Raw genomic sequence first — 58,794 nt, 5'->3', positions numbered from 1 at the left:
TAAAGGTAATACTGGAGCCATGAAAGCTTTGTAAGAAAAGGAAGGTTGGACAAGTTGAAAGGATGCAACTGACTGGTTGATTATCCTGTAGAAGCCAAAAGAGGAACTCCTAGCTGCAGGCAGAGGAAAAACATACACATATAGTTTGTACTGTATATTGATCAGATTTGGGTTTAAGAAGGGTCATATTAGGGTCATAAAGAAGATGATTGGCACAGAAAAAAATCCCAGTAGTTGGACTGACTTGATGGAACAATAGACCTAGAAATAGGGAAATGGGTAACTTGAAAGGAAGGAAGCAATAGTCAAGTTACATTTACTCAGCAGGTTTCGTAACTATCCCAGCAGGCAAATACCAAGACCTGGCAGGATTCCTAGGATGAATACGCCCTTCTGGGGTGTGTGTAAATGTGTGTGTGTGTGTTTGTGTGTATATAAGCATTCAAAGTCTGAGTAGCCTAAATTAATCTTCTTATTTTGTAAGAGTACCACATCTTACCTTTTTGTGTATGAGGAATACGAAGGAACGAAACAAAGAAATCTGCAGTGGTGTTATGGGCCACCACCAGCAAGGGCTAGGGAGAAGATTGTTGCTACTGGTGCTCCTGCAAATGATGACAAGTAAGTATTGATGGATTTCCTGTACAAACAAATGTTTCTCACTAATGAGAGGTGGGACAGGCCCAGCAATATGCAATATCCTAGATTAAATGCCAAAATTCCACCAGGGCTCAATCCTTTCCTTTCCTCTCCTTTCCTACCCTTTCATCCCAAAGGTGCTTTTTTCAAGATGCAACTTGACTTGTTAGTTTTTCTTCTCTTCTCCTCTCCTCTCCTCTCCTCTCCTCTCCTCTCCTCTCCTCTCCTCTCCTCTCCTCTCCCTGGCAAAATGCAGTACTAAGCTTCTGAAAGGATTTACTAAATTTTCAATGGCACTAATATGAAACATATTTAAAAACAAAGTGTACAATTTCTTTTTTCTGTTTTGGGAAAATGGGGGGGGGGGTTAGTTGGCAGGCTTGGATAATTGAGATGAGCAGCACAACACCTAAATTTGATTTCATTACAGTTACATTTGTACTTAATGAAACGGTCTTGTGGGACATATGATTACTCTATGTGCATGTTTTAATCATTCTTTTAATTGCCATAGTCAACACTTTAATTAGAATTGACTTCAGGAGCTCCACGCCAAACTTTTAAGGGCAATTGGGGCAACTCAAAGCTTCCTACTGTCATCATCAAGACTAAATAAGGAGGGAGCCTAATTTAGGAGATAGCCATCAAACGGCATCCCCATTATAAGAGGAACCTGAACAATTTCTTAGAAGAAACTTTGCCGGGGAGGAGCAGACTTTGGGTCATGCAAGGACAGGCCTAGAGCACAAATGAGGTATTACTGGGTTATGTTGCCTGTTGGGTTAGGTTTGCCAGGTATGTCAATGTTCTACTATCTGCTGTCCAAAAAGAGAGAACTTTAAAAAGAAGGTGTTTCACCCAATGAGTCAGCCTGGCTCTCAGTTAATGAATTTGTGACAGTATTCAACCTTTGTAGACCTTCTTATTGTTCTGAACTATTTTATCTTCATTGACATTGACAAAACCAATGACAACATGATGGTTCATGTTTAAACCATCTAAAATCCAAACTTCTTGGTAGCTCTGATTTAAGCTTCTGTGTGAAAGCATCCATCACTGTGGGATGAAATATAATTTGTATGCTGATGATATCTAATTATATATCTCTGCCCCTGGAGAACTAAGCAATGCTGTTGATACCCTCTCTTACTGCCTGAAGACTATGGGAGTCTGGATGGAGAAGAGCCATTTTCAACTCAACCCTGGCAAGACTGAATAACTTCGGTTTGGGGGCCTTCCAGTTCTGAGATTTTACCATATTTTTTACTGGATTGGCACTTCCCCAAAGAGACTCTATGAGCAATCTGGGGATATTTCTGGACTCACAATTCTTCATTAAAGAGCATGTGTCATGGGTGGCTTGGAGAGTTTTTGCACAACTTTGTGTTGTTCACCAGTTGTGCCTGTTCCTATAGGCTCTAGAGGTAATCCTCAACTTATAACTAATCACTTAGCAACTTTTCAAAGTTATGGTGGACTTCTCCAAGGCTACTTGTGATCCAGATTCAAAGTTCCAATGGCTAGACCTTTCCTGTGATCACATGATTGCATTTGGGGCATTTAATAATCAGCCCACATTAATGACCATTTGTGATTTACAACATTTTTGCTGGCTTTAGTGACCCACAGCTTTGGGTGACCCATAGAAATAGGGACTTTGTGAAATGTATTGAAGACCTTGAATGTACTCTCCCATGGTGTTGTTTATATTTATGTTTTAATGACTTTTTAAAATGGTTTTTAAAATTCTGGGGGTTTTTTTGTTTTAATTGTACATCACCCAAAATTACATCTATGAGATGGTCAGCCAGATAAATGTGATAAATAAATGAAATAAATAATATAAGTTGGTTAAATATAAGTGATACTTAGACTGCAGTTTCCAAATTATTTCAATTGTATTAAAATAGCAATCTAAACTGTAACTCTCATGATTTTATATATCTCTTTCTTTTTAGATGTTGAACCAAGCTATGCCACCAGAGGTGAGCATCAGTTATATCTACTTGCATATTGACTTGTTAGCATGGTATTGATTAGAAAGATTATCCCACTAAATACTAAAATATAGGGGATGTGAACAAATATAATGTTCTGTGAAGTGTAGCCATCTAGAAACTATATAATAGAAACCATGCCATAGCTGTATCTTACTTCAGTTAAAGCTGAAAAAATATTGAATATTGCCTTTACTAGCATCAAAGTCATTTATGGAACCTAAAGAATTCTTAAAAAGTATAAAGGAGGCTGGATAGGGAAAAAGATTTGAAGAGGAAATCTAATTCCTGGATTGGCAATGTGGACTATGAAGAAAAAGTGGATGGGTGGACAAATAAAAAACAAACTAGGAATAAAGTCTTGGCTAAACGTAGATGAGAGGGCCCAAAGCGGAAGTAAAAACTAAAGCAGGAAAAAATGGAAATATGGAGTAAGGAGAAATAGGGCTTATGGTCAGGAAGAAGTGGTTGGTCATAGGACAGCAAAACACTTAAGAATTTATAGATTCATACCTTTTAAATTTCAGATCTTTTCACAATTCCAAGATGATAGAAAAGTAAGAATCTAAAATCCAAATAACCAGGAAATACCATGTAATTCTACAGGAACAGTAAATCTTTCCCCTTTTTTGCTCAGTTTGTGGAAAACAGGGATATCTGAACCGGATTGTAGGGGGTACAGATTCCCGGGATGGAGAGTGGCCTTGGCAAGTGAGCATCAGGTTGAATGGGGACCATCACTGTGGCGGTTCTCTTGTCACAGATCGGTGGATCATCACAGCTTCACATTGTTTTAGTCTGTAAGTATGCACTCTACAATCTGCTGGCCATCTTTTAATCCTGTTTCTTGGGGAAACAAAATGACTTGATTTCAACCTGCATTTAAATCAGTTTAAGATGAAACTGAAAATTTGATCATGACTAGTTTAACCTTCAGGGACATGGTGACTCAGTGGCTAAGACGCTGACTTTGTCAATCAAAAGGTCGGCAATTCAGCAGTTCAAATCCCTAATGCCACATAACAGGGTGAGCTCCCATTACTTGTCCAGCTTCTGTCAACCTAACAGTTCAAAAAAATGTATAAAATGCAAGTAGAAAAAAAGGGACTACCTTTGGTGGGAAGTTAACAGCATTCCATGTGCCTTTGGATTTAGTTATGCTGGCCACATGACCACGGAGACGTCTTCAGACAGCGCTGGCTCTTCAGCTTTGAAACTGAGATGAGCTTTGAAACTCAGCTTTGAAACTGAGATGAGGACCACCCCCTAGAGTCGGGAATGACTAGCACATATATGCGAGGGGAACCTTTACCTTCATAGTTGAAGAAACAACTCAATAAAGACTTTTACTTCTTATTTTTGCAATCTTTTGTTTATCTTTCAAAGAACATTTTCCCCACTGATTTTGTTGTTCTTTTTCATTTTTTTTCTATACAACTAGGATTCTTTAAAAATTAAGAAAAATATTAATTATAAAAGCATAAATCCTGTTGATCAATAGTAGAACCTTCAGGATACTTGGAAGGTTATTAAATATATACTTCATACAAGAACAGAATTTTTGTTTTGATGGTTGCATGTATTTTCATATATGTGCATTTTTAAACATATAAATGTAATTCTATCTTGATATAATTGTATGTTTATGTATGCGTTATACACATACACACACATACACACACAAGGAGAGAGGGGAAGAGCGAGAAAGAGAGAGATTGTCCTCTTGTGCCAATATAGACTAATTCCCCATTTGATACCTCTCTCTGGTTCAGCCAGTCTCCCTCCTACACTAGTAGAATGTATGTATCTTGTGTTTACCAATACATACCCTCCTCTCCCAATGGGATGTTCAGGGTTTTTTGTTTTTTGTTTTCATTTTCTAGCTATCTTTCCATTCATCCCAGTCAAAGCTGCAGAATTGGCAGATACAGAGAAAGAGTCAGCCAATTGTGTCAGAAAGCCAATTGTGTGTGTGTGAGAGAGAGAGAAAGAAAGAGAGACAGAGACAGAGACAGAGACAGAGAGAGGGTGGAAGAGAGAAAGGGATTAAAAAACAATGAAGGATCTCTTTTGGACTTTGGTTCAGGGCTCATCTTTTTTTGCACCAAAATAATTCCATTTGTCATACATAGTCTTTTTTTTCTCATTTTGTGTCTCTCAGGATCAACAATCCTTCTAATTTTACTGTACTAGTTGGAGCACTGAAGCTTTCAGACCCAGGGCCTCATTCAATCATAGCCTCCGTAAAGCGCATTATTCTCAATCCCGCTTATGAAGGGGATTCAAGGATTGGAGACATTGCCCTCGTCCAGCTGGAGCAGCGACTGCCTCTCATCCAACAGATCAGCCCCATCTGTGTCCCCAGTGCCAACGTCAACTTCCTCCCAGGACAGAAGTGTTGGGTCACTGGCTGGGGGAACATTCGAAGCAAAGGTAGGTGTGGAAAAACAACCTACAGAACTTCAACTACTACTATATATAATATTCATATTTGGTCTGTTTGGGCAACGTTCTGATATGTGATATGATTTCATCACCTGTAGTCTCCCCAGTCTCCGTGTTTCAGAAGTAGTTAAGTCTAACACATTTGGAAGATACCAACAGAGACTTTTTTTTATCATGATGACTGATGATGTTACCTAGTTTGGATAATAAAACTTCTGCAAGAAAACAATCAAACTCAGAAAGCACCAAGGATCCCTCATGATGGTTATAGTATTGTCTGTCTTATTGTCTTCCTTATCTATCTAGTTTTCCCTATTTAGCTGAGAGCTTTCCTTAAAAAAAATGAAAACAATAGATTCCACTGCTTCCTCATTCAATATCTTTTATATAAAGCAATTTTTTAGTAATCTGTTATTTTAGCAGCAACGTTAAAGAGAAGGCGTAAAATTGATTGAAGTGCAAAAGAGCAAACAAGGATGCTGTTTTTGTTTTAAAGATGATTGCATTTTTATATGTGTGCATTTTTACACATAGGAAATGAATTTAACTTTATGTTGTACAATAATTTTATACATGTGTGTGCATGTATATCAGTGGTGGGTTTCAAAACATTTTACTACCGGTTCTGTGGGTGTGGCTTGGTGGGTGTGGTATGGCTTGATGAGCGTGGCTTGGTGGCCGTGGCAGAGGAAGGATACTGTAAAATCTCCATTCCCATCCCACTCCAGGGGAAGGATACTGTAAAATCTCCATTCCCTCCCCAATCCAAGGAAAGGTTACTGCAAAATCCCCATTTCCTCCCAATCAGATGGGATTTGGGAGGCAGAGAATAGATGGGGGTGGGGCCAGTCAGAATTTTTACTACCGGTTCTCCGAACTACTCAAAATTTCCGCTACTGGTTCTCCAGAACTGATCAGAACCTGCTGAAACCCACTTCTGATGTATATGTGCATCATGCATGTAGAACATCACATAACGTTATGGAGTAGCTATTATTTAACATTTTAAAAAAGTCTTCCCTGACAACTTCTTTTCTTCACCTATTATCTGATAAAGGCCCAAAGGTGGCATATACAAAATTTTGTTGCAAAAATCTTTTTTATTAATCCAGAGCTATTGTATACAGAGGATAGTAAATTGAAGAATGCGTTTTTTAGATCAAGAATTAAGATCAGCTTAAGTTATATAAGAATCAGACATAAAATTCCATGTGCAAACCTTAATCCCTATAAAGACTGTAAAAATGTTCTAGTGGTTTTTAGATCTTACTGTGTTCCTTTAAATGAAATCTCTTAATTTACTCTCTTTGCAGAAGGACGGCAGAACTCTGATATACTACAAAAGCTAGAAGTTCCCATAATCAGCACAAAAAAATGCAACTCTCTCTACCGCCAGGACTCTAGACAGCCCAGGTCCTCAAGAGAAATTAAAGAAGATATGTTATGCGCTGGCTTTGCAGCTGGACAACGGGATGCTTGCCAGGTAAGATTTTGCTGGGCTTTACTCAATAAATTAATTAGAATATACATGTACAGTTCATGAGGTTTGGGCACCTTCTTCATTTGCTGTCAATATTGAATTCCAGAATAATTCTAGTAAGGATAATTGGGCTGCAAAACTCTGTATAATCACCATACATTAGCCAAGAATTAGCATTATCTTTGCTGTCTTCAGGTAATTTTTGAAACCTAAATATGGAATCTTTACTCCTTGTTATCTGAAAGGCAGGCACACATACGCAAATATAAAAAGAAAATTATTATCTCACTCTTATGTGTCTTTTTAGTAGGATAGTGAAGATAAAAACTGGATTACGTTTTGGTCCATATCCATATCAAATTATAAGACGTCAACCAGTAATATTTGGGTCATCCTTCGTTACAAAATTACCAAAGATGCTTTTTCAAAAGGAAACTGGACTTTGTTTTTCCTTGAAGACATTTCGCTTCTCATCCAAGAAGCTTCTTCAGTTCTGACTGAATGGTGGAGGATGGAACAATTTATATTCCTTGCACTCATCTGGTCATTAGCACTTTTTCTGGGAGTCGTTGAGGCCACTTGGAGGGTTATCTGTGCCCTCAGGATCACCTGAATAATGCAAATGCGTGTAGAACCTTCTTGAAACTGCTGAAAGGACTGTGTGGTTGCACGATTCAGGTTACCTTGAGAGGACAGATAAACTTCCAAGCCTGTCAGAAAGAGTGCTAATGACCAGATGACTGCAAGAAATATAAATCCTTTCATCCTCCACTATTCAGTCAGAACCGAAGAAGCTTCTTGGATGAGAAGTGAAACGTCTTCAAAGAAACACAAAGTCCAGTTGCCTTTTAAAAAAGCACCTTTGGGACAACCATGACCTGGATGACTGAGAATCTCCATAGACCCTTGCTACAATGTTTCTGTAGCATCAGTGGTGGTATTCAGCCGGTTCTATCCAGTTCGAGCGAATTAGTGGCAGCAGCGGTGGGAGGCTCCGCCCACCTGCCAGATGTCATCACATCCCATTTTTGATGCTCTGCGTATTGCAGAAGGTCCTGCGCATGTGCGGAGGTGTTTCACGCAAGCGAAGTGAGAGCGTGAGCGCTCACATTTGCAAACTGGTCAAGCTTTTGCAGCAGCTACCAGGGCATTAAAATGGAACTTCTGATTTATTACATTTTGGGGAATAGAAATAGGGCCAAATTTGAACACCTGTAGATTAATTGATCTACTATAGACTTCTTCAACTTCAAGTAAACCTATTTCAGTGCACCTCTCAAAGTAGCAGAAACCATTTATCTCTGCTGTTTTTCAGTAACTTACCCATCCATATTCTTCATCCTATGTTACACATGCAGCATTAATAATAAGCATTTGCTTCCGTCCTTGCCAATGTTTTTGCTTAAAAGCTGCTCTTTCTGCACAGGGTGATTCAGGAGGCCCACTGGCCTGCCGGATGGAAGATTTTTGGTTTATTGCAGGAGTAGTGAGCTGGGGAGATGGGTGTGCCCAGAAGAATCGTCCTGGAGTTTATGCAAGAGTGGCGTACTACCAGAAATGGATCCACAGTCAAATACCAGAGCTTAGAGACACCCGTTGGTCAAGGGTAAACAACAATAGTATCAGTGACAGTGCCTCTACTGGCAGTTTCAGTTTCATCTCCCTCTTAGCTGCCACTGTTGTTTTACTGCTATTATCTCAGCAGACTTTTTAAAGAAAAGACAGTTCTTTCTCCTGGGAAGCTGTGTTGATTTTTTAATACTCCATTTTGGAAGAAAACCAAAATTGTCAGAATTGTTAATGGAGAAACAAAGGATTTCTATTTTTTCTTTCTTTACTGTGATGAAGAATTCACTTCAGCATGCCACCTTTGGTGTGATACTATGAAATTGATGGGTCTCCCGGAGTATTTCTATACCCTCCTTGCTATCACCACTCCATTTTTCATGGATTGAATTCTCCACTCCAGAAAATAGTATTTGAAGCAGAGGATTGGAACAGAGGAACCCACAACTTTTCCAGTTCCTGGAACAGGTTCTGTAGTAGACATGGCAGCATATGTGGCATGCAATAGCCCCTGATTATATTATGACTCATTTGTTTGGTATATATATCCATCCAAGAATTGCATTTCATACTTAGGCAACTTAATAAATGGTTTTGTTATCAAAATTGCTGTAATTGCTGCAGGAAATGCGATCCAGCCTATGGCCCCTACTTTGTAAGGTGCTTCAGGGTTTGGTTCTCTCTCCCCTTCTGTTTAACACTTACATGAGGCCATTAGGTATGGTGGTCCATCATTTTGGTGGGGGGTTGAGATATCATCATTATGCAGAAGACATCCAGCTTTATATCTCTACCTCAAGCCCTTTAACAGATTAACAGGGAAGGGACCTTATAGGTCATCTAGTCCAACCCCCCACTCAAGCAGGAGACCCTACACCATTTCTGACAGATGACAGTCCAATCTTTTTTTGAAAGTCTCAAGTGATGCATGGAAATCCTATCTCAGTGTCCAGAAGTTTTTGGGAAATGGATGAGGTAAAACAGACTCTGACTCAACCTTAGCAAGTGGGCTATGGGTACAACCAGTGGTGGGATTCAAATAATTTAACAACCGGTTTTCTGCCCTGATGATTTCTTCTAACAACCAGTTCATCAAACTGCTCAGAAAGTTAACAACTGGTTCTCCCGAAGTGGTACGAACTGGCTGAATCCCACCACTGGGTACAACCCTCTGGAGAAAAAGTTCTTCTAGCTTTAGTTCTGGATGGGTTGCAGTAGTCCAGACAGATCTGCAATCTGGGGCTCCTCCTAAACTGATGGCTCCTGTTCAAAGAGCAGGTGATAGTCATGGTTAGAAGAGTCTTTGCACATTTTCAGGTTGTGAACCAGTTGCAACCATTCCTAAACCAGGAGGCCCTACTCACAATTACTCATGTCCTTGTAATCTTTTGTTTACATTACTGCAATGCATTCTATATGGGATTCTCCCAAAGAGCATTCAGAAACTTCAACTGATGCAGAATATGTTTGTGCAGGTACTAAATGCTACCAGGTATACATCATACATAACATCACTACTGTGTAAGCTGCATTGGTTAGCAGTGTTTTTCTGGGTGCCATTGAAGGTGCTAGTTGTCACCTTTAAAGCCCTATATGGCTTGGGACCAAGTTATCAGAGGGACTGCCTTTTTCCAAGGGTCTCTATACCTATTCAATTCGATCTAGTAGATTGGGCATGCTGCAGATACTGTCAGTCAGAAAATGTCAGCTGGCAGGGATAAGAAAATGGGCCTTTTCTGCATTAACCCTTCCCTTGGAAATTAGAATGCCCCCAACCCTGTTAGGCTTTTGTTAGGCTTTAAAAACCTGGTTGTATTCCCAATCCTGGGGCATGAATGTATTAAGGATCCTGTTTCCTGGCTTAATTGTTAACTGACAAAGTATCTTGGCTGCTGCACATACAGTATTTATTTTGAGTAGGTTTTTGTTGTTGTTGTTATTGTTTTATAATGTTTTTATTGTTTTTATTGTAGTATTTTTTTTAATTGTAAATCACCCAAAGTCATCGACTGACATGGGCAATTAAAATAAATAAATAAATAAATAAATAAATACTATCCAGACTAATCAGTGGAGTATCACAGTTGAAAATAGATGCATATATATTGCAACTCAAGAAGATAACTGAAACAAGAAAAGCAATTATCTTTTCCTCCACTTTCTCTTTTGCACACTTTTTTCCTCATGTAAAAGTTCTACCTAGTCACGCTCCAACAGGTTAGATGGCCAGGCAAACTATGAGCATCACACTTATTGTGGACCTTCTTGTGAGAGGTCCATAGCAGGGGTGAAATCCAGCAGGTTCTGACAGGTTCTGGAGAACCGGTAGTGGAAATTTTGAGTAGTTCGGAGAACCGGCAGATACCACCTCTGGCTGGCCCCAGAGTGGGGTGGGAATGGAGATTTTGCAGTATCCTTCCCCTGCCACTCCCACCAAGCCACGCCCACCAAGCCATGGCCACAGAACCGGTAGTAAAAAAAATGGATTTCACCACTGGTCCATAGCAACTCCCTATGCAGCAGCACACCTAACAGGAAGTAATAAAGGAGAATATTTGTAGATCAGGATGAAAATGAGGGGTCCTTGATGCTCTCTGAGCTTGGTTGTTTTTTTGCAGATGATTCATTACCAGATAGGTAACATCATCAGTGCTAGTGATAGCTAGTGATAGCACTGGATAAGAGGTTAGGAGAGCCTTTGCACACTTACAGGTGGTGTGCCACTTGCGCCCCTTCCTGGATCAGGAGGCCTTGCTCACAGAGACTAGTGTCCTTGTAACCTTTTGTTTAGACTACTTCAATGCATTCTACCCCAAAGAGCATTCAACAGGAGATATTTCATTTCTCCTACTGGTAGAGATGGTTTTACTTGGCAGTGATGGTGAAATAAGCTATCTTATTGCCAAAAATGCTGCAGTACCTTTGTTTTCCTGTGAGGGTCACCCAACATCTTGGGGAGGAAATTTAGATCAGAAAGTCAATGCAGAAGAAAAAGATAAATTCCAAGGCATTTTTGAGAATAGGCAAAATCCATCAGAAAATTCCATTCAGAAATTTCCCAACATTGTTAGTGACTTAAAACCATAGTAGGCAGAAGTTTGATCAACATCTACTAGTACCGGTAGCACACTGGTTGTTTTTCTTTTTAAAAAAAATATTAAATTATATTGCTGGAATCAAGAATGTTCAGAGTGAAACAGAAGCAGAATTTAATGTGTGAAAGGATTGGTGTAAATGTGCTCAGGAAATTTTTATTCCAACTTTTTATGCCAGGTATGGTCATTCATTATGTTTGTCTACCTACCTCATTTTTGCACTTCCCAGAATCCTTAGGATGTTTCCATTAAAAAGTACTAGTAAAAAACACTAGTTTTCTTGGAGCTGTGTTTCTTGTGCATTAAATTAGAGAGAAAAGCAGGAACTGATGTCCTTAGAACATTATTTCTCAACCTAGGCAACTGGAAGATGTGTGGACTTCAGTTCCCAGAATTCCAAACACTCAGCAAGGCTGGTTGGGGAATTCTGGGAGTTGAAGTCCACACATATTCAGGTTGCCAAGGTTGATAAACAGTGCCTGAGAACAGCAGAGCAGAAGCAGTGTTTTGCTGAATAGAATTCCTGGTCCATCCAATCCAGCAGTCTGTTCTCACAGTAGCCTTCCAATTGCACAAGGAAGCTCAGTAGTTTCCCACAGATAATTTTCAAAGCTGTCCCACTGTCATCAAGGCTAAAAGCCACCGATCCCCACTCAGGAATTCATCCAACCCCTTTTTGAAGGAGCCAAGTTGATAGCCAGTATCACATCTTATTCTTGCTTATTATAGAACAAAATAAATTGATGGAGTTTGGGTGGCTGGCCAAAAAAAAAATCCTGAGCAAATAACAAGGCACAGCTACTCCACCCCTTATTTTGAGCCTCTAAGCTACATTTATTGGGCATTACAATTCACACTTTGCTTAAATGACAGTTTGCCTAGCCCTGCTTTAAATATGTATTTACTGTTCTCTACCTTTGAAAATGGAGAGGAAGAGATTGCTTCTTTTAAAACAAAATTGCTACTGGCTGAAGCACTCTTAGAAGTTATTTCATGAAATGACGTGAAGGTTTACTGAATGCACAGCATGGTGCTACATATTTGAATCTTATTTATTGTTTGCAGTATAGAAGATAGATGGGTTTTTCTAAGACATATCTTGTTTCTCAGCCATGTTCTCTTCTTTCCTTCCTTCCTTCCTTCCTTCCTTCCTTCCTTCCTTCCTTCCATTTTTTCTTACCTACTTACCTTTGTACCATCCTACTTCCTTCCCCAAAAACTCCTTGAATTTGGACATCCAGATAGAACACAATTTCTCTCTGATTTGAGACAACTGCCCTTTGGGGTGACCCAAATATGTTGGAATGGGAATAATGCCACTCTGCTAGCTGTTATTACCTAATAGTTTCAAATGATGAGAGTTGAAAACAGGCTTGTGAAAATCCCCTGGAAAATATGGTGTTTGTTATTCTGTGTTTAAATATACAGAAAATTAAGCTCATCACCCATCCACATAGCTTCAATACCCACCCATTCTCACTTCCTCACTCTTTCTCTCTTTTTTTCATTCAACCCAAGTAGTGCCCTTTACAGTCTTACAATAGGAGTCATTAATCTTCAGATTTGCGTCTGATGGCAGCTTCTGGGTGTAAAGTTGAAACTGGTCTAACAGGATGAAACCCAATGGCTGTTCATGACTCTTCTGCCATTTTTCAATGCAAAACTACTCATCTGAAGCTGACTACTAAGCCGCTGACTACTCTAGACTGACTTATGAATAGTATCTACCACTGCCGTAATTTGCAGTCCTTGGAAAATGACATAAAATTTAAATCACCAATCTTTTCTCTTACGGATAGGCAATCATTTCACCCAGAGTTATTTCTTTCAGTCTCTGAGCAGTGGAAAGAGGATAATGATGTTATCATTATATCCTCCAAATGAATAATTTTGGACCTCCTTTTTGTGGAGTCTGAACTTGGTCATTTTCTTTCAGATGTTTCATTACCAGACTAGATAACATTTTCAGTGCACTGAGCATAAAAAATGTTACCTGGTCTAGTAACAAAACATCTACAAGCAAACAGAATAACAGAGTTGGAAGGGACCTTGGAGGTCTTCTAGTCCAACCAGGGGTGAAATCCTCCCGGTTTGGACCATATCGGGCAATCGGGTAGCGATTGTAGCAGGTGGTTCAGAGAACTGGTAGCAATGGCGGCGCAAGGCTCCGCCCACCCACCTGGGTCTCTTTACTTCCTGGTTTTAACCTGGAAGTAATGTGTTTTTTACCCTCTGCACATACGCAGGTTTTGCGAATGCACAGAGGGTCTGCGTGCGCATGTGACACGCAGCACATGCACTTCCAAACCGGTAAGGAAGGTAAGTAGATTTCACCCTGAGTCCAACCCACTGCTCAGGCAGGAAACCCAATACAAATAACTTGTCCAATCTCTTCTTAAAAACTTGTAGTGTTGGAAAATTCACAACTTCTGGAGGCAAGTTGGTCCACTGATTAATTATTCTAATGTCAGGAAATTTCTTAGTTCTAGGTTGCTTCTATCCTTGATCAGTTTCCATCCATTGTTTCTTGTCCTGCCCTGCCCTGTAAACACCCAAACTCAGACAGCACCAAGACTCCACAGTTCAACTTTGAGATATCGGGGGCAGGGGGTTTCTACTTACTTTTACTACTGGTTTCCATCGTGCCCATGCACGCGCTCTTCTGCACATTCACAGAAGCTTCTGCGCATGTGCAGATCACCTAAGATGATGTCTGGGTCAGTGGGCGGAGCCTCCCAGCAGTTTTACTACCGGTTCTTGCGAACCAGTCCAAACCAGGGGCAACCCACCACTATGAGATACATATATATATAAAAGAGCCTTGGTGGTGCAGCAGACTAAAGTGCTGTTAAGTAGCACCAGCTGCCTGAAATTACTGCAAGTTCAAATCTCACCAGGCTCAAGGTTGACTCAGTCTTCCATCCTTTCGAGGTAGGTAAAATGAGGACCCGGATTGTGGGGGCAATAAGCTGACTTTGTATAAAAAAGAACACCGCTTAGGGGGGGGCGAAAGCCCTACTAAGCAGGTATATACAAAAAAGTATGAAGGCTATTGCTTAACGCATTGTAAGCCACCCTGAGTCTCTGGAGAAGGGCAGCATATAAATCGAACCAATAAATAAATAAAATAAATAAATATACTCTTATCTTGGTATTGTATACTTTTTATTATTATTTTTAATAAAATAATTTTGGGATTCAAGGAACATTTGTAAAATATCTATCAGAAGATTAGTATTTTCCTGCTGGGGTGGAGGGATTAATTTATACTGTCAAAATTTAGTGTTCTATCATAATTGTTAGCATTACCACCTTCAGGGTTCTGACACCAAGCAAAGGAACTGATCTACATTCATTATGTGTACTGCGAGCTACCCATCCCAGCCTTATAGAGACATTGAATTAATTAATTAATTAATTAATTAATTAATTAATTAATTAATTTATTTATTATTCAAATTTCTATACCGCCCTTCTCCTTTCGGACTCAGGGCGGTGAACAGCCAAAATAAAAAATATTTATACATAAGTACGATTAAAAATAGATTTAAAATAATTAAATTTGGCCCATAGTTTAAAATTTATCAATTTAAAATCCATATCAAAATTTAAAACCAACCATAAAATCATAAAATCAAGAGAGACCGGCTAACTGAAAGAGATGAGTTTTTAGGGCCCGACGAAAGGTCCAGAGGTCGGAGATCACTCGTATCTCTGGGGGTAGATTGTTCCAAAGGGTAGGTGCCACCACAGAGAAGGCTCTCCTCCTGGGGGTCGCCAGCCGGCATTGTCTAGCCGACGGCACCCTGAGGAGGCCCTCTCTGTGGGAGCGAACTGGCCGGTGGGAGGCTATTGGTGGCAGAAGGCGGTCCTGTAAGTACCCTGGCCCTAAGCCATGGAGCGCTTTAAAGGTGATCACCAACACCTTGAAGCGCACCCGGAAGTCCACCGGAAGCCAATGCAGCTCGCGCAGGAGAGGAGTCACATGGGAGCGCCCAGTCGCTCCCATAATCCCCCGCGCGGCCGCATTCTGCACCAGTTGGAGCCTCCGGGTGTACCCCAAGGGGAGCCCCATGTAGAGAGCGTTACAATAGTCCAGACAAGAGGTGACGAGTGCTTGAGTGACTGTGCGTAGGGAGTCTCAATCCAGAAAGGGGCACAACTGGCGTATCAGGCGAACCTGATAAAAAGCCCCCCTGGCCACGGCCGTCATATGCCCTTCTAAAGACAGCTGTGCATCCAGGAGGACGCCCAAGTTGCGGGCCCTTTCCGTGGGGGCCAATGATTCACCCCCAATAACCAGCGATGGCATCAGCTGGCTATACCGGGACGCCGGCAGCCACAGCCACTCGGTCTTGGAAGGGTTGAGTCGAAGCCTGTTTCTCCCCATCCAGACCCACACGGCCTCCAGGCACTGGGACATCACTTCCAAGGCATCGTTGGGATGGCCTGGGGTGGAGATGTACAGCTGAGTATCATCAGCGTTGATGGAACTCCACCCCAAAACCACGGATGATCTCACCCAGCGGCTTCACATAAATGTTGAACAGGAGGGGCGAGAGGACCGACCCTTGTGGCACCCCACAAACAAGGCGCCTCGGGGGCGACCGCTGCCCCCCTGTCAACACGGATTGTGACCGGTCGGAGAGATAGGAGGAGAACCACCGCAAAACGGTGCCCCCCACTCCCAGTCCCTCCAGCCGGCGCAACATGATACCATGGTCGATGGTATCAAAAGCCGCTGAGAGGTCTAACAGGACCAGGATAGAGGAGTAACCCCTATCCCGAGCCCTCCAGAGATCATCCACCAACGCAACCAATGCCGTTTCCATGCTGTACCCAGGTCTGAAACCGGACTGGAGCGGATCCAAATAGACAGCTTCATCCAGGTACTGTGGAAGCTGTCGCGCCACCACACTGTCAACAACCTTCGCAATAAAGCGAAGGTTGGAGACTGGACGATAGTTAGTCAAAACAGCCGGATCCAGGGATGGCTTCTTGAGGAGAGCCTCACCACCACCTCTTTCAAGGCGGCCGGCAGGACACCCTCACTCAAAGAAGCGTTGATAATTCCCTGGAGCCAGCCTCGTGTAACCTCCCGGGAAGCCAGCACCAACCAGGAGGGACACGGGTCCAATGAACATGTGGTGGCGTTCAGCCGTCCCAAGATCCTGTCCACGTCTTCGGGAGCCACAGGATCGAACTCCTCCCAGATAACATTCTCAAGGCCTGCCTCAGTCATCTCGCCTGAACTAACCCAGTCAGTGGCCAAGTCTTCCCGAATCTGAGTTATTTTATCATCCAGATACTGTACAAAATCCTCAGCTCGGCCCTGCAAGGGGTCCTCCCACGCTCCCAGATGGAGAAGGGAGCGGGTCACCCTGAACAGGGCGGCTGGGCGGTTATCTGATGACGCGATAAGAGCGGCAAAATAGCTAGATTTCGCTGCTTTTATCGCCACTAGGTAGGTTTTAATATGAGACCTTACCAGTGTCAAGTCGGATTCAGAACGGCTGGCCCTCCAACCGCTCTCTAGGTGTCTTTTCCGGCGCTTCATCTCTCTCAGCTCCTCGGAGAACCAAGGAGCTAAGTGAGTTCGGTGCCAGGTCAGAGGCCGCAAAGGCACAACCCGGTCCAAAGCCCCGGCAGCCGCACTATCCCAGGCGGCCACCAGGTCATCAGCCAAGTCGTAAGCTAGAGTTTCAGGAAATGGCCCAAGTTCCATCTGGAACCTATCAGGATCCATCAGGCGCCTGGGGCGGAACCACCTGGTCGGCTCCGCCTCCCTGCGACGGGGTGCGGCGGTCAGAAAGTCAAGTTGAAGGAGCGAGTGGTCAGACCATGACAAGGGTTCAGTATCTATATCCCCTATATCAAGGCCACTCAACCACTGACCAGAGACAAAAACTAAGTCCAGAGTATGTCCCCCCATGTGAGTAGGTCCGTGAATTACTTGGGTCAGGTCCATGGCCGTCATGGAAGCCATGAACTCCCGAGCTACCTCAGAAGTTTCACTAATGGATGGCAAGTTGAAATCCCCCATGACCAGAAGTCTGGGGGTATCAGCCGCCACCTCGGCTATAACATTGAGGAGTTCGGGCAGGGTCGTCGCCACGTGGCAGGGAGCCAGGTACGTGATCAACAGACCCGTCTGCACCCCACGACCCCACTTCACGAAAAGGGACTCACATCCGGCTATCTGAGGCACAGTGGTCTCCCTCGGATCAAGACTCTCTCTTATAATGACCGCCACCACCCCCCGCCCCTGCCCTGAGCTCTCGGCTGATGAAATGCATGGAAGCCTGATGGGCACATCTCCACGAGGGGAACCCCCCCCCCATGGCCCAACCAGGTCTCCGAATTGATTTTATTATCATTCCAGACATTTTTAGAAACAAAACAATGCTTTCAGTTGTAACCCTCTTCTTTCATAGGGTGTGTCTGCATAACATACTAAATCCAAACATCTAGTGAACAAATGTCTCTTTAGCCAAAACCTGAAGATTAATGCTATCATTTCATCCCCAAATCATATTCTGGATTTGAAAATGCTGAAGTTTGAATCCTACAAATACATTTAGCTACATTGTTTGGCTTGAATCTACTTACAGTCCAAATACAGTTTACAGTTGTAAACTTAAACTTTGATTTAAAAACCTGCATATGATGGGGGGAATAAAATCTCAGCACACTTTCATTTGTTTATCAGATGTTGGGATTTAACCAGAGGTGGATTTCAGCAGGTTCTGACCAGTTCCGGAGAACCGGTAGCGGAAATTTTGAATAGTTCAGAAAACTGATAGTAAAAATTCTGAGTGGCCCCATCCCCATCTATTCTCTGCCTCCCAAGTCCCAGTTGATCAGGAAGAAATGGGGATTTTGCAGAAACCTTTCTCTGGAATGGGGTGGGAATGGAGATTTTACAATATTCTTCCCCTGCCACGCCCACCAAGCCATGCCACACCCATTAAGCCACACCCACAGAACCGGTAGTAAAAAAAATTTGAAACCCACCACTGGATTTAGCATGTCTTGTTTACTCAAAAACCTGCTTTGGAAGCATTCTCACCTCCAGCTTTTTTGAGGAAAATACATTGTTGATCTGAAAAAACAACCAGGATATTACTTGGAATTAGAACTACCAGGAAGTCCCAAGTTTGTTGGGTAAAGTGGGAAGTTGAAAAGAAAATCCAGAAGGAAACAGCTAACCATTTCCATAACTCTGCCAAGAAAATTGCAATTAGGTAATTTGTAATTACCTAATTACAAATTATTTATTTTCTTCACAAAGAAATTGAAAACATGACTATACCATAAGTGTACCAGAAACCTGGCAAAATCTCTGTTCATCTGCACTTTGTCCTTAAAAGCATATTTTCTCATCAAAAGCATATTTTCTTTCCCATAAAACCCAACCTAGTGATAAGAATACATACCTGAAATACTTAGCTGGATGTGTTGATAAAAAGTCCAATAAGATTTGGTTCTGTGGGTTTTTTGTAGTATTTTCTCCAGTTATTATTTAAATTATTCCTAACAATTCTTCCAATCCCAGACATAGATTTTAAAAAGTATTCTTGGCCCAGTCTTCTTTCCAATTGATACACACCACATATTTTCCAATATTTCTAATACTCCCAGAGACATGTCAATATGTTATCAACAAAAAGCCACTATGGATCTATTTCATTTTTTCTTCTTCGTCTTAATGTATTATTTGGCAGCGAGGCATGTGTGAAGATTACCAAAAGCATTTCTCTGTCTGCATTTTCAAGTGGTATGATCTACCTATCATTCTACAACTTCAAGATCATACAATTTCATTCAACTGAATGGATAGATCAAGTCTAAGGCTAAGTCCGAGGTAGACACTGTGGCAAAATGAGTTTCCTCAGATGATAAACTCTAGTCTGCTAATGGAACAAGATTTCATTTAGCTCTTTTACTACATCACTTCCCTCACCATTTCAAATTCAGAACAAGAACTGTTGGGTTAGATCAGTGCCAGCCAAATGCTATCCAGAAGCCTTTATGAAAGTACAATATGACTTGAATAGGGTGGCTCTTCCATATTTCCTTTTCCTGTTATCTTTGGAAAGAAGCTCTTGATAAAAAGTAGCCCTTTGGTATGTGAGATGGTAAGTCTCACTATGTGACATGAATAGCACCTTTGAGAAACAAACGTAAGAGCTCTTGTTCTCCTTCAGAGAGTTAGATGAACAGAACAAAATGAAGAAATCTGACTCTCTCACCAGTATAATATTTCTTCACATTTCTAATGCCCTAAAAATCCATAATAGGCTATTGTTGAACTTGATGAAAGATTAAAAAATATATAAGCTTCACATTTCACAATCCATTCATTTGGGAGAAATGGACTTCTAATGCCACATCAAGAATAGAAGCTGATTTAAACTTCCATAAATGTCTTTTTTAGTGGATAATGCTGCTGTTCCAAGGAAATTTTGGTTAAGATTTATTTTTCCATAAAAAAATCAACTTGGTAAATAAAAGCATAGAATGTCTGATTCCCAATCTGTCTCAGAAAATGATGATAAAGCAGGAAATCAGAAGCTGGAGAATGAAATTGAAACTTTTGAGGACTTGGCTTGAGGCAGGTTGAGATGAAGCAACTCGGTAATAAGTGACATTCACAAGACCAAATTGCACATCAGGGTAGTGATTCTGAATCCAGTCTTGATAAAAACTAACACGGGTGTAAACTCCTGGGCGGTTGGAGACACCACACAGATCACCCCAGCTCACAATGCCTGCAACAAACCAGGAACCATCCTCTTGGCAGACTAATGGACCTCCGGAGTCACCCTGATTGGGAAAAGTAAGCAATAAGAGTCTATGTTATCCCTCTGTCCATAACAGATTACTTGTTTCCTTTTGTGCATAGCCTGGACCAGCATGAAAACATTATAATACTACAATTTTACCAACACAATCCACCATTTTCTGATGGATTCTCTGCAGTAGTGGGTTTCAAATCCCAGCGCTACCGGTTCGCTATTGGGAGCGTGTGGATGTGCACACTCACTTCTGCTCATGCACAGAAGGTTGTGCGCATGCACAGAGCTTTTTGATGACATCTGGGTGGGTTGGCAGAGGCTCCCACCGCTGCCGCTACCAGTTCGCCCGAAAACTGATTCTCTGCCAGGAGAAACTCATAAAGAGAATATTAAGAAACCTTTGCAATATTGCCTACAAGGATTTGAAAACTGCCCTCTCCTCAGCTCTAGAAAAACCATAGTGATACACCTATTAGCAATCAAGGGAAAAGACCTAAAATATGCTGAACTAATATTCCTATTAGAAAACACAATCAGAAAATTCTTGTTGTACTCTTAAATAAATTTGCTAAAAGGCCAGTTCAGATACTTCCTGGAATAGCCATGTGTCTCATAACATCACAGAGCCACACGGCTGTTCCAAGAAGTACAGGAAAGAAGCAGAAATCTCTGTTGAAAATGCCATAGTGCTACGAGAAAAAGAAAGAAAAAGCCAAAATCTTCAATCACCTCAGAAGTAGGTGCATCCCTCTCTGTTCAAAAAGGATTTTATATCATGACAAATAAGGTTAGGCACTTTAGTTCACTCTTAGCCTCTTTTTATTCTTGAGTGTTCTTTGAAAATGCCATTCCTATGACTATGTCCATCAACATCCTCTCTTACCAGACAAGCATCCTTTTTTCCCTCTGCATAGCCAGCACAGAACATGTCATCCTGGATCTCTCTGACGGAAGAATTGGTATTCGTACCAATGTGAAAGAGGGCATCACAGGTCATGGTGTCTATCAATGGCAACTGGACCTGCTGCAATGTTTTAAGACCTCCCAGATTGGCTTGAAGAAAAAAAATACATCATTATTGTTAAGATTATTACTATTATTTTTCTCTGCTCAGTCACATGCAATTCTCAGAGACAGCCTGGACAAGTCGCTTCAGCTTTCTTGCCAAGATTTGCCCGAAATGATTTGCCATTGCCTCCTTTCTAGGGCTGTGACTGGCACAAGATCACCCAGCTGGCTTTATGCCTAAGGCAGGACTAGAATGCACAGTCTCCCAGTTTCTTAATTGATTGCTCTGATGGTTATTATTACAATTAAATATATCCTGCTTGCAGTATAACCAGCTTCACAAAGAGGTTCACATACAAATAAAAATAAAATAAATATCCATTCCATTTGAAAGGTCGGTGGCAATGGCTCTGTGTGGACATAGGCTACAATATAGCTGAGTGAGTTTCTTAGTGAAAGGCATATTTCCCATAGGATAACAATAGCAGTAGCACTTAGACATATATACACTTCACAGTGCTTTATGACCCCCTCTAAGTGGTTTACAGAGTCAGCATATGGCCGACAGCAATCTGGGTCCTCATTTTATCGATCTCGGAAGGATGGAAGGCTGAGTCAATTTTGAGCTGGTGAGAATCAAACTGCTGGCAGTCAGCAGAATTAGCCTGTAATACTGCATTCTAACCACTGCACTACCACAGCTCTTATAGAATAGCAAGTAATCAAAAATAAGTATGAGAAATTGAGCAGTTTACAATAAGTGATATACTGCCAAGAAAGGATGTTCTTTTCATTTCAAAGAATGGCCACACTTCTTTTTACTGTCCCTAAACCAGGTCTTGACTAACACTTCACCAAACTGCCATCTTTCAGAGCAAAAGCATCTACAAGATCCACCACCTTCATCAAAATGACAAAAGCCATGTTGCTCATCATGATGAAAGTTCTACCCCTTTTATTTACATAGATGACATCAAGACACATCCTACCAATGTTACTCTTGTCATTTGCCCTCTTGCAGCAATTGTTCTAAATTCTTGCCATAATTTCACTTTTTTCATACGGAAGGGGAACAGGATCCCACTTGGTCTTTGAACATCAAGGGCACCACCCAGGTTCAGAGCCACAAAAACAAAACAAAAATCCTCACTCAATTTTATGTAATGTATCTGCATTCTGGCTAGGGGATTCTGAGAATTGAAATCTACCACCTTAAAGTTGCCAAGATTGAGAAATTCTAGATTAGACTAAGAAACTTCTATTGCTGCTATGAAAGGGACATGGACATGCCCATCTATTTTTTATTTTAGTTCATTGCTTAATATAGAGAAAAAAGAAGATACCCTAATCAAAACAAGCATAAATGAGAAAATAAAATTAAGAGCAAAAATATGCAATATATCATAACGTATCTAAAAAGTTCCATTTTTAAATGTGATATCTTAATGTTGAAATATTGGTGAGTTTTTCCATTACATCAATAAAGAACTAGTTCATAAGCAGGATAATAACCACGTATCACCAATCCAAGGATATAAATCCAAGGTAATACAGTCTGTTATCCCAGGCTTTTTTAATCCATACGTCTCCATACAGCGATAAATTCCAAATATGTGAATCATAGTACATAATACTTTTTTGAAATCTATTAATAAAATCATGAATATTAAGTCAATATAGAATCATTCCAAATTTCTTGCAAATAACTTAATATCCCTCGTAACAGTGCAGTACTCTTTAAGTGCCCACAAAAAATGTAAATTTAGTTTTCCCGCTGTCAGTTGAGTCATCCAGCCTACGTAATGAATTTGACAATTAACTCTATTTAAATATTGTTGAAAGCAGCCAATGATCATAAACAACAATGTTGAATTAATTTCATCTTAAGATCATAGGAAACATATTTAATATTCATTAAGTTCCTTAACCACTGATAGCAAAATGGGATGTCCCAACTCTATTCCAAATTTCTTGCAAATAACTAATATCCCTCTTAACAGTATAATATCTTTAATAGCCCACAAAAAATGTAAATTTAATTTGGTCTTATTTAACCACCAATATTTCTGAATTGTTCTTTGAAATGCTGAGTGGTCTTCGTACAAAGGAAATACAAACACTATCAAATTTTAGAAAGACTGTTAGCTAGTTTCCTAAATACCATACAATGTAACCATTTTGTTCACATTTCCTTTCTTGGTTCATCACATTGGAGTCTAAGAGGTCTCTGTGCTAAAGAAGAACCACTCTCACTTCTTCATGTCTTCATCCCACAACTTTCCTCACCTCCATATGCAGGTGATCCCCACCCTGTTACCCAGCAAAGGGTGCCCTTTGGAAACTGGATTTTGGCATCTGGGAGACAGGCTGGAAGGATGCCTTGGGTGAAACGGACAGGTTTCTCTAGCTGAGCCAGAGCTATGTCTCCACTGGATCCATCTCCGGTATAGTTCTCATGCACAGCCACTTGAGACAGTCTCCGCCACACAGCATTTGGGTCTGGATTCAACAGCTGGTAGTTTCCCAAGTTGGCTTGGTAATCAGAGAGTACTGAATTCCTGTTGGGAACCACAAATAAGAATTAATCCCTTCAAGAAAATTCTGCAGCACTTGTCTTCAATTATCCATTTCAGTTACCTGGTTCAACATTTGAGGGTGGAGAGTTTCCACTTGAGAAATACAGCCATTCCACCCATATACAAAAGTATGAAGGCTATTGCTTAATGCATTGTAAGCCACCCTGAGTCTCCGGAAAAGGGCGGCATATAAACCGAACCAATAAATAAATAAATAAATTTTCCATTCCTCCTGGTTATCCAGGGTTTCCCAGTCATTTTTCCAATAAAAGAGAATATATGTAGCTCAGGGTTGAATTGTGGAATCCTTGATGCTCTGAGCTTGGTTGTTTGCTTGTTTTGCTGTACTTCAGACTTTCCTAATCGGGCTCCCTTTTAGATATGTTGGCCTACAATTTTCAGATCTCCCAGGAATTGGATCCAACACTTCTTGGGGCCTCACACTAGAGCAGGATGGCATACATAATAAACAGACCTCACAGAACCAACAGCTTTTTTCATAACATACAAGCATAATATGCTGCTTTTATATACTTCCAGTAAATGGCTGCTTAGGCAGCTAGAGCTGAAGTCTGTGCAATTCCACAACTGATCCTTCTCACACTTACTCACTTAAGGAAGCAATGGGCTGCTGTCAGTAACCATTTAGAGCTAATGAGGGTCGCTCCACAGACATGCTTCCATTGGTATTGGAGGCTGACTTGCCATGGCCAAGCATTCAGAGAAGCATCTTCTCCCCCCACAATACGGTTCTGATTCACCACCTGTCCACATACTGGGAAAACACAAATGTGTGTAAGAGAGAGAGAAAAAACATAAAGTTGTAGAAAATGGAAGATGACCTCACAATTATAGGGTTTTCTGGATTGTAAATTATCAGAATAAGGAATAAAGGCCAAGAGATAACAAACATCAAACAATAAAGGAAGAAAGGACAACTTTACTGCAGCTAGGGGTAGGTGCCACTTATTTACAATTTGAAGGGATTTGATGATGATGATGATGATGATGATGATGATGATGATGATGATGATACCATAGGAAGTCCTCAATTTACAACCATAATTGAGTCCAGAATTATTATTGTAAGTCATTGAGGTTATAAATCAAGGTATCATGACACTGGTTCTGATTTTTCAGCATTTTTGTGACAGTTATTAACCGAACACTCATTAAATAAACACCTTGGTTATTAAGTGAATACCGTGGTTGTTAAGCGAATCTATTTTACAAAATGGATGTTTTTTGCCAGAAATCAGAAGAAAACACCAGAAGCTGTCATAATTGTATGGTTTTTTTTAAATTATTTTTTCTTGATTCTCTTTTTCTTACTTTATTTTGCTCTTTTTGGGTTGAAAAATTCTAATAAAAAGCATTTTTAAAAATTTAAATTGGTAGTGTTAATTTATTCTACTTTGTCAAGTTTGACTTCTAATGAATCCCCATTTCCCTACCAGCTTCCCCATCTGATCTGCCAGAAAGCATCCATTCCATATCACAGTCAGGGTATGGGTCCCTAATTTCATTTAGGGGTCCCCACATGACAAAATATACAAGTAAAATAATTAATTTTCCATGCTGTGACTCTGAGTCATCCTCCCCTCAAGTTGTTTGGAGCCTTATCTATTTATTCCTAAGAAGGCTGCCAGACTGAGGAGATTCCTATATTATAGGCAGAACATAATAAAGTAGTTAGCTTGAACTCTGCACATGTAGGTCTCATTGTTCCCACCTGACAGTTCCTGACAACAAAGAAGTGTTTGATTTTTTTTAGCCCTAATCCCCCTATGATGTAATCTCATTATTAGCCTCTCCCTCTCTCAGCTTTAGAAGCTGCAAAATGTTAAAGATTAACACATCACTACATGGCTGGAAAAAACACCATCTTGGAAACAAAAGGATGAAGAAGATACGGCAGATATTTGTTCTTTTGTCTGGCAGAAAAGAGCATAAGTCTTTGCTAACACGAAACTGCAGTTTGTACTTGCCAAAACCAGGACAGTGTGCAGAAGGGAAGCAAGCACAGATGTAAAACCTGAGAGGGCCAATTCAGGAAAGGTTTTATGTTAAATTATTTTCAGTGAAGTCATTTTTACAATTCCTTCCTCATTGAGCTACTAAATCTTCCCTGTCTTTGATAGTGTTCAGTTGTAGGAAACTCATATACAATTGAGGAAGTCCCTCCCCTTATTACCTGTTTAAGGGCCACTTACCTGTTTGAATACCATTTTTGTCATCTCCTAGAAAGAAATGAGGAAGCAAAACAAACTGGAATGTAATTCAATGATTAAGTAAATCTGAAATTAAAATGAACAAAAACAACCCCAGATAAACAGCCTGCTTTTTAAGGCTGTGGCTTTGATTGTAGAGCTTATGTAACCAATTACAAATCTGCCAAATGCTTCAATTTGATTATTTGTTTGTTAATCACAGGAGTGTCCATCAGAGAAATCAAAAAAGATGGGATAGTGACTACAGCCACATAACTACAGCTCTGTTTTTTTTTTTACATGGGCTGCACGTATGACATATGTAAAAAAATAATAGAGTCATGCAATAAAATCACGCAGCCATTGCTGCCACTCAAATATTTTAACCCTTCTGTGAGTGCCCTCAGTTAATCAGTTTGTAAGTAAGATGCCAAATTAAATGGGAGTGGCTAAACACAGAATTCATAAATTTGTGTGGATGTGATGTAGTTTCCAAATTTCTCAAATCTCTGCATTAAAATTGAGTAGCAAGGGACAACTTTTTAAATTCTGAGCCGTATACCAAAGTAGGAGCATTTGAACTTCATTTAAAATAGCACATCTACTTTGCTATTTGAAAATTCTAAATGGAAGACAGCCACAAAAAAAAAAAAAAATCTATACTATCTGTTGACACAATGACACTGTGTCACACTATGCCCTGGACCATCACAAATTCCATATCACTAATATATATTCCACATCACTAATACACAGGGGGGGCAAGGTTGTATTTTCACATTCCAGTCCCAATAATGCTGTATATATTTATTTTATTTATTTATAATTTAATTTCTATACCGCCCTTCTCCCGAAGGACTCAGGGCGGTGTACAGCCAATTAAAAACACAAGGTACAAACAGCGGTTTTAAAATAGTTAAAAGTATTAAACAATTTTGGCCCGAATTTAAAACCCAAAATTTAAAACACGCAATTTAAAATCATTTACATAGATAGCCCTGCCTGGTGGAACAGCAGGGTCTTAAACACACAGCGAAACACACGGAGGTCGGAGATCTTGCGTATTTCCGGGGGCAGTTCATTCCACAGGGCAGGAGCTCCCACAGAGAAGGCCCTTCCCCTGGGTGTCACCAGCCGACATAACTTGGCCGATGGCACCCTGAGGAGTCCCTCTCTGTGGGAGCGAATTGGATGGTGGGAGGCTGTTGGTGGCAGAAGTTGGTCTCAAAGGTACCCAGGTCCTATGCCATGGAGCGCTTTAAAGGTGGTAACCAACATCTTGAATCGCACCCGGAAGACCATGGGAGTCAGTGCAGCTCGCACAGGAGAGGTGTCACGTGGGTGCAACGAGTCGCGCCCATAACCACCCACTCAGCCTCATTCTGGACCAGTTGGAGCTTCCAAGTGCTCTTCAAAGGGAGCCTCATGTAGAGAGCATTACAGTAGTCCAGCCTGGAGGTGACAAGGGCGTGAGTGACCGTGCATAAGGCATCCCAGCCCAAAAAGGGCCGCAACTGGTGGATCAGGTGAACCTGATAAAAAGCCCCCATGGCCACGGCCATCATATGTTCTTCTAAAGATAGCCGTGCATCCAGGAGGACACCCAGATTGCAAGCCCTCTCTGTGGGAGGTAAAGATTCACTCCCAATAGTCAGCGATGGCACCAGCTGACTATATCGGGATGCCGGAAGCCACAGCCACTTGGTCTTGGAAGGGTTGAGACTGAGCCTATTTCTCCCCATCCAGACCCGCACAGCCTCCAGGCAGCGGGACATGACATCAAGGGCATCTGGGGTGGAGATGTACAGCTGAGTGTCATCAGCATACTGATGGACTCTCACCCCAAAACCATGGATGATCTCACCCACCGGCTTCACATAAATGTTGAACAGAAGGGGCAAGAGGACTGACCCTTGCAGCACCCCCCACGCAAGGCACCTCGAGGTCGACCTCTGCCCGCCTGCCAACACAAACTGCGAATGGTCAGAGAGGAAGGAGGAGAACCACCGTAGCACAGTGCCTCCTATTCCTAACCCCCTCAACCGCTGCAGCATGATATCATGGTCAATGGTATTAAAAGCTGAGAGATCTAATAGGACTAAGACAGAGGAGCAACTCCTGTCATGAGCCCTCCAGAGATCATCCACCAATGCGACCAATGCCATTTCCGTGCTGTACCCCTGCCTAAAGTCCAACTGGTACTGATCCAGATAGATAGCTTCATACAGGTACTGGGGAAGCTGTTGTGCCACCACACTCTCAACAACCTTCGCCACAAAGTGAAGGTTGGAGATTGGACGGTAGTTAGCTAATATAACTGGGTCCAGGGATGGCTTCTTGAGGAGGGGTCTCACCATCGCCTCTTTCAAGGTGGCAGGAAAGGCACCCTCACTCAAAGAAGCATTTATAATCCCCTGGAGCCAGCCTCGTGTAACCTCCCGGGAGGCCAGTACCAACCAGGAGGGACACGGGTCCAATAAACATGTGGCAGCACTAATCCTACCCAGAATCCTGTCCACGTTCTCGGGAACCACAGGATCAAACTCTTCCCAGATAATATTCTCAAGACCTACCCCCGTCTCCTCTCCTGGATTCACCCAATCGGAGTCCAAGCCTTCCTGAATCTGAGTGACTTTATCATGCAGGAATTGCACAAAATCCTCAGCTCGACCCTGCAAGGGATCTTCTCGCACTCCCTCCCAAAGAAGGGAGTGGGTCACCCTAAACAGAACAGATGCGATAACAGCGAAAAAATAATTAAATTTTGCCGCTTTTATCACCACTAGGTAGGTCTTGATATAAGATCTCACCAGTGTTCGGTCAGAATCGGATTAACTAGTCCTCCAGATGCTCTCTAGGCGTCTTTTCCGATGCTTCATCTCTCTCAGCTCCTCAGAAAACCAAGGTGCCAATTGAGATCGGCATCGGATCAGAGGCCGCAAAGGCACGACGCGGTCCAAAGCTCCGGTGGCCGCACTATCCCAGGCAGCCACCAGCTCTTCAGTCGAGTCGTGTGCCAGTCTCAGGAAACGGCCCAAGCTCCATCAGGAATCTTTCAGGGTCCATCAGGTGCCTGGGACGGAACCACCTGGTCGATTCCGTCTCCCTGCGGTGGGGGGAAGCAGCTGGAAAGTCCAAGTGAAGGAGCGAATGATCTGTCCATGACAAGGGTTTAATGTCTAAGTCCCCTCTACCAAGATCATTCAACCACTGACCAGAGACGAAAATCAAGTCCAGAGTGTGTCCCCCTCTGTGAGTGGGGCCTTGAACTAACTGGGCCAGGTCCATGGCTGCCATGGAAGCCATGAACTCCTGAGCCACCTCTAACGCCTCGCCGGTGGATGGCAGGTTGAAATCCCCCATGACAATAAGTCTGGGGGTGTTAACTGCCACCCCGGCAATGACATCGAGTAGCTCGGGCAGGGTCGCCGCTGCATTACAGGGAGCCAGGTACGCAGTCAGCAAATGCATCTGCACTCCACAACCCCACTTCACAAAAAGGGACTCACATCCACCTATCTGAGGAACAGTGGTCTCCCTCGAAGACTTTCCCTAATAATTGCCGCCACACCCCCACCCCTCCCCTGAGCCCTTGGCTGATGAAATACACGGAAACCTAGTGGGCACATTTCAACAAGGGGAACTACCCCCTCCTGGCCCAACCAGGTCTCCATAATTCCAGCCAGGTCCGCACCCCATTCCACTATAAGATCACAAATGCGGGGGGCTTTATTAACTACCAACCTGGCATTACACAACATCAGCCGAGGACCTGGGGCCAGAGACTCTGTGCAACCCAGGACACGAGTCGCACATTGGGGGCCAGAGTGCGCAATCGCTCGTAAACAGTGCGTGCACACCCCGAAACATGATATGGCCCCCTGCACCCGTCATATCTGCCCCTCCCACTTATTGTTTCAATTACACTGCCCTTCCTATCGCTCCCTGGATCCCCGATCAGATTACCATCCTCATCCCTTCCGCTGTGCCCATCCAACTCACCACCCCATATAGTGACTATATGGACCCCCCCCCAGGTCCATCACTACAGCCCCAACCCCCCCTCCCGGATTCCCTTAAAAGCTTCCCTATTACCCTTATTAAAAAATCCCTCAACCCCCTTTTTTCACATGCCACCTCTCTGGGTTCCAAAACCTGTCATTGAGGTAGGCCCTCGATAATGTAGAGGGCCACGTCTGCGAAAGAGGGGAATCTCTCAGTGCAAGAAGATCCGATGTGGTATACATCTCAAGTTGCAACAATGGAGATGAAGAGCATAGTCAGGGGTCCATTTGATAATCCAAAAGTCAGATGTAACACGCTGCTGTAGTTCAGTGAGGCTCCACTGGTACCTCCACTGTCCTCTCACGACAGTAGGATGGGTCTTAACAATTTCAACCAAATGGGGAGCGACACCCAGCCTGCCCTCTCACAGCGGGAGGCCCTCAATCGGCCATAGATTGAAAACGCTCCCCCAGTGGTGAAATCGCGGTAAAACAAAAGACCCCCTCAGAAGTTGCCTCACTGGCTGTCCCATGGCCAGAGAGAAGTGTCTTATCAATCAGTCAATCCGGGGGCTAAAGTTGGAACAATCCTTGGAGCAATCCCTGCACTCAATGGTCATACCAGTGCGATGGTCCCGATAAAAAGGGGAGGGGGGAGGAAGGGGAGGGGGGAGGAAGGGGAGGGGGGAGAAACCCCTTCAGTCCAGGGCAGATAGTAAAGCACATTTCTCAGTTTAGACAGGCCTGGAAGGGGGGGAAAGGGCTGGTATCCGTGCAATGGGGGCAAAAACCCCTCCATCGCCCCACTAGCCCTATCTTCCCCAGTTCTTCCAGGGTAACATACAAATTACTGAACCCCGGCCTTCTTTAAGAGTCCATGGAAGGCCTCCAGAACTTCTACAGCCTCCAGGTCTGCTACAGCCATCAGAGTGAAGATCTTTCCTGAAGGGGTCTTTCACCGCCAAATCCAGAGACAGGCCATTTGTACCCCTTTCGGCAGCGCTCCAGCAGTCCCCTTTATGCCAGTGATAGCATCAGATAGCAGTGTCCAGAACTTCAATGGTGTGCACCGTGGCCCCATTTAATGTCAGGGCCGACTTCGCCACCCCCGCTGATACCGTCTCCGCCATCCCTGGCTCCAGGGTAATGCTAGCAAGCGGCTACCGAGTGGGGCAGGTGGACTTACAACAGGTCGCTTTCCATTCACCACTAATGCTGCCACTGCCGCCGTCTTCGCCACCAATAAATCACCATTCTCCTGCCCCAGCCGCATCACAGCGGGGCGGCTACAATCCTCCATTTGCCGACTCCAGGTGCACCCCGGGGGGCGAGAGAGGTCTCAAAACACTCGCCCAGAACTCATCCTGCCAGGCAGGGGGTCGCTGATAATTGAGCGCCCCTTTGGTACCCCCTAAAACTTAAAGTCACCCCCATCAAACCGCAGCACTTTAGGGAGAGGCCACCATCTTGTGCATGCTCAGAGGTTTATAAAGTAGGTAATGGGAACAATATGCAAATAAAAGGGAAGGCTCAAAACTGAATTTTAGGGGTATTTGGAGGGCAGGGGTTGAAATATGTTAAGAAGTAAAATGTCCTACAGGGGCTTAAAGTATCCATATAGCATCCATATTAGATAGATAGATAGATAATTTTATTTCTATACTGCCCCTCTCCTGAAGGACTCGGGGCGGTGCACAGCCAAGTAAAAAACACAATACAAATCCTAATTAAATTTAAAAATTATTAAAATTATTACATTTATAGCCAAGATTCGTTAAAAACTCAAAAATTTAAAACTCCGAATTTAAAACTCCTTTACAAAAATAGCCCTGCCTGTCGGAAGAGCAGGGTCTTGAGGGCACAGCGAAAAACTTGGAGGTCAGAGATTGTGCGTATTTCCGGAGGCAATTCGTTCCAAAGGGCAGGAGCTCTCACAGAGAAGGCTCTTCCCCTGGGTATCGCCAGCCGAAATAGTTTGGCCGACGGCACCCTGAGGAGTCCCTCTCTGTGGGAGCGAACTGGTCGGTGGGAAGCTATCAGTGGCAGAAGGCGGTCTCATAAATACCCAGGCCCTGAGCCATGGAGCGCTTTAAAGGTGGTAACCAACACCTTGAATCGCACCCAGAAGACCACTGGGAGCCAGTGCAGCTCGCGCAGGAGAGGTGTTACATGAACGCAATGGGTGGCACCCATAATCACCCACGCGGCTACATTCTGGGCCAGTTGGAGCCTCTGAGTGCTCTTCAAGGGGAGCCCCATGTACGGAGCATTACAGTAGTCCAGCCGAGAGGTCTTCCATGTTTTTAAAGAAAAGATTAGATTTCCATTGAGACTATAAGAGCAAAAATAATGGATTATTTGTAGATGACCCTACACAAAAGGTGCCAGATTTTAACCTTCCTTGCCAGCATTGGTCAACTGAACAGGATCCATACCCAACATGGTGTCTGCCAGGACTCATTGTTTAAGTGGGGTCTTCTCTCTACCCCTCAGTGTGACTGTGGTGCTCCTCGAAAAAATATCCATCACATTGTGTCCGAATGTCCATCAAGAGCTTACACCAGCCCAATGTCTGATTTTTTCAACATAGACCACCCTGTCCTTGAATGGCTGGGTGGACTGGACATTAACATTTGAACCAGTATAAGTCCATGTATTTGCCATACGCTAAATAAAAATAAAATAAAATTGATTATTTAGTCTCTACGCCCACCTATCCAAAACAGGTTGAGTAGATTGCCTTGATGGTATCACTGGCTCCATTCCTTGCAATTCTTTGGGACCAAAAAACTGTCGCTTCTTTTATGTGCCTTCAAGTCAGTATCTGTTACAAAAAGTTTCTCACTTCTACCCTGCAGTAGCAGTAGTAAATAGTAGTATTAGAAGTAGCAAAGAAATATTAGAAAACTTGCTGGACTTGCTTCAGGTTTTATCAGTTTGGCATCTAGAAGCTCCGAATCAGGCCAACAGGCTTTGCTTCCTAACAAAATATGTTTATGGCATGCTAAGACCAAGTTTTACAAAATTAAAAGTAGTGGGTCAAAAGGCAATCACGCTGTATGGGGTTTTTTTTCCTAATTCCAGTAAAAAAAAAAAATAGAAGCATTTCTCTTTTTTGCCACTTTTGGTGACAGGGCAGGCAAGAAGTATATTTTATTTCATTTTTATTTAACTTTATTTAATTACTTTATATAGCTACATACTGCCTCTTCCTGAATGGTCCTATAATAAAGATCTCTAATATTAAAGATATACATATAGAAACAGCAACAAAAGAGTTCGAACCCAGATTTAAGCTTTAACCCATTTTCTAAACAGTATTAAGGAAAGGACTTCCATCTAAGGGTCTGAGAAGGTGTCATGGTGACCAAGCTATAGTTTCAACCAGTTTGTTAAGTATTAAATGTTATTTCAAAAGCAACGTAGTATGTTATAAGATTTTACCACCAAATTTCAGTAGCAGTATTTAGGGGCCTTATGGGGGGGCCAAAAGGGGATTGAGGGCCACCCATAGATCCACCAGTTGTTGGCTGCCCATCCCTGATATTAGTGACTACCATAATGGTGGTCAGAAAATATAAATGAGCTCCTTCCCTCATTTGCTTTCAGAATGCCAAAAAATCTATATTTCTGTGCTTTCAAAGCTCTGTGTTTAGCTATGTCTTTTCCTATTTCATGGCATTCTCACTTCACACCTACTTTGTTCCTTTATTGTCTAATTATTAGCAAAAGCTGGTTTAGATTTAAGTTTCAGAATTGTAGATATGAGAAAGAGTGGAAGGTGATCTTGATGGGAATATGCGGGACCTTTACCTAGGCAAAGGGGGCTGAAAGACTTTTTTAAAACCCAGGGGGAAAAGATAATATTAGAAAGTAGCTCATGCAAACACCTTTGTGATTCACTGGAATATAAAAAGGGGAAACACTGCAAAATCAGAGTTGCAAGATTATGTTATTATAACCAATCTCAAAAAAAAAAAAAAAAAGGTCCTGTATTCCTGTGGAATAGATTTCTTGGCATAGTCTTTATGCCAAGAAATAGTGAAATAGACCTTTAGTGGGGCCGATATGTATTGGACAACACCCTTAGATAAAGTACAAAGTAGAATAGGTAAAATTTTCCTTGACTCAGATCACACGCCCATGTCATTTTCCTGGCAATGGTACAAAGTAAACTAATTTTCTTTTTCTAGAATGCATTTTGCCTTTTTTTCCTGTCCATCCTACAGCTCTATATTTTGTGATGGTTCTCCAAACCAAGTTCAAAGAAGGTCAGGACCTGCTTTGCTTTTTTAAGATGAGCTAACTGCTGTCTCTGAGCTTGGATTGTAGATTATAAAAATAATACACAAAGAACCAAACAAACTAATAGCTTACAATTATCTCTCCATGATCTCTTTCAACATTTTTAATGGTTTCTCTGAAATCATCTACCATGACCCCAGAAGCTAATAGGCTTCATAACAAAGGCTTAGCTATGCCAATAGTTATCTCTAAAATATTTTGGCACTGATTAGATCAATTTGATCTCCCCAAAACTTTTAATTATAGCAACAGAAGCATGCCTATCACAGAGAAAACATGTTATTTTCATTGCAGTTACAATTTAAAAAGTACATGTTTGCTGCAAAATGAACACTTAAGCAGCTATTTAGGTTAAGCCGATACTCACTGTTTTGAATTTCATTTTTCAGAGCACCTGTACAAAGAAGGAAAAGAAAAACATCTGTAAAGTTGGAGAACTGGACAGTTAGGTAAAAGAACCAGGAAGAAAATCTAAACTGTTATAAAAAATAATGTGCCAATACTGTACAAAGTAACTTTTAGATGACAACAGTTAACACCCATCTGCCTGAGAACTGACGTCAAATAAAGGAAGGGGGGGGAAATCACACATTTAGCTTGTTATCATTGATGCTGAATGGGTTTTGCTGAATGGGTATCCTGAAAACTAAAAACAAAACAACAACCCAAAATGAGTTGGCAACTTTAGAAGTTGGAATATTTGCAATATTCACTACCACTGGCTAGAAAAATATATGTTATATATAGTTCAGAGTGGTTTCATACATTTATGAAGAGAAAGATTTATACAAACTGAAGAGAAACCAGAGTTGGCTTTTCTTTCCAGAAGAATTTTTTTTTCTAGAAAAAAAGACAGAATTAGTGACAGGAAAGAGATTTAATGAGACCAGTGTCACAGGCTCTTCTCCCAGAAAAAAGGATAGCACTGAAAGAGGGTACGTATGACCAGTCTTCATTCCAGGTATTTCAGCATCCTTGATTATAGTCCAGATGTTCAACAACCAGCTCATAATTACAATGGTCATAGCATCCCACAATCATGTGATTACTATTTGTAACCTTCCCATCTTCTGGCAAGCGAGGTCAATGGGGAAACCAGGAGGAAGTCAGAAATGATGACCATGTGACATCACGCTTAATGACATTATGGCAGTCACTTAGGGCAGCAGTCAAAAATTCCAAAATGTCCTTCATTAAGTGATGTTGTCATGTCATGTTGCATTTTACAACCGCATCTCTTAGTGATGGCATTCTGGTCCCAGATGCCATTATTAATCAAAGATTACTTGTATACCCAGAAATGTCCTGGGAGGTAGGAGGATTCCTGGTCCTAATTGCCAAGCCCTATATTATCTATTGACAGCTCCATCAAATTTTGTTTCTGTTCTGTTTGATCATCAGGAAGAGAGGCGGGGGAACCCTAATTGTTCTCCCTAATGTATTGTGAGATTGGAATAGAGAAGGGTGGATGCACAGAACAGCCATTTTAGCTATTCTTTTACAATTAACGTGTAACAGGGACAACGGTAATCTGAACCAAGTATATGACACCTTATTCCTGAATACAGATGTAGTGCTTTTCTGGAAAGAGCAGTGGTGGCGCAGTGGTTAGAATGCAGTATTGCAAGCTAACTCTGCATTCCACTGCCAGGAGTTCAATCCTGACCGGCTCAAGCTTGGCTCAGCCTTCCATCCTTCCAAAATCAGTAAAATGAGAACCCAGATTGTTGGGGGCAACATGCTGACTCTGTAAATCATAAACCGCTTAGAGAGGGATGTAAAGTCTATGAAGTATATAAAATTAACTGCTTATTGCTATTGTCCCAAAGTAGCCCGGCTGACAGCCATAGACATGGAAGTGGGGCATAGGGTGAAGCAGGAAGAGAAATATTAAAAACTGAGCTTTGTCCTCAGTTTGTAATGAAAGGGAACAGCAGCGTTGGCAGCAGCGTTGGCTATGGTAGACACACCCTGAAGCACAGTAGCTGGTGAAGTAAAAAAATAGTGCTGCCTGTTCAACCAAACAAAACAGCTTTATTTGCAGAAGTAATGGAAAACCTGCAATTGCACACATTCTTAACCAAACCAGTAACATGCAGTTAAGAATAACAGAATAACAGAATTGGAAAGAACCTTGGAGGTCTTCTAGTCCAACCACCTGCTCAAGCAGGAGATCCTATACCAGTGATGGCGAACCTTTTCGGCACCGAGTGCCCAAACAGGAACGTGTGCATGCTGGAGCCCTAGAAACTCAAAGACCAGCGGGCCAATGTGCATGCGTGCACCAGAAACCAGAAGACCAGCTGGCAACAACATGCGTGCCCACAGAGAAGGTTCTGCATGCTACTTCTGGCATATGTGCCATAGGTTCGCCATCACGGTTCTATACCATTCCAGATAAGTGGCTGTCAAATCTCTTCTTAAAAGCCTCCAGTGTTGGTTGCCCCCGGTTTGGATCAGTTCTATAGAACTGGTAGTAAAACCAGAGGGAGGCTCCGCCCACTAACCCTGACATTATCAGAAGCAATCTGCAACAGTAATTCTGTTGCGAACCGGTAGTAAAGGTAAATAGAACCCACCCCTGTGGAGCACACACAACTTCTGAAGGCAAGCCGTTCCACTGGTTAATTGTTCTTACTGTTAGGAAACGTCTTTGACAGATCCTGGTTCTCCTTCCTGGTTTAGATCAACACAGCACAGAACTACCATTTTTAAGAGTCCCTTTTTTCATGCAGATCTCATCCTCTCTTGAAAGAGAATTAAACTCATATATCTAACAAGTGTGAATAATATCTGGCAAATGAAAGCAGGTGTGGAGTCTTTCCTGGAACCAAAGGCAAAATGAAGGTACCACCAACCAGAATGTGGGAGGAATCCTTGAAATAGCAAAAGTGACCAATTGGAGCTGAGCAGAACCCAGCCTTGATTGTATCCTCAACCAGGCTGTCAATCAAGCATACTAAATGTTTCAGAAGAAGAAAGTGCTACTGAGAGGAAGGGATATACTGTACATACTGCAGGCATATATGGCCGTATCCTGAATGGATCCTGAGTCCAGCAGCAGCAACTTTCTGAAGGACTAGACCTGCTGTTAGAATGATGGCACCAGAAACAAAGCTGCCACGTTAAACTCTTTTCTTTCTCCTGATCTTCCTCAGTTGTCCCATTTGGCTCAAGGACACCGAGACATAAATTCTTTCACCATTGGGTACCTTATCTGGGAGATTTGTCTTGGGGCCCAGAAAGTTCCACTTCTTTTAATCTTTGGTTTGTCCATAAAAGGCTAGAATGAAGGAGAGAGATTGAACAGCAGCTTATCCGTTAACAAGGAATGGTTCACGAATCCTTTGAAGAAGGATTGTGGAATTGTTTGTTGTTTTTCTCTGCAGACATTCCCCTGCTCTTTATTAATTCTGTTCGCATTTGTAGAGTTCTGAAAAACCTGTCTGTGCTGTTGATGGAATATTTCCCTTGTAAATATACAATTAATCCTTTTAGATTGCCTGTTCTTCTTCCTTAGCCTTTCCAACTTACATTTCTAGCCTGGAACATTTCTATACTATCTATAATTCTTTTGAATAGCAAAATCTTTCTCCTTCCAAATCAATAAGATTCTTTTTCTACAAATAGCTCTTCATCTGAAATTGAATAGGCTTGAGCACTTTTTAAATACACTGAACACAAAGCATGCATTGAGCTGGCAGCTGCTAAATCAGCATTTCAGAACCAGCCTTGCTGGTATGTATGAAATGGATAGCATCTTGCTTACTTCAAAAACATGTACCCACTTGTTCACATGTGCATTGAAATCAAGATATGCTTATCTACATGCAGATATGAACACACACAATTTTGATCTGGATTTATGTCTGGTAAATATGAACATGTGTGGAATTTGAACTTCTTGCTTCTGCTTTCACTTTTATTTATAATATGCATTCCTTTCTCCGTCACCCCAAAGATTTTATTCAGAAACTCCAGAAAGGTTTTTTTGTCATTTCAACAACAACAAAAAAAACCCCTAGCAAACAAGATGCTCTCAAGCAGAAACACCCAAATATAAGAACAAATGAAAATTAGAATTAACTGAATTCAATTCTATAAATTAATCATAACATCAGTCCTATAGATTTCAATGCAATTATTAACATAACTCTGTACAGGGATGTGTAGAAGTAAACCTCATTCGTATCTGTGACATTAGTTTTGTTAAGATTAGTGGTGAACTACATCTTAATCTCAACCCAAGGCATTTTTTTCAGAGATAAATAAATGTTTTCCTTAATAAATTATGATATCTGAAAAATTTGCAATTGGAGGATAACAATGTGCACTTCTATGTCTTATATTTCAAAAAATTGTTAACTAAGGTACAGTATTAGAGAAAAAGCTAAGGCACAATCATTTTCGCTAATATGCTACCTTTCTATGGGTCATGTGTTTAACTTGACATGTTAGCACATTCAGTCATGGGAACTCTCACATCCACAAGTTAATTACTTTGCGTACAATTTGTGATACCCCTGATTTATTCTAAATTGTATACAACATCCATGGCTGATAGACTTTGCAAGAATGAGGAGAGCTGTTGCTTTTTTCTTGGTAGCTAAAGCAGAGAAGTAAGAGCAAATAAAAGAATGCAACATATTTTAAAAAGCAATTAATCAGAGTAAATGGTCAGGATCCAATAAACTCTCCATGTACCTTTTTTTGCAAAAAGTGGATATGCCTCAGTTCAAATGTGAAAGAATTAAAAAACACCCTTAATCTGCACTAATCACAGATACTCATTGATTTTTTATTGTCGAAGGCCAGGATATTCAACTCTATTACAGCTGAGGATCTCATAAAAGTCATGGGATCATTTGGCTTAACTGAGAAACGAAAGGTCAACATGAAACCCTGTTGAAATGGAAGGTAGCCTCACCTTTTTGGATTAGAGGATTTCAAAGAGTTTTAATACCAAAAAAAAGACAATTATTACATACACATGCTCATAAACCTAGACGTCTTTGTCCGCAAGAGCAAAATAAGTTTTCCAATGAAATGTACAGGGTGAAAGAGAAACAAAGGAGCTGGCTGTTCCCATTTTAAAACAACTTGATTCCAGTATGCAAGGCAAGTCAACCATTGAAAGGACAACTGGCAACCATTGCAAGGCATGCTGTGCCAGGCTATTTGCAGAGATAAAAATTCTCAATCAAGAGCTTAGGGATTGGAACCCAAGAATGTCGCCATCATCAGTTTCCCTCCTTGATCTTACCTTTTTCAATATGCATGCATAAATATACCTAATTCCAGATGAAAGAAACCCATGCTGCTCTGAAACTTTGGTTACAGACCCTGGTGGAACCAGCTTTGCAAAGAGACACCTCCATTGCCTACTTTTGTTTCTTTTCTTTTCTTTTTTTCAAAATATTTTTATTCAATATTTTTAACCTTTAAAATAACAATTACACTATTACAGCTTCCCGTTAGCGGAATTTTTTCTTAATTTCAATTTATCCACAGACCTGTTGTTTTATACATATACATTCTTATTTCATAGTTACTTATTTTTATACTATATACAATATTTACATGTCTACTACACTCTAAAATATACAGAGACAGTGTATTGTGAGATGTGGAACAGGTGGTATAACTGGCTTGAAAAGAAGTCTAAAATTAATGTATAGTGAATATACAGAAAAGATAAGAAATGCCTACTTTTGTTTCAATCCCATGCCAAATAAAAATGCAAATGGATAAGAATTTAAGAGACTGTTATGTCCTTAAAAATATTCATAATAAAAAAAAATAGTCCTTAAAAGATAAAAGAAAGGACACAGATATCCCTTCTTTGTCTTTCAACTGCTAGACCACATTTCTGAGCTGGTTGGCGACCATTCTAACAATATATGTGCAAATGCAAAGTGTTCCTAAAGAAATACTGCCTGATGTGGAAGAGATGGTCTGATCACTAGCTCTTACTCCATCTTCTTAGTCCTAAGAATAAAATTCAAGTATTGGAATTGCACTGTTGTAGTCCGAGTCCCTGAGAAGGCCTATTCTGAGATATCCACTGTAAATCAGCAACCTCCTTGTTTAATTCAGAGAAACAGGATCTTATACACACATACTGAGAGTTTATGCACCATAGAAAAATTCTTTGTATGTTCAATCATTCTTGGCCAATAAAGAATATTCCCATACACAAACACACCAAGTAAGTAAGGGCCAACTTACTTACCCTGTGTTAGAGAAAGTATGACAAAGCAACAGAAAATAGAGGCAGTTCTTCTCATACTGAAGCAGGGCCTCTGCTTCAAATCCAAGGAAGAAAGTGGTTTCCAGCCTGTAATACTCCAGCTTTGCTTCAGTGAAAATCTAGGAGCGTGCAAAATAAATTTTTAACAAGGCAGCCACTTCCTGGCAGCTTCCTGGAAGAATGTGATCCAACAGGTCTGCCCACCTGATCTGTTCTCTGCCGTCCCCTCCAATAACCACACCTTGCTGCCTTCTGTCCCTTGCTAACCTGGTCAGTCTTGGGCGTCACACTCATCTAAGATTGAGCAAGAATTGTGTACCATTTTTCAGAACAAGATGCTGTTTCCAAGGAGGCAAGAAAAAATAAATTAATGCTAATCTGGATGCAGAAATATGATGCCTGCGTTACCAACCTTCCCCTATCATGTGCTCTCAGATGCCTGATAAGAAAAGGCATAGAATGGCGTAAAGAATGCTTGCAGTGCCATTCATTGTGGAATCAGTGGAAAACTTTGTATAACTACCACAAACAAGGAATAAGCTTGTTTTATATTTGTCTAGTTCATAATGGGAAATTTACTTTTCTTCAACAACACTACTGGTATAGAGCAGATTTCAGCAGTTATTTCAGTTTCCTTTCTCAATTTAACAGTTTATTTTTTTCAAGAATTACCCAAGGAGGCATTTGCTGTATTTTTTTTTATGTCCACATTTTTTTCTACCCAGATTCAAAAACCACTAATGTGTCACATTCTAAGGTAATTAGAATAGCTGCATTTAAATCATCAAGTTTGACTACCACTGCAGAAAGCAAAAGAATGCTAGGATATAGAGCAAAGGAATTTCTCAAAAAAAAAATACAAATAACAAAAAGAAACCCAATGAAAGAATGATATGGTAAATTAATTGAAGAAAAGTCGTTGCCCCTTCCTACAAACTCTGTCCCCTTGTTCAGAATTCTTAATCTGGTATTCTCTAGAGAAGGGCTGTCAAACCTGTGGCCCACAGGCTGGATGCGTCACATGCTGGCCGTGCCCCCACCCAGTTTAGCAAAGAGGAGGAAAGTCCCGATACATCATGTGACAACGCCGTGATGATGCAAGTTTGACACCCCTGCTCTAGAGGCACTGGAAACTCACAGCATTCACAGTTGTGCTCCAGTACTTTTGGAGGTACCAAGCTGGATAAGGGTGCCCTAATTTCCATATGCCTTTCAATGAGAGGTAGGATTCCCAAGCACTGTGAGCTGTGTCCTTCTATCATAAAGCATAAATAAATCAACAAACAAAAATGGCAATGTGCTCTGTCAGTTATAGCACTGGAATATTCAAATTTTAAACATTTAAAATTAAAGAACCCTCTCAAACATCATGAGATTTCATTCTTATATGAAATCCTTGATGGAAAGATTACTAAAATCTTATGTAACTTGGTAACTTTATGAGATTTCTCATGGTTTTGAAATAATAATAATAATAATAATAATAATAATAATAATAATAATAATAATACGATACCTTAACAGTTCCTAGGTCCTTGGTTAGGACTCGAGCTGCTGAGCTATTAACCAGCCTCAAAGGCTGTGAATCTCACTAAAGATTAAATAATAATAATAATAATAATAATAATAATAATAATAATAATGGTTGTACAATTAGTCTAATGTTTAATTGTATTTCGCATATTTGTTCACCTGTTGAGTCTTTCCCAAGAACCTGGGATAGGCAGATGTTCTTGTTTGAATAATTGTTAGTAGTATAAGTATTTTCATTTCTGGTGTACAGGAACCATCTTCAAAGCAGACTCCAGAGCCAATGCATTGAAGTGTTTTTGTGTAAATGACGTGATTAGACTTGGACTGAATAGAAGCTAGGAGCTGCCAGCAGATTAAAGGAATTCATGATCTTACTGTTGAGACATAAGTACAATAACATGTTTTGCATCTGCCAGTTGATCATAGCTGATTTTTTTAATGACTTTATCCTTTTACTGTACTGGATTTAATTTGCAGCCAGACTCTGTATAGTAATTAGCTGTTGTGCAGCTCAAAAGGGATATGCTTCAACAAATGGGCTGATTCTGATTCTTGGGTTTTATTATTTATTTGTCCCTGTTTTAATTGGTTTTTAATTAGGATTTTCCTTTATTATTGTATGTTTTTTAACTTGTGTTCGCCGCCCTGAGTCCTTTGGGAGAAGGGCGGCATATAAATATTTGTAAATAAATAAATAATATGCATGTGAATGGGACCATATTCACATTTCTTTTATTTGTGTGTGTTTGTGTGAAATTTTATTAAAACTTTAAGCAAGAAGATAAAAGTTAACACAAACTAATAGAAAGTAAGACAGGAATCAAAGAAAAAGCAAGTGGTGTAAGAAAAGGAGAAAAAGTTAAGGAAAAATTAAAATAGAAAAGAAAGGAAAAAAGTAAAACTCTTCTGGTGTTCTTCACAGCTATTATAAATTCAAATATATTTTAACTTCTTTAGTTATAACATATTACCCTTCTTTCTATAACCTATCCCACCTAGGCATCATCATTATCTTCTTCCTAGCATTATTATTCCTGCAAGTGCAGGGTCCACCTTTCAGGTTGACGAATGCCATCTTGATGATCAAACACAGCATCCAGATCCAACTGGGTAATTTTCATGTCTGTATTTATTGTGTCTTGCCATCTTTACTTCAGTCCTTCATGTGGACGTTTGCCATCTGTGTTAAAGTGGAAGGAAATGCAGGCAGTGGTGCAGGGTGCTGTTCATAGGACATGGCCATACCACAGTAGGTGTTTCTCCTGCTTTTTCCCAAGTATTGGTCCAAAGCATACATTCTGGTGAGAGAGAAGTTCCCTGAGGATTGGCTCCAGCATGAGTCCGAAAGCTCAGAAGACTAAACTGCTGGTCCCAGTGACTGACTCAGATTGGATCTTGCAACATTATCCTCGTATATTTGCCTTCATTCTTATAGGCACAATGCCCATTTGCTGCCCTATTGTTTCATTGCTGACATGGTCAAGAACAGAAACACCTAATGACCAAACAAAGCACCTGCATCTACCCTGCCCAATCAACACACTTCAAAACAAAGTCACAACAGGGTTTTTTTTTTTTTTTCATTTTTAGGCATATTCGCATTTCCATAGGTATGTATGTAAATACATTTGTACTCCACTTCATTTTATGGGGTTGTTACATTTATATAATGGCAAGAATATGTTTCTTCAGCAGGGCACTGTTTCCTACCTTTCCTACTGTTTTCAATATATAAATGTCCTTTGTATGTCAGTGGCAGCTAATTGACACTGACTACCGAAGGATTTCTACATTTAGTTCAAATGTCAGCCACAACCACTTCCAGTCATAATCGTGCAATGTTTAACATTTGGGTGTTCCCTTGACTGAATTGCCTTCTTTGCTTGACTAAATTTTAGCTCAGGCTTCAGGCGGAAACAACAAAATATGTTGTTTTCTGAGTAGTCCAAACAACTGATGTAAATTATACAAATTTACATTCGCAAGGTGGTCAAATTAACTGCTTGAATCAATGAAATCAATGAAAAGAATGCATCTAGGTTTGTTTCTACTTGGAAAACACTTCTAGACTTTGTGCTCAAGACAGAAAGAAATGAAATGATTTGCTGATTAGGTCAATCTTATTACAATATTGCTTAATGCATTGTAAGCTGCCCTGAGTCTCCGGAGAAGGGTGGCATATAAATCAAATTTTTAAAAAAATCTATTGTTATGGAAATGTCTAGTATACTAAGTACGTAAAAGTTGAGACTATATAGTACTATTTTTTCTCTTACACTGAAAAAAGTTGGAAATTAATATTTTTTTCCTCTTTTTTTTCCCCTTATTCATACTTTTCTTTTCTCCTTTTCCTTCCCCATTTCCCTTCCATTTATTTTCATTTGTATTTTATATTATGAAATGTAATTTTTGAAATGATGTAAAAAAAAGAGAGAGAAATACTGAAACATAATATCCTCTTCCACACCACTATTCTGTTCCTCTCAAGAACAAATGAAGGCACTTTACTTCCCCCAGATCTTTAAATGATGTATTAATTCTGCTGTGGTATTTTTAATATTATACTATTGTTTTATTCTCTGTTACATTTTCTCCCTGTATATTTTATTATTTTTTTCTTGCATGTTTTACACAATATAGTGGTATGCTTTTATTGATGCTTTTAACTTTCCATTTGAATTGTTTGAATTTGGTTGTTTAAGGGAAAAAAATAAAAGATTGTAGATCCTCCTACCTTTCAGCATCCTCTCTGCTTCTGAGGTCCCCAGCATACAGTCTATCGCATTGAAGAAAGCTTTCACTTAGCTCATTTTTCAAGTAGTTGTTGCATGTGACATTGTCTCGGAGTAGCATTTGTGGTTCCTGACAAGCAAGTGAAAATGGCATGATTTCTGTCAAAGAACAATTGGAAAGCATCTCATACATGCAGTGGCAGGGGCATATTGGCTGGGAGATTCTGGGAGTTGAAGTCCATGCATCCTAATGATGCTAAGGTTGAGAAACCCTGCTCCAGATGACCAGTTAGAAGTTGGTGCCTACATGGGAATCCTCATTAGGTAAATGTCCAATTAGAGTTCTGGTCAAGACATCTTCATATTCACATGCACATACATACAGAGTTAGTGAATATTCAGATGATAGAATTTCGTTTCAGGTTTACCAAACTGTGAGTTAAATCAGAGACTTTGATAAACATATTTTTCCTGAATCAGTTCAGAACTCAGTTCAATATTCCAAAAATTTGAATTGGACTTTGTCTGATTTGAGGGGGTGGGGGTAATGATTGATATTCTAATTGGATTAAGGTAAATCTGAATACTCTGTAATATACACTACATGCATATGCAAAAATGAGCCTTGATAGTACAGTGGTTTAGTGCACCCTATTATTAACAGAGCTGCCTGCAATTTCTGCTGGTTCGAATCTCTCCAAGGCTCAAGGTTGACTCAGCCTTCCATCCTTTCTAAGGTAGGTGAAATGAGGACCCAGTTTGTGGGGGCAATAAGCTGACTTTGTATAAAATATACAAAAGAATGAAGGCTATTGCTTAACGCATTGTAAGCCGCCCTGAGTCTCCGGAGAAGGGCGGCATATAAATCAAATCAAAAAAATATATATATAAACAAAATGTAGTTCCAGCAGGTACCCTAGAATTAACAGTGACTGTAGAAATCTGTTTAAAACCTCTGGAACATTCCAAAAATACCTGGATCTTAGCCTCAGTGGGAAAAAAAAAGTGAATCCCCACATTTATTGCCAGTGAATCCAAACAGTTATCAGTCTCACCAATGACATACGTAACTAATCTTGAAAGTGCCTAGTCACCTTTTCTCTGGTACATGCCCAGCTCTTGAAGACTGATACAGAAAAATTCTCTACTGGGAGAGATAATGCACCTGTGACTCTGAATAGAAAGAATCAACAGACACCTCCAGTGTATAAATACCCAGGCTGCACAGGATAATTCTACACCTTCCTGCAGCTTGCCATTACTAACCCTGCTGCAACATATAATGTTGCCAGGTTTCTGCAGCAGCACTTAAAATCCAAGAGATGACCTGTGCTATAAACTAGTCTTAACAAGCATGTGGCTCATTATTCAAGAGTGTTTTGTATTGTGACAGATATAGTTTGCCATGCATTAACTTTTCAGCTCCCCTATTTCCAGCTAATGTTCCTACCCTTCCCTTTAGATTCTCTTTAGATTCATATAATTTATAGATGATAGATAGATAGATGATAGATAGAAATATATACATAGATATACATAGATATATATAGATATCTTACGTTTTTCAGCTTTTTGAAAATTACATTGTGATGTATCTTTTATAGATACTTCTTATATCTTTATGTTTAGTAATTATTTGTACCCACCCTCCTTATGGTGGTTTACAAATAAGTATTTGGTTGCCAAGTTCTTCATAATTGCACTGAGGTGAAAAAGCCACCAACATTACAGTCAGAAATTCTTTTATAACCAATATATTTGGTCCTAATTTTGCTCTTTATATAAAGTGTAGCCCAAGTTGTTTTTCTAAATTAGAAATTAACATAATCATTTCAGGAGCCAGCAGGTTGCTAATCCAACCCTCAAATTTATTAGTATTAGCACATATTTCTTTAATTTATTTAACTCTTTGCTCCCACTAATACAGAGGCGTTTAGAAGTTTTTAAAAAATATATATATCAAGATGGAACTCAAGACTAATTCCAAAGCCATCTTGTGATTTTTACAGGTCAACAGGGATTTGAACTGTTGTATACTTGAATGAGGTCCAACACCAAGAAAGCCATGCATTTGCTAACTGATAAGAAAATATGTCTTTGGCAATTTTGTATGTATTTCCTTGTAAAAGTTGAGCAATAACAAAATCCTGACTTAACTTCCAGTACATATTGAGAAGATAAATATTATGGCTTCTGCAATATTAAAAAACTGTTTTAATATGCTTGCTTCCAGAGAAATCTCAGACTTACCCCCCCCCTTAATTAAGTGATCAACTGCTACTGAATTCGATGAAGGATACAACCTAGGAATATATGATTTCATTACTTGTAAATAATTTATTAGCCCTTGGAAAGAATTTAGACAGAGGAAAAATGAAACTGGAGAAAGAAACATAATAAAGAAAAATTTCTAAAGTACTTTTCTCCAACTGTTGACATTAATTTCAAACTTTCTCTTTTTTTTATTGAAAAGTTTTATGAAAAATACAAACATTTTCACCCCCTCCTTCCCCCCTCAACCCCACCCTCCCCTTCCCACCCTCCCTTCCCCTCCCTCCCCCCACCCCCCTCCCTAGACTTCCCAGAGCGAGCACAGGGTATAGCATTCACAAACCAAAAACTAAAATGTGCTAACAAATTATTACATTTCATATTCTCCCTAGGTCCTTAACTCCTTATAACTCAGAAAAAACAAACATAAACTACTTAATATTATTTCATTCATAAGCTATATGAATCTTCTTATTCGGATACTTCTTCTGTATGTAATCAATCCATTTTCTCCATTCCGATATATATCTCTCATTTGAATGGTCTTTAAGGTATGATGAAATTTTTGCCATTTCCGCCAAATGCACAACTTTTAATGTCCATTCCTCAATAGTAGGTGGATCTTCCTTCTTCCAGTACTGTGCCACCAGTAACCTGGCAGCCGTTATTAAGTTCAAAACCAGTTTAGTCTCTATTACAGTACAATCCGTAACTATTCCCAACAGAAAAAACTGTGGTGTAAATTTAATTTTTTTCTTCAAAATATTTTGAATAATCCACCATATTTTTATCCAAAAAGCCTTAATCTTTTTACATGTCCACCATATATGAAAATATGTACATCTTCACACTCACATCGCCAACATTTGGGTTGTAAATTTGGATACATACAAGCTAGTTTTTTTGGATCTAAATGCCATCTATAAAACATTTTGTAAAAATTCTCCCTTAGATTTTGTGCTTGTGTAAATCTTACATTTCTAACCCATATCTTGTCCCATGTTTCCATCATTATTGGTTCACCTACATTTTGTGCCCATTTTATCATACAATCCTTGACTAAATCTGTTTCTGAATCTATTTCCAGTAATGCATTGTACAACCTTTTTATGTGCATTTGACCTTCATCTCTTATTTGCTTTATCAAATTCTCATCCTGCTGCAAAATACCAATTTTTTGATCTTCTCTCCATCTGGCCAGCAGCTGTCCATATTGAAACCAAGTCCTAATAATCCCTTCTTCTCTTAGTTGTTCCATGGATTTTAACTGTAATCTGACTCCTTCCTTATAAAGGAGTTCCTTATATGTAATCTTATCTTGCTTTTGCTCTAAATTTATGTTCTCTATCGCGTGTCTGGGTACTGTCCATATTGGTAACCTATCATTTAGTTTATATTTATACTTTTTCCAGACACGCAATAGAGCATTTCTTAATATATGACTTTTAAAAGTCTTATCTACTTTCTTATCATACACTAAGTAAGCATGCCAGCCATAAACCAAACCATATCCTTCAATATTCAATATCTTTTCCTCCGTTAAGTTTATCCAATCTGTGATTGCTGAGAGGGCAGCAGCTTCATAATACAATCTTAAATTGGGCATCTTAAGACCACCTCTTTCTCTAGTATCTTGCAATATCTTTTGTTTGACTCGTGGTTTCTTCCCTGCCCACACAAATTTATTTATGCCCTTCTGCCATTCCTTCAAGTTTTCATCTTTTTAAAGTATAGGTATCATTTGAAAAAGAAATAGAAATTTTGGTAAAATATTCACTTTTACAGCAGCTATCCTTCCCAGCAAAGACAGTTGTAGTTTTTTCCAATTGTCCAACTCTTTCTGTATTTTGTGCCATAATGGTTCATAGTTGTATTGATATAATTTCGTATTTGCAGTCATAATATAGACCCCCAGACATTTCAAACTTTCTTAAGTGCAATAATCATTGAAATACAATTATTGAATAAAGGTACAGAGGATTGGCAACCTTGTATTTATTTCCTGCAGAGTAAACATTGAATTCTATGATATTTACTTCTGATTAACCATTAAGGGCATGCAGTATTTAGAGAAGCACTTTGATTAATTAGAATTTCTGAATAAATTAGAATCAAACATCTCTGAATTGATTCTGAAATAGTTGGCCCTATTTCAGTGATTTGGCAATGCTAACAGATGCCCAAATGTACTTTTCCGAAATGAATTCAAAATTCCAAATAGAATTATTAAAATTATTAATTTGTGAATATAGATCAGATCAACTTTCAAATCACAATAAAATCCCAAATTAGGTTTCTAGATAGGTAAATAGATAAAAGAAGACATGGACAATTGGAAAGATGGACAAATGGTTGAAAAGTCCCCCTTTATATGAATTTACTTTTTCCAGCATCAAAAAGGCTGGTTTTTTTCAATCACAATATTTTTCCACAATTTTTATTGTTAAGAACATGTGCTAACGATCATTTAGAATCAAGAAAAATGTGCTTTCCACATAGCAAAATACAATGAGTCATGTGTTCTACAGACTACAATGACCATTGATTTGAAGGGACTGGATTGAGGTTGAGGGCTGGAATTAGAAAATAAATTAAACAATAGAGCCTAAATCTAGGCTATTGAGACCATTAATGGATTAGGGAAAGAAAGAAGCAGACAATTTACATATACAAAATACAAAATTTACATATACAATATACAAAAGTTTGAATGATTTCAAGCCAGACAATATCTGATTTTAACATTACATCTGGTAACATTAGACCATATGTTGGGTTCCTGAAATAAATAACAAAAGATATACTGTACTATATGAAATATAAAATACTTCTTTTCTGAAGTGTGATCAACCTTAGTATGTGTTTATTATACACATAAAGGAAAAATGTAAAGCAGAATCTGCGTGAAAGCAAAATGCAATATTTATGTATAAGATAGGGATTTTATACATGCATAGAAGCCTTCAGTGCAACCCAATTTTATTTATTTGTTTATTTATTTATTTATTTGTCAACAAGTACAAGGAAACAAGTAACAATATAGACATGGACAGTAAATGAGGACAGTAGAACAGGGATGGTAGGCATGCTGGTGCACTTATGCACATCCCCTTAGGCTTAGGGACCTCTTAAGAAACATGAAAGGTCCACGGTAGACAGTTTAAGGTAAAAGGTATGGGGATTAGGGAGACTAACAACAGGATCAGGTAGAGTGTTCCAGACATTTACTATTCTATTGCAGAAGTCATATTTCCTACAATCAAGATTAGAGCGAATTACATTGAGTTTGAATCTATTGATAGCCCTTGTGTTATTACAGTTGAAATTAAAGTACTCATTTACAGGTAGGACGTTTGGTAAATAATTTTATGAACTAAGCATAGGTCAGAACGTAGACGGTGTAGTTCAAAGCTACTCAGACCTAAAATTTCAAGCCTGGTGGTATAGGGAATTTTATATCGAGCAGAAGATTTGAGCACTCTTCTAGTAAAATATTTAAAATTTAAAAATGTTATCCATTGTATCAAGAGTCCACTAAACTATAGTTCGTTAAATTGAAACTTACTGTATAAAATGCACATAGATACATTTTAAACAAATATCCTAGGGGGAAGCTGTTTCATGGTATAAGCAATGTATAGTTACTTTGTGACTTAGGTCACATATGGGCTGACAAATAATTAATAAATAAATGTGGAATTTAATCTTCTTTTCCACAACTGGGACTTTTCCAACTTTGGCAGTCATCCTGCCAAAGTATCTGTTACTACCTCAGAAATACAAATACAAACGGATTTATCTAAAAATGTGTCATAAAAATATGATGACAATGGCAGCAATACCTTGGTTGATCCTCATCCATCCAAAAGTACTCTCCTCATATACCTTACATCTGCATAGAATTAATTCCTCCTGAGACACTACTGGCCTTGACTATCAGTTGAGTATCCTTAGATGCTCACTCTTTTTATAGTTTCTCATATATCAAAGGATTGAGTAATGCTAGATACAAATTAGGAATCACATCATGTCCAGACATGTTCTGCAATTTTAATATAGAAATATCTATTCTAAAAAGTAGTTAATCCATTATTAATTAATTAAAGTCTAATTTTTGTTTAATTTCTAATTTGATTTAAAACAGGTTTGGTTTACTGAATTGTATTTATTTTAGAAGTGTTATTTCATTACATACCATCAAGGCCAATATATTATAAGAAATGTTCAGTGATTGAACTGAGATGTTCTACAGACATTTCTTAGACTATAAAAATATAAATTTGAGTTTGACAGAATTCAAAGTGAATTGCAAGCACTGACCTAGAATATTTGTAGATATACAATATGAGAACAATATTAAAAGTTGTAATTGCTCTTAAAGTATTTTTCCCATAGTACTATAATAATTTTCCTAATTCCAAGTGCAAGAGCAAGAAATGAGAAACTGGGGACCACCAGACATTGCTGAACTAGAATTCTCTACATGACTAATGGAGTGAAGGGCTGGGAGTTATAGTTATGCTTGTGAACCTAATATTGGAAAAGGCTCCTGAGAATATCATGGATAGCCAAGAAAACAAGCAAATGGATCATTGAGGAGTTCAAACCCGAATTCTCATTTGAGATATCAATAACCAAACTATCCAACATCAGGGACATTATGTGAACACTTACTCTTTAAAGAAGACTATAATGCTAGAAAAGGTGCAAAGAAAGAGGAAGATGATGGGCTTAATTAGAGTAATGAAGTATATACCATTGGAAGACCAGGTTAGGGGTAGCAATAGTACTTAGACTTATATACCACTTCATAGGAAAAGATTCAGAGAAGAGCAACTAAGATGATCAAAGGTCTGGATCAGTGGTGGGTTCCTCCCAGTTCTGCCCGGTTCCGTCGAACCGGTAGCGGTGACGATATGAGGATCAAATATTTCTCCAAGGCACCAGAGGCAGGACAAGAAATCAAATCAAAGAGAGATGCAACCTGGAATTAACCGTTAGGAAGAAACAACCTTCCTAACAGTGAAGACAATTAACTAGTGGAGCAGCTTGACTTCAGAAATCATGGGTGCTCCATCACTGATGGTTTTTAAGAAGAGACTAGACAGTCACTTGTCTGAAAGGGTAGACTTCTTCTGCTTGAGCAGGGGTCTGGACTAGAAGTCCTCCAAGGTCTCTTCCAGCTCTGCTCTGTTCTATTCTATTCTATTCTATTCTATTCTATTCTATTCTATTCTATTCTATTCTATTCTATTCTATTCTCTTATCTTATCTTATCTTATCTTATCTTATCTTATCTTATTCTGATTTACACCCATCTCTAAGTAATTTACAGAGTCAGCATATTGCCCCTAACGATCTGGGTCCTCATTTTACTGACCTCAGAAGGATGGAAAGCTCCTTGATGATCCATTTGTTTGAGCAGATAAGAACTGAATCTAATTCTGGCAGAATTAGCTTGCAATGCTGCATTCTAACCACTGCACCACCAAGGCTCTTGGGATAAATCATCATGGAGAAAATCTATCTGTGTGGTCACTGAAAGTCAACCCCAACTTGATGGCACATTATAAATCAGCCCTTTCCCCAATAAAATATAGCCTTTCTGGCCTAAAGATGGAATCAGCTACAAATGTTTTGATGTGGAGAATATGTGTAATACAAATGAACATGGAACATGTTACCAAGGATGTTATTTCTATTTCAGACAATTCCAGTTTTGACTTTGGATTTACTCTTCAAACGATGGCAGATAGAAATATCCAGATTTATCTGGCAAGGGAAAAAAATCAAGACTTAAACATAAGATCTTGTGCAATGCTAAAGAGTGGGGAGGTTTATGTCTGCCAGATTTGAAACTGTATTTTTCAGCCTCTTGCCTGTTTGGTTAAAAGAATGGGTAATGTTAAGGGATACAAGATTACTAGATTTATAACACCATGAGCTGAGATTTGGATGGCATGCATACCTATGGTAAGATAAAGTTAAAGTTTATGTTGATTTTAGAAACCACTTTATTAGGTGAGCCATTTTGAGAATTTGGTATAAATATATATAAATATAATTATTTATAATTATTATAAATATAAAATGAGATTATGCCTAAAAATATTATAAGTATAAAGGAAAATTTGTAATCATCATGTGTGTATTGATGGTGGTAGCTGAAATGAGGGTGTTGGTGCATGGTTCCTCTTTTCCCATACCATAGTTCCTTATATTTCAGGATGAGAGAAGCTATGGCTATGGGAAATAGGGAACTAGGTGGTAACAATACATGGTATGTACAAAAGTAGAAATGTTGAAACGTGGTGTGCTGGAGGGCAGGTTGCTATGACAATATGGAAAAAATCCCAAAAGTTCTGTTTTTGTGGTTTTAAGGTATATAAGGTAATGATGAAGTGTTAGTCAGGGCAAACTTGTCTAAAGCCATATCTTGAACTGCTTGTCTGATTGACCCTCATTGCAGTGTGATTAATGTAAGTGTTTTATGTTTTTTATGCTTTAAATTCTAATAAACCTCTGAATCCAAAAGTGAGACTTTTGTTGTGTGCTGTCTCTTCAATTTTTAATATGTGCAGCTATGCTCATAATTTGGAATTTCCCCCGACACAACTCACAGAGAGATTTAAAACTAATTAAGAAATTGTAGGATTTCAAATATAAAACTAGTTTTTGAAATGGAACTGTGTAGAAATAATGAATACCTTATCGCTAAAATGTATAATTTTTTGTTAAATTTGGAAACAGAAAATGAACTGGTACATACCATAAAAATGGTACGATAAACTGGGCAAAAAGAATTCAATATAATGTATCAATTGATCAGTGGGAAAACATGCGATAAAGGGATTGAAATTTATGCTTTAACCTCAAAGAGAATTTCTATAAAATTATGTATAATTGATATTTAACCCCAAATAAATTGACTAAAATGTATAAAGGATCCCCAAATAATTGCTGGAAATGTAAGACTCACATATGGACCTTTTATCACCTTTGACAGACTTGTAAAAGAGTTAAAATATATTGGAGGGAAATTAGTAATGTAATTCAAAAAAAAATTTTTTTAATTAATGTATAAATTTAGATCAGAAATGTTTTTGTTAGGATTTATGGATAAAACAGTGGGAAAATCACATGTTTTATTGTCATATATGATAACTGCAACATGACTTTTATCAGAATTGGAAAGATCCTATAATACCCACAATAGAGGAATGGTTAATAAAGATGACAGAACTAGCAATGATGGCTAAATTAATGGTCCTTGGGACAGAAAAATCATTGAAAAAAATTATCTATAATTGGAAGCTATTTACTGACTTTTTTCAGGAGATAGAGAAAAATCAAATTTGAACATATGGATTTGATGAATGTTAAAATTTAAAAAGGAGGAAAAAATTTACTAACCCCTTTTTGGGGGACAGGGAAAAAGGACGTTTTATTGTAGTCTTAAACTAAGAATTAGTGTTCTATATATCCTTGAAGAAGAAGTTGGATTATTCTTCGTATATACAGTATTTGTGTTTTCCTTTCTTTTTTTACATACTGTTTCTTACTTCTATCCCTATTCTCTTTTTACTCTTTATCACTTCTTTTGGTGATTAGTTTATATTGTTTGTTATGTTATGCTTTGTAAAATGTAATAAAATTATTTGAAACAAAAAATAATGTTGCCTAAATTTGCAACAGGGAAGTGCATGATGATCTAATCCAAGCAGAGATTACCTACGTTTGCAGAATCTAGGCTCTTCCAAAAAAGAGCCTGGATTCAAAAAAATGTTAAAAAAAATCCAGGAACAATCCACACAAAAGGAATTTTTAAAAACTCGGTGCCAATGGAATGTTTTTTTTTTTAATGAATACATTACAGCAATTCAAAGCAAATGATGCTTAAACGAAATGGAGAGGACAAAGAAATTGACTTTCCTATATAAAACATCACAATTTGTGATAGTAAATTAGTTAGCTAGTTATCTATACCTAGTTAGCTAGCTAGCTAGCTAGCTAGTTAGTTAGTTAGTTAGTTAGTTAGTTAGTTAGTTAGTTAGTTAGTTTAAAAACCAGAATGGTACAGGCCTGAAGGATTTCATTAGTGATGTTGCCAGGATGATGTATTTAAAGACGGTTTATGCAACATCACAGAATGCAACAGTGATACATACTGTTTAAAAGTCAAAACTCTGAAAGGGCCAAACTTCCATCCATCCATTCATTCATCCATCTTCTGTACATCTAGACACTTAGGTTCCCATTTCCCTCACTGATTTTTTTTAACTTTTTCAAAATATTTTGACACAGAGATATTGATTTTTATTTTAACTATATTAATAGATAAGGGGAATACAATATAACACATATGATGCACATATGATGCATTATTTTAGTCCATTATATAATTAACTGAATAAAAATGCAAATTTCAAATTTGCAAATGCAAATGTTTAAAAAGTAAGTACACTCCTACATATGATATATCACTTCCTCAAATATCTAAAATTAGAAACAGGTACATCAGATCAGGTGCAAATAATTAGAACATTAAAATTGCTCTTAGGTTCATCTGATTTTTTTTCAAATACTTTTAAAAAATACTTTTAAAAGTATTTTTTAAATACTTCATTTGAGTTTTGTTTTATGTTTTATTTATAAATATGGGAAAAATTGGGAAATGATCAACCATAGAGAAACAAAAACATAAAACAAACAAAACAAAACATAAAACAAAAGAAACAAAACATAAAAAAAATCAGCATGGCACATGTCGGAAGCATTACTTACTCTCACAGTTCTTTGGAACTGACATCAGAAGCAACAAGAAGATAATTCCTTTCTTGGCCATGGGCCCAATTTCTGCATTAACATGCAGAAATTCCAGTGATTCAAAAGGATCAGTATATATACAATAGAAAGGCACGCAAAGTCACAAACAGATCCAAGAAGCTGACTTTATCTAAAGGCAGATAAAAATCAGGAATCCAGCTAAATATGCAGGAAAGATTCCCAAAAAATTATTTCTAAACCATGTAAACCCAAACTGACCCTCAGGGAAGAAGCACAGAACTTCTGGTATTCTTGTTGTAGTATACCAAGCAACATAAAAATTGCTCAATGTCCCATTTTTAAATATACGAAGGACTTACTCCTGTGTATTTAGGAATCCTAGATCTTGTTGATTATGTGCCACCAAGGCATTGTCAATTCTTAGCAACCATATACAAAGATTTTCTCCATAATAATCTATCCCTAATCTGATCTTTGAAGCCTATCAACAGTACACCCATTACCATTGTAACTAAATGCATAATTTTGCTACTAGTTATTCTCTTCTTCTCTTTCTGTCTATTTTTCTCATCATTGGAGTCTTCTTGAGAGAACTAGATCTTCATTTCACCTTTATAACAACCCCTCTTTCTTCCCAAGGGACTCATACAAAGCCTACTATAATATTATAACCTTACTAAACTTGTCCTTCCAGGATCCTGGGTCTGGTTCCCACCAAATACCATGCAATCTGTTCCCGCGTCTCTACAAAACTTGAGAAAATAAAAAGGTCTTTGTTGATTAAAAATGATACTACAATGGGTTTGTTGATCCTCTCTGGAAATTCCATAATTAAAGTACAACCATAAAAAAAAGTTATTTCTTTAGTAGAGACCTACTTTATCTCCCTTTGGGTTGGGAAGATCTGGAGGAGGTCACAGTAGATACATATCAGAGAATTCATTCCTTCAAATAGTAAAGTGTGAATTGAATTTATACCAGTTCACTATTTTCTGTTTTAAATTCAATTAATGTGAACAAAATAAAGTCTCCTTTAAATTGAGTGTAAAATCTTTGTGATTTTATGGAAAGATCTGAGTGTACTTTTCTTGGCAACTATGGAGAAATTGTTTGTCACTGCCTTCTTCCAAAATTCATTTCTTCCTTACTTTCCAGCCTAGAGTAACCAGGTCCTATAAGTGATCCCTCTGTATTAAAAATTCTGCTTTGTTTTACTTTGGCAATTATTTACTTTGGCAATATTAAAGCATATTATCTTCCCTGAGAACATGACACTCTGGAATTTTAAATACATAGCATTTTTCTTTAAATCAGTCTCTGAGGGGGAAAAGTATATTTTTCTTTTACAGACAAAAACAATATCCAAAGATTCTATTGTTAATTTAGCATGGCAAAGAAGTCACATGAGTAAATAACATATTTCATGTCAAAGCCTCCACATTATTTATTTAATAGGATTTTCTGAATGTTGAGCAGGAAAGAAACATCTATTTGAGCCATCTGAACCATAAGCAAGGGTTGTCCATTTCAGAGAGCTAGATTGGCTTCAACAAGAGTTCTTTTATATTCTTCCTAATCCTAATCTAACATTTATTTATATTTAATATTTATTTAAATATTTAAAAAACATTCATGAACAAACTAAAACACCATCTTCCTTTTTTATCCATATAATTTCTCATGTCTATTACCTATATTAACCTTATTTCCCTTTACAAAGTGTTGTGTACCTCAGAATCAAGGGAGGAAGCTATAATTTTAATAATTCCTTATTTTATGATTCTTCCTGGTCAGAGTTCTACAAATACAATGTCACCAAATACTAAAGTGTGAAGTTAGTGTGAAGGGAAAAAAATGTGGCAGTAGCTATGACTTTCTTCTTCTCAAAATGATATTTAGCTATCACATTGTTTTACACAGGATTTTCCTTAATTTGTCACAATTGAAAGGCAGAATAGGTTTCGGCCATCAGGGCAGCACAGTTTATGCCTGCATATTTTTCTGTCAAGTCAAGAAATGGTGGAAAGCACATTAATTCAGCTGTGAAGAATACATCTCCAATGTTGAGCCAGTTGAACAGTATCAAAATATGTTATCTCATTGTTCAAAAAGGAGGGTAGTGTTTTTTAGGATGAGTAACATGTAACGCTACCATAAGTTTTGGTATGTACTGGTGATTCTGGGTATTTATAACCCAGAGCAAATCACTGGCAATATCTTCATTTCCACTAGATCCTGAAAGAAGCAGGTAAGCAGGGGCATTGATGTATTTGGAGAGTGACATTGTTAAAGAATAGTGAGAGGTCCAAAAAAGCAAAATAGTCATTAGATGGGAGACCCTTGATTTTCTTCTTTTAGAAGTAGCTTCAGCATGTGAATCTAATCCTTCCCAGTAACATCAGTTCAAGAGGGAATATTTAAACAAAGGAGTAAAAAACTTATTCCAGAAAGAGGACTATATTTTACCACTATTCTATCTTTGTGTATGAGGATGTATTTCTGATTCAAAAAAGGAAGAAGAAATTGTAGGAAAACTGAGGTAGGTTACAAAAGAAAGAGGTCATCAGCTGAAAATATAACCCCTCTTCCAAAAGAAATGATTGGTTAATTTTTGACCACAGATTTTTCTACTAATCTTGCCGATGTACAACCAATGTGTTGTGAAAATCCTGAAAAGAGTTAATTCAGTAATTGAGTTATATATTTAGTTAACAAGTTACAGTAATTAGACAATATACAGTATGCCATATCCGAGCCACCAAAGGTTGATGAGAAAAGTTACAAGATCTGGATATGTTTATACTCGAAAGATCAAAAAGGAATGGGATCCATGAAAGTGGTCATCAAATAACTGAAAAGTTATCACATACAACCAAGTGGAACAAAGTTTGCTATTGCTCCAGAAGGTAGAATGTGGAACCAATAGTTAAAAATGGTAAATTTATTTAATCCTCATGGACCTCTTCAGATTAGACCATTTTTCAGATTGTCCTTTCTTTCTTCCAAGAAAATATGTTCTCTATAGATATAAATCTAAAAAAAAATAAATCTCCAAGATTATTGCCCTTTTTTACTATTGTGTTTCTTCCATTGTTATC

The 58,794-nt window shown here is 39.2% G+C and overlaps 2 protein-coding genes across 3 annotated transcripts; one reads left to right on the top strand and one right to left on the bottom strand.

The window, feature by feature from the left end:
- Positions 1-453: 453 nt before the first annotated feature.
- On the top strand, positions 454-10,179 carry LOC117669062 (serine protease 27-like). The gene is made up of 6 exons (XM_034423182.3): positions 454-621; positions 2,598-2,624; positions 3,274-3,436; positions 4,798-5,069; positions 6,395-6,564; positions 7,988-10,179. Exons 1-6 carry the CDS (start codon positions 510-512, stop codon positions 8,273-8,275), a joined length of 1,032 nt encoding a protein of 343 aa, XP_034279073.3. The 5' UTR covers positions 454-509; the 3' UTR covers positions 8,276-10,179.
- Positions 10,180-18,444: 8,265 nt separating this feature from the next.
- Positions 18,445-40,563, bottom strand: LOC117669183 (serine protease 27-like). Of its 2 annotated transcripts, XM_034423433.3 has the most exons (7): positions 40,356-40,562; positions 34,491-34,517; positions 25,818-25,844; positions 24,217-24,379; positions 23,315-23,586; positions 20,904-21,073; positions 18,445-20,048 (listed from the first exon to the last, which is right to left on the bottom strand). In XM_034423433.3, exons 1-7 carry the CDS (start codon positions 40,408-40,410, stop codon positions 19,764-19,766), a joined length of 999 nt encoding a protein of 332 aa, XP_034279324.2. In that variant the 5' UTR covers positions 40,411-40,562; the 3' UTR covers positions 18,445-19,763. The 2 variants fall into 2 exon arrangements, with proteins under 2 accessions (XP_034279324.2, XP_034279325.2); XM_034423434.3 differs by lacking the exon at positions 25,818-25,844 and having other exon boundaries at positions 40,356-40,563.
- Between the last annotated feature and the right edge of the window lie 18,231 nt (positions 40,564-58,794).

Source organism: Pantherophis guttatus, chromosome 4 (genome assembly GCF_059756535.1).
Source record: "Pantherophis guttatus breed Tessera chromosome 4, ASM5975653v1, whole genome shotgun sequence".
NCBI lineage: Eukaryota > Metazoa > Chordata > Lepidosauria > Squamata > Colubridae > Pantherophis > Pantherophis guttatus.
Note: the sequence above shows the minus strand (reverse complement) of the source record. Positions and strands in the feature narration are given on the sequence as shown.

Coding starts and splice junctions, on each gene's coding strand:
- LOC117669183 (XM_034423433.3), bottom strand. CDS start 40,410: ATGAGAAGAACTGCCTCTATTTTCTGTTGCTTTGTCATACTTTCTCTA. Junction 25,845..34,490: donor GAAAAATGAAATTCAAAACA/GTGAGTATCGGC, acceptor ATTTCTTTCTAG/GAGATGACAAAAATGGTATT. Junction 24,380..25,817: donor CAAAAATGGTATTCAAACAG/GTAAGTGGCCCT, acceptor GTGTTTTCCCAG/TATGTGGACAGGTGGTGAAT.
- LOC117669062 (XM_034423182.3), top strand. CDS start 510: ATGAGGAATACGAAGGAACGAAACAAAGAAATCTGCAGTGGTGTTATG. Junction 622..2,597: donor GCTCCTGCAAATGATGACAA/GTAAGTATTGAT, acceptor CTTTCTTTTTAG/ATGTTGAACCAAGCTATGCC. Junction 5,070..6,394: donor GGGGAACATTCGAAGCAAAG/GTAGGTGTGGAA, acceptor CTCTCTTTGCAG/AAGGACGGCAGAACTCTGAT.